This window comes from Cryptomeria japonica, chromosome 5, assembly GCF_030272615.1.
Source record: "Cryptomeria japonica chromosome 5, Sugi_1.0, whole genome shotgun sequence".
Lineage (NCBI taxonomy): Eukaryota > Viridiplantae > Streptophyta > Pinopsida > Cupressales > Cupressaceae > Cryptomeria > Cryptomeria japonica.
Window position 1 is genome coordinate 147,300,289 of NC_081409.1, and position 72,089 is coordinate 147,372,377.

Sequence of the window (72,089 nt, forward strand, 5' to 3'; positions counted from 1 at the left end):
ATGATTGTTATTTATTTGTTTTAGATTTATGTTATGTTACAACAATTTTTGGTTCATGCTTAACAATAAAGTTATTGTTGAGGAAAGGGTTTGAAGTACTGATTCACCCCTCCCCTCTCAGTACATTAGCTTTCCATATTGGGCCTAACAATTGGTATCAGAGCTTGAATATTGGAAAAGGGTTTAACAACCTAAAGAAAAAGATCTTATCAATGGAAGACTATAAATACTCTTGGAGAATCGTGTATCTGCAAGAAGAGTTGGATCATGCTAATCAAGTGATTGCAGACATACAAAGACAAATGCAAAAATCATTGAAAGTTAGAAGAAAATTATTTGATGATTTACAGGACTCTCAAGAGTTAGTAGAACAAATTGAAACATCACCTGAGAACAGTATATCTGAAGAGACTGAAGAAATGATTGAAGAATTGAAGGAAAATAACAAAGCACTGACTGATTAGCTAAAAGCAATGAAAAGAGGACATGAACATTTCAGCACATAGATGACTAAAAATATGGATGCATTGAGGACAACCAAGGATAAAGTAAGAGATCTAGAAAGAGAAAAACAACATCTTGAAGCATTAGTATCTGAAAAGAATGATGAAATCACAAGGTTGACTGGGATTCAACAAAATTTGTCAGATCAATTGGGTTATGCACATCATGAAGCAAATCTGAAAGATAATGAGAACCAAGCATTGAATCTTGAAGTATCAAGGTTGACAGATGAAGTTGAAACAGAAAATAATTCCAAAGAAACACTGAAGAAGAGTTATGAAGCATCAAAGATGTTGGATGAGCAACTGAATACAAGAAGACCCAACAAAGATGCAGGACTCAGTTACAATAGAAAGAACTCTACCGAGAAGGGAATCCACACTACCAAGAGAGGAGAATCATCAAAGCAAGCTGGAAACAAGAAGAACATCAAAGGAAAGAAGCCTATTTGCAACTACTATGGAAAACAAGGACATACTGCTAACATGTGCCAAATCAGAAAAGGTAAGCAACCAAATGTCACAAGGTCTAATGGTTATTGTTACAATTGCAATAAATATGGTCACACATCTAACCAATGTAGGACAAAGTCTACTAGCAATTATTAGAAGGCAAAATTCAAAGGGTTTTGTAAAACCTGCAATAGATATGGACATAGTACCGAGAAGTGTTGGTTTAAGCAAAAGAACTATATGTGGTCTACACACCGAGCAAATACTAGAAGCTACCGAACTCACATAGATCCTAACCGACAGTATTCTGCAGTACCATGGGATTACAATACAAGGATATGGTTTGAATGTTGTGGAAGATATGGACATATAAGTGCCAACTGCTTTATAAGGTTTGGAATGAACAACCAAAGATCATGGAGAAATCCTGGTATGGCATGTTTTCATTGTCACAAAGTTGGACACTTGGATAGAGATTGCAGAGATCAACCTATAGGAGATATTGAAGAAATAAAAAGCAAATTCTAGATGATTTGGAAAAAGAAGGAAATTGTGTCAAATGAAGAAAGCACCTTACCTACCGAGTTAGGTGCACCTATTCCAAATTAATCAGTGAAGGTATGAAGGGACTGCATTCTCTCAAGGTTAAATCTTAACAGTTCCTATTTTATCATGTACTTAACTCAAAATTTGCATAGCTAAAGATGCATTAGGAAATTTGAAATTTTATCAAGTCTTTAGGAAGCCTGTCTAGTCGGTAAATACAGGAGGTTTGGCTACTCGGTAAAAGCATAAAAAGGAAGTGGTACTGAGTGCATTTAATGTTTTTTGACCTAACTGCATGAAGCCCGATAAGGTAAAATGTGTACTTAAAGCTTTTGCACAGTCATTTTACACTTACCAAGTTTTCAAGAAAGAAGAGCAAAGTGATTCAAAGGCGATCAAACCTCCTCCGAAGCAAAATTCAGGGTATTTACATCAATCACAACACATTGTCAAGATAGTTTACCAATCATAACAGTTGTGAATATCTATTTTACATTTGTTAAGTGGAAAGCTTCTACTATTTAAAAGTCTTCAAACCCTAAGGATCTTTTGTTAAGTGATTATCCGAAATCTGAAATGGCACCGAAGATCCAGAAGCCCATTGTTGTTGAGAACATTGAAAAGCCCTCACTGAAATACTCTCTAACTCCCAAAGTAGCATCTGAACCGGATGATAAAACTACATTTTCACTCATTCCGGATAGGGTTTTACTAGTTGAGGATGCCATATTCTTCACTAAGTGTCGTGTTGAGGAACTAGGTCATGTTGAAATCAAGGACACATATGATGAATTGTGTACTAATAGAAAACTGGATAGCAAATTTGAACACATTAAAGTCAAGGGATTGACCGAAGCCTTAACCTACCTACGTGTCTTCAAACCCCAATGGGTCAAGTTTGTTCTGAGCAGAGTTCATGATGATTTTATGTGGTTAGAGGAGCAACCATTCAAGATCACCAAGGAAATCATTCATTTGATCACCGGTTACCCTATTTTTGATCATGCCCAAGCTCACAAAATGATAACACGAAAGGAATTGATCACTTTAACCGGAGTTGAATCTGATTGCAGAGGACTGAAATTGAACAATGTGACAGATGTAGAGCTAAAGTTTGCCATTAGAGTAATAGGTTATTGTTTCTTTCAATTGGCAAGGGAAAACAATGTAGCCTGTGCAACAGTCAATTTAGCATATAAAATTGTGAAGAAAGGAATGAAAATTGATCTATGCGAAGTATTGTTGAAAAACTTGTTTGAGAATCTAAACACCATAAGAAAGCCGAAGAAGAATAACTTAGCTAACACACTAAAGTTTAGATCACTTTTGGTATGCATGTTTTTCTATTTTGAGAAATTCTTTCCATTAGTCGATAATGTAGTTTGGGAGCTACACCGACCAATCACCCATCAAATCAATGACTTCATCAAATGGCTAGGTGATAACTTTAATGATATTATGGATGATTACTTTAGCAAGTTTCAAGAAAAGATGCATAATAGGTATAGAATTCCACCCAAGTTAGTAGAGAAATACAAGGATGACATATGCTTTGAAGTAGACACCGACTATTGCTATGTTAATGCTGTGGAACCAAGAACTCTTGATTTGCCACCTATTGGTTATGAGATTGATTTTGACATTACACAACAATAGATAGATGCTTTTCTTACATTACCAAGGCATGCTACTGAGCTGAGATATGGTACATATGAAGAAGTTAAAGAGAAAGTTAAGATGAGTATTGTAGTACCCAAGGCTACAAGGAAAGCAACAAAAATGATCAAGGCATTAATAGAGAAATTTGGAGAAGGTTCTTCCTCCACACCTATCAAGAGCACTCTAGTCATCACCGAGGAGGAATCTAAAGCCCAAGAGGTAGCTATTACATTGAGCACCGAGTTACTAAAGGGAAAGTTTTGAAAAGGAAGAAACAAGATACATCAAAGGTATCACTGACTCCTTTAGTAAAGCGCCCAAACACAAGATCATCTGCAACGTCACCGAGTAAGAAACCAAAGATTGTTGTCACACCAAAGGTAACAAAAAATTATAAGAAATCTACTCGGAGACTCATTTTGACTAAAGAGTCTAGTGACATTGAATCTGAAGATGCAAACAAATTTCAGATTGTTAAGAGTAAACAGGAAAATGTACATATTGTTGATAACTTTTGTGCTAATCTGAAACAATATGGTTGATTTGGATCATTTAGATATGTATGAATCCAGAAATGATGATGAAAAGAGACAAATAGAAGAAGCTGTCATCTACACACTTCTGAAATTCCGATTGGTCCCATTGGAAGTAACTAATTCTCTTCCAAAAGAATTGTATTTGCATATTGATAACAGGTGGAAATATGCTATGGACTTATAGAAATAGATGAGAGAAAGAAGTCTGGTACATCTCTTTCCAGACATGTCGGTAGATGAAATAAGTGAACATTTGAAAAACTACCACACAAACTTTTTAATCAAGCAAAGAGCCTTGAAACTGATGAATGGCCTCTATCTTGATGTAGAGAAGGAGACAAAGGAAAAATTGTAGGAAATCTTTCGAATCAAGAATGATGGTGAGCAAGTTGAAGTTGAAACAGTTGATGTCACCGAGCAAGATCCTGATATCACCGAGCAAGACCCTACTGACACTATACAAATTGATGAGGATATCATGGACACCGAGGCACAAGAACAATAAATGATAGAAGGGAATGCATATGCCAAACTGGTATCTAGTGAGTCAGTTTTGGAACAAGTTCAACCCTATCCTCTGGTCACTCAGCCTATTTTAATCGAGGCCCCTCAGGATACTGAACAAAGAACAGAGGGTCACAAGTCTACAGAAGGAGAAGCTACTTCTCAGGCCACTAGGGAATAGACCTCTCAAGCCCCTTCAAGTACTGAAAATGTTACAACTGAGACCCTGAGCAAGGATTCACTGAAGGCTACATCAGAGGTTCAAGAAATTGACAAAAGTGTTGCCTCTATCGAGCAACCTACCAAGGGTCAACAAGCCTCCCAAGCCATTATATTAGCTCAACCGGTGAAAACTAAAGAAAAGAAAATGAAAAAACATAGTTTCAAATTAGATTTGTCAAAAGCAATAGTGTTGCCAAATGTAGACATATTTAAATTAAAAGGGTAAGAACTCATTGAATTCGGTGAACTATGTAAAGCCAAAGTAGAATAGGAAAAACAAATGGCTATTCAAAAGAAAAACAGAGTACTTCAGAAGGTGAAAGCACTATTAATAGATATGCTACCTGAAGCTACAGTGTCAAAAGATGAAGCCATCCATATTCAACTAGATGAACTCCTAACTAAAATAGAGACATCTGGAGTAGACGCATTTGAATATTTGAGCAAATTGAAGGACAAATAGCTCACTGCTAAAATGATTGGAGAGGTACAGAAAGCCATTTCTATTGGCAAAGTAAAACTTGTCAAATTTATTGCTGAGTTGTCCCCTCAACTCAAGAACATTCTTTATTTATTTCAGAAACTCTGTACATTCTCTTTATTCATTAAAGATATCAAAAATAGAACAGAAGTGATTGAGAAAGAGATCACCAATCTCTCAAATAAGTTGACTGCTGAGCCAAATTCTATTCAACATTTCTATACAAAGTTACAAAAGCTCATGGCTCAACAATTGGAACTCAGGAATAAAGAGCACAAAATAAGGATGGACATTATGACTCTTCAAACCTTATTCATTCCACACTTGTCCTGCATCCAAGAGCAGATCAACAAGGCTACCTCCCTATCCACTCAACAAGAGGGAAGCACCTTAGATGGGATTTTTCACTATTAGCTGACATTACAGCTCATAATTCACTCATGGATAGTGTCAAGGATGCCCTCTCTGCTGCTCTCACTGATGCAAGGACAAAGTACAAATCCATTTTTAACCAGTTGCCTCCACCGAATGGTAACTAATTTTTGATGTTTGTCAAAAAGGGGGAGTATAGTATCAAAGTATCAAAGGGGGAGTATACCGAGCAGTGAAAACCAAGTAGTTAACATAGAACATTGATCACCGAGCATGCAAAATCAGAGTTATGTACAGTATATTGATAAGGGGAGTATATCTAAATATACTATTTTATTGATAAATGTATATACTATCAATTTAGTCAAATTTTGTAAGTATATAGATTTTTGAGTTATGACTTTGAAAGGAGTTTTGTCAAACATTTCAAAACTAATTGCAAAAGGGGAGATTGTTACTACTTACTAAGTTGCCATTAGTTTTATGTCCAAAGTCATTCTATATACTCTACTCGGTTACTACTACCGAAATATTTAGTCGGTAAGCACAGAGCAGTCGGTTATAGAAGAAAGTAGTCACAAAGCCTAGTATACATTGAGCTATCTATCGAGTATCACTAATGTGTCTACCAAGTAGAAAAAATGATATACCGAGTTAACACACATCGAGTGAAATGTGTTACCAGATTCATTGAACCTAGATACACATGGGAAACGTGTTACAAGATCAAGGAATAAAGAACCGTTATCACATTGGAAATTGCACTTAAAGATTTTGTATGATCTTGAGGTCATCTATCCAATGAAATATCTTGTATGGTTATTCATTCAATAATTCATGTTTGTAAGATCAAAGCAATGAACCAGATCACTGACATAAGAGATCTATTTATACAACATGAATTAAGGATCAAAAAGAGATATATGAAACAAGACATGTGTGATACATAAGGAAGCACTAAGTATTGTGATTGTTGGAGACACAGAGGTCACCGAGAAGGATTTCAGAGAACAGTCAAGGAACAGAGTAAACAAAAGGGTTTACCGAGTTACTTTATGGATTACCGAGGTATGCTATAAGCAAGGTAATCTCATTTTGAGCACATAGAATCTGCTATAACATTTCAGATGTAAAGTTGCAGATATTTGTAAAGATTTTATTGTAATATTTTAAGTTGTAAGAGAAACCTTTAACAGGGTAAAAGACTTTAACAAAGTCTATAAATTGTAAAACCTTTAACTAGGTGCAACATTTAGAATAAGTGTTGTGAAATCCTTTAGCAAGGTAGATCTAACAATCTTGATACTCCTAACAGGGTAAGCTATCGAAAATAGCTGAACATGTAGCTCTAACCAAGAAACCTTTATTATTGCAGTAGTGAAGTTGTGGGTGCCATCCCCACTACAGTTTTTCTCTCTAACCAAGAGTTTTTGCATAACCAAAATATATGTGTTATGGAGTGAATCATGTATGATTGTTATTTATTTGTTTTAGCTTTATGTTATGTTATAGCAGTTTTTGGTTTATGCTTAACAAAAAAGTTATTGTTGAGGAAAGGATTTGAAGTATTGATTCACCCCTCCCCTCTCAGTACATTAGCTTTCCATATTGGGCCTAACAAATTGTACTTTGATGGCTCTTGCACCCAAAATGGATCGAGGGCAGGAATATTATTAATCACACCTCAAAAAGATGGCATCCCAAAGTCATACAAGATATCCTTTGCATGTACCAACAACATCGCAGAATACGAGGCACTCATCACAGGTTTGTGCTTGGCTATCCACTAGAAAATAAAGGAATTGCAAGTCTATGGTGATTCCCAACTTATCATAATATAGGTCAATGATAAGTACCAGACAAAAGATGAAAAATTCTTTCCCTACCATACCATGGTTGAAGATCTTAAGCAACACTTTATGACAATCAAGTTTGATCAAGTCCCACGAACAAACAATAGGGCTGCAGATATAATGGCCACCATTGGCTCCCTCCTTTAGATGCCAGCACATAATCAGAAGTGTGAGTTCTTGGTTGAGCAATTATTTATATCGACATACGACTTACCAGAGTCTGAAATGGTGTGTGTTCTCATTGGTCTCGAGTCCCCTTGGTACCAAGAAACCTTCACTTTCCTAAAAGACAAAACCATTCCCCCACATCTCACCAAAACCCAACAACAAACATTCATTCATAGATGTGCTCGTTACACCATCCTTGGAGACACCCTATTCAGAAGGCATTTTCTTGGTTCACTCCTAAGGTGTTTAGATAAACAAGAGGTGGAATGGGCATTACACAAAGTACACAAGGGCATCTATGGGGCACACTCAAGTGGGCTCACCTTGGCTAAAAAGCCTATGAGAATAGGATATTATTGGCCTAAAATGGAAGTAGATGCCTATAACTATGTGAAGAAATGCATCCCTTGCCAACAACATGGCGACAAGATTCATGCACCATCACAAGAATTGCTGCCATTCATTATGCCATGGCCCTTCTCACAGTGGGGGCTTGCTCTCATTGGGAAAATCTACCCCTCATCCTCCAATGGACATAAATTCATTATCACCACCACTGAGTATTTCACCAAGTGGGTAGCAGCTATCCCTCTTACTTTTACCACTGGTAAGTAGATATCCAAATTCATCTTGAACTACCTGATCTGTCGATATGGCATTCCAAAAGTTATTATTACAGATAATGGCAAACAATTTTAAAACTAGGATGTCATAGAACTCTACCAAAAATTCCACATCCAACATCGCTTGTCCACCCCATATTACCCCCAAGGCAATGGTCAAGTTGAGGCTTCTAATAAAGCCCTAATCAAAATCCTCAAAAAGACAGTCAATGAAGTTGGTCGTGATTGTCACCTCCAACTCCATGCCAATTTGTGGGCCTACCACACCTCCATCCATACCCCCATAGGTACCACCCCTTATTCCCTGGTCTTTGGTTCCGAAGCCATCCTTCCCCTTGAGATCAAGATCCCCTCTCTAAGGATATCGCTGCAAAATATCCTACCAGATGAAGAATACAAAATTGCCCACTTACAAGAGCTAGAATTGTTAGATGAAAGGTGCCTCAAGGCCTTGAATCATCTTCGGGTATATCAAAACTGTTTGCACATGAGTTATCACAAAAAATTCTGAACTCGAGAATTCCAAATTGGTGATCTTGTCCTCATGGAGAATCAGAAAAGCCTACAAGAAAGAGAAAAGAAAGGCAAGTTTGAGCCTAATTGGCTTGGACTATATGTAAACATAGCAAAATATGGATTAGGAGCTTATCAGTTGGCTACTCCTGAAGGTGATCCTTTGGATGATCCAATGAATATCATGCAGCTCAAAAGATTTTATGCCTAGTCCCCAGAGTCTTAAATTGTCAAAAAATCAAAAAATCAAAAAATCAAGAAAAATGCAAAAAAATGAGAAAAAGATTCTGAAAAAAGCGTCACTTTGGTGAAAACTTGGAAAATAGGTGCCTTGTGACACAAAAAGAAAAAAACAATTTGTCCATCAATGAAAACCACTTTCTGGCACTATGGACAAGTACCTTGGTGAAAACCTCCATGCAGGCGCCAAGGTAAATAACCAAATACATTGTTTATCAGGTCGACATTGCAAAAACACCCTCCATCCAGTCCACCCATTTGTAGCATTCCTTCTTTTCCAATAAAACATGCGTATGATGATGAGTCTTCTCCTAAGTCATGAATAAGGAATGTCCCATTTAACTGAGCTTCTATGCCTCTGTGTGAGCTTCAAGAAGTCTTGAGAACAGTCCTAAGTCCGCAAGTCAATCTTCAAAACCATAGGATCACTTTCCTAAACCAAAAGTCCACTTTTCCCTAGGGATGATTCCTTCCCTCGCCTGACAACCTAATCCTCCATCCTAATCCTACTCTTGGAAAGATGTATCATTTGGTCACGAATGAGTGACTTGTTATATTTTTTTTGGATTTTTCATTTAGACTTGCATCTTTCATCCTATGACTACAACTATCTATGACTACCTGGATTTTTCATATCCAAGTATGTTACAATAGGGGCATACTGGGGCATATTTTTTAGCATGGCATGTTTTGGATCTCGTATAAATCGACGACCTAGTATTAGTGTTTATCAACACTTAACTTCTCATGTACAAGATGTATCAGTGTGTTTGAGGGTTTCCTTGCACGCTCCCACAACTTTGTATTAGTGTTTCTCAGCACTTGCATAGCTGTGTGTAAGGAATTCCTATTTATCTAAAGAGTCAGTCCATGCCTTGGGTTTCTCATGGCATCCTGATTCCAATAATCAGTGGTGCAAGTCACCCAAGGCAATGCCAAACTAGGTTGGCTCTCCACATTTTTTGTGCACAAAATTTCACCATCATTCCATAAAATCCTAAACTCAATAATCCCACGGACTCCTCAATTTGCTCTGTTTCTTATTTATTCCATATTCTTCTATTTTTCTAAGATCATTGTGTTATTATTGGCATATTCCCTCTTTGTTATTTATTCACATCATATATATTGCATTACTTATTTCATTTAGATAGTCATTTTCCAAAAAACATTTATCACATAGGTTGCACTTAGGTTGCATCACATAAATAAAAGATACTTATTCATCCATGTAAGATTACATTTAGATTGCATCATAAATCATTTTACATCTACGAATCCATCACACATTTGCATATATGCACATCAAAAAGCATAAGTCACTCATCCTACATCCAAAAAATGTGTCAGCAACACATCATAAACATACATGTATAAGCATCCACTCTGCATCACAAATAGGTTAGCATAACATATCCATAATTGCATCACAAGAAAAACAAAGAGAGTCCACCATAATAAAAAGTACACATCATCCATCATCATCAAATCATGTATATATATATATATATATATATATATAAAGAGGTAAATGTGTCTGTCATAATACAATGATCACCCCGAAGGGTCAAAATATGATACACAAGCAAAACAAGGAGCTAGCTCTCCCCTCCTATCTCTCTACCCCACTCAATTGTAACTCCTCCACCTAATCCTCCTACCTCCCCATTGCTGGTGGTAAAAAACCCATAGATCCCCTTGTTTGCTGACTTTGAGACGATTGCTGACCATGGGTCCTATGAGACTGCACACTCCCAGTGTACAAGGCTGCTCATTGTGCTATCAGCACTGCTCCGTGGTACAACCCCCTATAGTACTCTGCTGCTCTAGCTGCCCTCTCAGCCCTATCCCGCTGCTACATACTATCAGTAAATACCCGCATCAACCCTATAGGAACCAATGCCTGGAGGGCTTCATTCCTCTCCCTTGACAACCATGTCACATCCACCTCTACTCTCTGTACCATGGCCTGAAGCCTTTCTAGCTCGGCATCCTACCCATAAATTTCATCTTGTAGTCCTGCTATGGTTGTCCCTATCTAGGCCTCCTCCAGCATCCTCTCTGACTCCTCCCTCTCCTCCCTCAAGGTATCCACCTCTGTCCTAGTAGTATGGAGACTCTCCATCAAATCAGATATCTCTCCTATCAACCGCTCCACCTGTGCCTCCATGCTCTCCCTTTGAGACATCTCTACTTGTAGCTCATCCTCCATAGAATTAAGGCTCACCCAATAAGTATCTCACATGTGCTATAAACGGTCAAAATTAGCCTGTGTCACTCCTCCCCTCTCCTCCACCCATGCCTCAGGAATATCCATAGGTACAACCTCCCCTCCCTCGCCAACTGCAGCCTCCATAGCCTCTCCCACTAGGGAATCCTCTCCCTCTCCCTCTCCCTCCTCTAGAACCCTCCTCGATACTACCTAAACTCTCCTCTATTGTCCACCCGCACCACCCCCTGTGCCAACAACAACTCTCTCTCCTAGACCATCATCCTCCCCACCCACCACCTGATCAACCCCTGGTTGCAACTCCTCATCCTCCAACACCCTAGGAATGGTAAGACACATTGGCAAGTGCCCCTCCCACCAGGTCCTATATCTACCTGTTATGCTTGGATCCTCCCCTACCCCCATCCTCTCATCCCAACCAAGTGAAATGTTGTCTGGAAGCTATTCCGACCCTCCAAGGGACTCACTGTAAGGCCCCAATACCTCATGTCCCGTGTAATCCGTGGATAAACTAGAATATCCCCCACTATATCCTATGTCTATCCAAGCTGTCGAGCCACCATGAATGGAGCATAGTACTCCATGATATATATGGATCTCCCAAAAATCCATATCTCCACTCTTGCCCAGTGCAACTACTAGTCATCCCTCCACCTCTCACATCCCAAAAATGGCCTCCATGTGAATTGTGCCAGCTCATCCAAAATACTCCTCCAAAACCATATGAATGTTGTCTGTGTTAGGATTCCCACAGATACTGAGAGGGGGGGTGAATCAGTATCTAACCAGTTAAATTATTTTCTTAACTTAAATCGTGTAAAGCATATCACAACTGTATACCAGTAAACAAGAAATAATGCAATAAATAGAGATAACAATAACCACATGAAAAACACACCATAACACAGTAGTTTAACGAGGAAACTTGATGTGGGAAAAACCTTGGTGGGATTTGTGACCCACAATATTCACTTACTGGCCAATAAGAGAATATTACTGCTACAATAGGGGCTTGCACATGCAGGAAGGCCAAGTGCCTAGAGCTCACTGCTCAATTACAAAATGGGAAGTCTCACTGACTTACAAAATAGATTATATAAATCCAATGTCTTGTACTGCTTCAAAACAGGATCTACTATGCCAGATCTAGTACCAGTTTATAGCTCTGCTTCATACATAAACCCTTAACCTATAATTCGCATAATAGGTTTGCCTTATTTCGCCTATATATTTTCTTCCATCTATTATTAAATGTTCTATAATGATCTCTTATATATATGAGTCATTTTACAACTTGCCAAGTTGGCTTACAATGATTTTACAATAATTAACAAAATATATTACAAACAAAATTCCTGTCGCTTCTGTGCCAGTATGCTTCCTTTCACTGTCGGTGTCGGTGGTCTATGTGCCAGTGTAGAGTCTGACCTTGCTAGTGCCGGTAAATTACCTTGCCAATGTCATAGGATTGTAAGGTTGCTATCAATGACAAATCCTTCAATCACCTACAATATCTCATTGGAGTGTGCACTTGCCAACAATCTCTCCCTTTGGCATTGATGGCAACACTCATGAGAAAAAATCCAAAAACTGTCATCCAAAAGGAATCTGTCGAAACTGTCTTACCAAAAATTGAGTACCAAAAGAATGTGTACTCCCCCTGAGTTGATGAGTCATTTACTGATTATTTTTCTCTTCCACTACTCCCCCTTTGGCATCAATGACAAAGGTTGTTAAAGTATCAGTTGAGTGTGGTTTCTAGTTTCACCCTAGTAACCGATTAGTTACAATCTGAAATAGATCTGCCAAAACTAGATTTAGGCTTTCAATAAACTTTTTGTTGTCTTTTATTGCAGCCTCTGTCCCCTAAACTATACCGGTGAGGTGTTGCATTTGCTCTGCCGGTGTTTTCTATCCTTGAATCAAAGCATCATATATTTCTTTTCTTAAGGAGGCGAGGTAGTCCAATTTTGGACTAAGTCTCCATTTTAGATCTTTAGCCTTTCCTTCTATTCTCTCCTTTTCTCTTTCCAACTTTAGTAGTTCTTCCTCAAAACTTGTTATTTTTTGCTATGATTTATTTCCTCCTATATCTTGCTGATCTTCTTGTCTATATCAACTATCAAAAAGTTAGTTTTACATGTATCCCTGTACAAAGTTTTAAATTCCTTCAATGTACTACACAGTTTCGATAAAAGTGTGTCAAATTGCCTTGTACACTTCTTTATTTCTTCCTCAAAGAATTTGTGTTTTTCTTTCTCTAATCTCTCCTTGAATGCTTCCTCTTTTATTTGTTCAACTGTCATAGTGTTTTCAATAATATATTTAGACAAAGTGTCAAGTTGACTCAAAGAATCTTTATTATCTACATTACATTTAGGTGCTATCATTTTCAAAATTGGAATGGTATCATCTATTGTCTTGTATGCTTGTGAGCTACAATCTGTTATCTTCTTTATGGAATCTAAAAGAACTTTTGTTACATTAGTTGATTTGAATTCTGCATTTGAAGAGCAAACACTCTATATCCCGTCGGTGGGAGCAATTTCCTTACTTGTGGTGACCTCTGGTAGGTCAGTTTGTGTTTCCATTTCTTTAAGCAAAGGTTTGGATTGCTCAGCTGTTGCCGGTGGCACTGTCTCTGTGTGAACCTGTTGCTCAGCCTGTTACTTAATGTTATTATTTGCTTGTTTACCTTCTGTACCATTTGTTATCGGTGGCTCATTAGCCATATCTGTTTTCCTTGTTGAATCCTTATCTACCACAATATTGAATTTTTGTGTGTCAATATCAACCTTATATAACACCTCAGAATTGGGATTTGTGTCCTCTTGTGGTTTGTCCATACTCTCACTAGCCGGTTGATTGTCAGTACTAACTACTGGTGGAGTATCCAGAGGCGGTGGGGATAGATTATCTTTTATTTTTATGCTAGTTGGTCCACCAACCTTGCCTTTTCCCTTATCCTTATCCTTCTGATATACTTTGATGGGTTTAGGGTTTCTATATTCTTCCTTCTTTTCCTTCTCTACAAGGAATATGTCCCATGCATTAGCAGTTTCCTTTGCTACCTCATTCACTCTACCAACCATAAGTGCTACATGCCAGTGTGCAGTTGAAAATACTGACCGGTTAGCCTCTGAGATTAGTTTATCTATCTCATTTGGTGAGTTAATTGGATATACAACAAGAAGTTTTTCAATTTTTATTTTGTTATCAAGCTCTACAACAGCTTGCCTTCTAGCTTCAAGTCTTTTAAATAGTTTTGTCAGTAATTCATCTACAACTTGCATTAAAAATTTCTTGTAAATGTCCAAGTGTAGAATTACACTGTTTTCAACTTTCTCCTTGTCAGCAACTGATAATGATTCATATAATTTATTGATATTTTTTAGCTTTCCATCCTCTGTAATTTCATTTAGAAGTTTGTCAATTGGAGCAATGGTTTGTTGAGTCTTCTTCTTGGGTGTTAACTTCTTCTTTGGAGTTACTTTTCTAGCCAGGGGCCTTACTGCCTATTGTTTCTGTCTGGTTCTTCTAGGAGAAGGTGTAGATACCAGTGAAGGTTCCCTTTTTCTCACAACTCTTTTAAATGCAGCTGGCATATCACTTTCCAAAGAAGTTGCAACCTGTGAAAGGTGAGCTTCCGATTGAAGTGTTTCTAACTCATCTTCAGTAATACCAGTTTGTTTAAGTACATCTTCTTTGATAGCTTTAGCTTGTCTAGATCCTCTTCTAACTGTTTCTTCCACTTTCTTTACCCTTTTCTTTGATTGGATTTTACATTCAATAGTCTCAACACTACCAAATACCTCTTCTTTAGGTTACTTGGGTGCTTCCAAGAGGGATTTTGCATATGTTTCAATTATGTGGTCATCAGTTTCATAACCCATTTCAGTAACCCAAATGGTTCTTGGGATAACTTCCTCCATCCAAATCTCATCCTTCTTAATAACAAAGCATATTTCATCCTTATACTTATTTACAATTGCTTGTGATAATCTAACTTTGGTATTCACCCGGGCCTTCAATGCCTGAAAGTACTCATTTATATTCTTTTCTCTATTTTCACCCATGTTATTTAGTAAATCAGATAATTATTTGCCTACCGGTATATCAAAACCAAGATTTTTATTACCGATACCGGGCACTTGTTTTGTTATGTGTAGCATTAAACAAACAAGTAGGTTTCCAAATCTAAATGTCCCCTTTTTGTCTTTCTTTATCTTTCCAAGATTGTCAATAAGTTCATCTTTCAACCATTCACACACATCTATTTTTTCATTATCTTTAATCATATCATGGGCACTTTTTATGCATAGGCTAGAGACTGAATTTAACCTGTTTGCATGTGTGGTTTTGTAGCCTAAAATCATGGTAATGAATCTGACATTGATGTTGATTACATCATTTACTCTTAAAGATCTCTTATCAGATGTTGCACCTATTAGTTTAATCACTAGGTCATTTGAGACCTTCTTTGTTTTATCAGGCCTTTTACCAGTTGTAGGTAACCTTGTCACAACTTTTACTGCCTCTTTTGTAATTTTGTGATCTGAGTCCAACCAGAAGAATTCACCATGAACCCTTCTTAGAACTATCCTTATAACATCCTTAGGGAAATCCGGAATATTGAGAATTTTAGTGAAACCTAGGGTTTCCATATCTTGTGCTCAGGTTTAACATTAACAGTTTCATCACAAATTAAAGTCTTATACATGCTCTTGATTTCCTCATCACCTAATTCTTCTATGTGAAAATGAAGGTACATTCTAGGGCCTTCAGCAAAAACTACTCCTTTGGGGATTTGAGAAAATGCACCAACATTATCATCCTTTTTAGCAATTTCAGGAACTAACTGAAATATGGGTCTAGGGCATTTAATCACTTCAACTACAGTAGGGTTTGCTATGAATTCAGGAACATATGAAGAAGCCATGGATATAAATACCTTTATCTGCCTTAGGAATGATTGCTTGCTAAATTGATTCACTTCTTTGCTCGAAATGCCTTTGCTTAGGAATTTTTGCGCTCTTCGAATGTTTGAATGCTCAGTGAAATGAAATTGGAGTCAAAACAATGATTTATAATGTTATTTTTGCCAACCACCATATTTAATGCTTACTAGTTAAGTAATCACTTAACTTATCTGCCGGTATAGAAGTAATTTTAACTTCTTACCATCAATCGAGGGAATTATAGCATGTTTCACATTTAATTGCCAAACCCTCAAATGAATTATCTTCAATTAGATGAAGAGTCTCCTGCTGGTGGAGTGTTACTCTATTCTGCCGGTGGAGGAGTATTCCTATCACCATTTAGATTTGATTTCCTAATCCATTGTTTTGAGAATTCCTGCTTAACTTCTTCAACTTTTTCTTTACCTTTCAAACTAGGACCTTTGTTATTTACCGGTGAGGACTTGCTTCTACAAAATTTAGCAATATGTCCAATCTTGTTATAGGCATAACAAGTCACATTATTTTTTTGAATAGCTTTCCCATATCCTATGCCGGTTTGTGTTTTGCATTGATTATATAGATGTCCAAATTTTCCACAAACATAACATCTTACATTCATTCTGCAATTCTCTGAATTATGACCAACTTTGTTGCATTTGGAACATTGATCGGTGGGTGTATTTGTGCTTTGATAATTTCTAGATCTACATTGATTTTCTCTATGACCATACTTGTTACAATTAAAGCATTTGCCATTAAATTTATAAGCAGTAGATTGTCTTACCGGTTTGCCATGATCCTGTGTGTTTGCAGTATCGAAGCTTTCGCCAGCTTCAAAGCCAAGGCCATTAGTGTCACCATTTGGTTTCTGATTCTTCAACAAGTCACCAAGTTCTTCTGAGCTTTTCTTGAATTTTTCTTTATGTTGATTTGCAGCAGTCAGTTCTCCTTCCAAGATAATTTTTTGTCTCATGAGTTCATTTGAGTCATTATGTTCATGCAATAGATTTGTCTTCAACAAATCATTTTTATAGCTAAGTCTTGTGTTCTCATTTGCAACATCACTTAGTCTTCTAGTCAAATCTTCTTCATTCTTCTTTCTATCTTCAATTTCTTTAAAAAATCTCATAGTCATATCCTGCATCTCATTCTTTGTTGTCATGTTTTCTTCTTTCAGCTTATTCATCAGATCACTAAGAGTTTCTTTTTCATTATTCTCATTTTGCATCTTTTCACAAAGTTCTCTTCTCTTGTTTCTTGCAATGGTAAGATTTTCTTGAAGTGCTTGAATGATATCCTGTGCAGCTTTTAGGTCATCTTCAAGTTTGATATTTTTCAACTTTTCTGCATCATAGTCTGAGAGAGCTCCTTCTAATTGCTTCATCAAGTTTTCCATCTCTACCGGTGTCAAGATCTTCCTCAAGATGTTAGGCTTCTGAAAATAGAGGACCAGGCTCTGATACCAATTGTTAGGATTCCCACAGATACTGAGAGCGGGGGGGTCAATCAGTATGTAAAAGGTTAAATGATTATCTTAACTTAAAACATGTAAAGCATATCAATACTGTATACCGGTAAACAAGAAATAATGCAATAAACAGAGATAACAACAACCACATGAAAAACACACCATAACACAGTAGTTTAACAAGGAAACTCGGTGTGGGAAAAACCTCGGTGGGATTTGTGACCCACAATATTCACTTATTGGCCAATAAGAGAATATTATTGCTACAATAGGGGCCTGCACAAGCAGTAAGGCCAAGTGCCTAGAGCTCACTGCTCAATTACAAAATGGATTATATAAATCCAATGTCTTGTACTGCTTCAAAATAGCATCTACTATGCCAGATCTAGTACCGGTTTATAGCTCTGCTTCATACATAAACCCTTAACCTATAATTCGCAGAATAGGTCTACCTTATTTCACCTATATATTTCTTCCATCTATTATTAAATGTTCTATAATGATCTCTTATATATATGAGTCATTTTACGACTTGCCAAGTCAGCTTACAATGATTTTACAATAATTAACAAAATATATTACAAACAAAATTCCTGTCGGCTTCTGTGCCAGTATGCTTCCTTTCACTGCCGGTGCCAGTGGTTTATGTGTCAGTGTAGAGTCTAACCTTGCTAGTGCTGGTAAATGACCTTACCGATGTCATAGGATTGTAAGGTTGCCATCAATGACAAAACCTTCAATCACCTACAATATCTCATTGGAGTGTGCATTTGCCAACAGTTTGTGTATAATGCAACAATCCCTTGTATTTGTCCACAAATGGCTGTCGGGGCCACCTGTCCTGTACCCCCAATGGCCGAGTCATTGCAATATTCTCCCATGCCCCAAATGTGTATAAGTTTGACCCTTGTAGATAAACTGGCGTACTCTCTGTAGACGACCATATGCATATCATGATATAGCTGGGCTAGCATCGTTGCGCCCCACACATATTGTACACCATCATGAACCATGAAGTAAACACATGTGCTCCACCCTATAGGGAATCCATGACCTCCCAAATTAGGAATGATCTGCCCACTCAAGAACCCACAAATAACCAAAACCAGTCAAGGAATTTGTCGAACACCCATCACCCGACCCAAATGCATCTTGCTCCTATCCAACATCATTGGAGTCTCACACTCGCACACCTCCCGTAGGAAAAAATCAGCTGTATCTAACTAATACTTGAGGATAACACCACGCACGAGGATCTTCAAGATCCTCCAAACATCCAGCAGAGTAATTGTGGCCTCTCCAGTCAACAAACAAAAGGTGTTGTACCGACTATCCGACCTCTCAACAAATCTCATCATCATAGCAGTATGTGGTCGTATGCTCAACCATCTACCTACATAATGTAACCCTAGAGTGGCTAGCACCTCCAGCTCATCACATCCCAACTCATGATACAAGCTCATCATAGCAAGCCAATGCTCTCTTGAGGCCAACGACCCCATCTCTACCTGCATCCATCAGACCAAATCATTACTTCCATGCCCAAGAATCCTCTCTTGAACTCCGGAACCAGCCATACCCTCCCCCCTATCCCAAAATTGTAAGCCAAAAATTCATTTCCCCCCTTCCCAGGTGCACACACTAATCTACCAAGCGTTTGTACCAAAACTATGATGCTCAGACCAACCGGCAAGTGCTCGCACCAATAGAGAGTCCTACCCTGTTCAGGCCCCTTCCCGGAACCGTTGATGCTCGTGAGCACCCATGTAACCCCTTGGGCTCCCGCATCGAAGCATGAACACTCACATTGAAGTGTGAGGAACCGCGTTGATTCCCCCCCATTCCCCCCAAAACTCCTATTCTACCTGACCGTACTACGAGCACCTGTGCTATTCGCTAGCACCCACGCTAACCTAGGGGCACACACGCTGAAACAACAATGAGCGCATGCACCTCGCCTAACCTAGATCCCTATTTCTAGCCCAATTTTTTATCCAAAGTCAAAAATTCCAAAAGAGGGATAGTCTTACTCACCAGTGGTCCATAGCTAGTCGGTCGGTCGAATCATTGGATCCTCTCAACGTGATGATCACGAACTAGAATGCGGTCCATCTCTCCTTCTCTTCTTCTTCACTCTGAGTGGCTCCAAGGCTTGTGTGTAACAATGACTCCTCATTGGGCCCATTGTGGCTTATATGGGCCGCTGTGAGGGCCCATTTTCCTCCGCGGTCTCGCATCTTCTAATCTTCCTTCCAAATTTTTCACATCTACTTCATATTTCCTCCTCACTTATCTCTTCCACCCAAATTCTTCTTCCTTCATTTTCGAGAATTTTTCATCTTTTTTCCAAAAAAATTCTCGAGGGGGCATACACCTCCAATGGTTTACGCTAGGGCATCTTATTCTTCTTCTATCTTTTACACATCACCAAATTTGCCGCCACATAAAAGAGGCGCAAAATGTAGACACATAAAAATTATTATTTTTGTTATTTTTAATTCCTCACATAATTAATTTATTAATTAATTATGCAAATTCTAATTCTCCTCAATATTAATTAATTATAATTAATATTGTCACTATAGTATGTGATTGATTTATTTAATAAATCGACCCCTCTTTTTATTCTTCTAAAAATTAAATCTTCTCAAATCCTCCCCTTAGCTAATTAATTTCAATTAATTAGTTAACCTACATGATTCCTACAAATCATCTTCCTAATCCATCATTAACCTAATAAATTCTTCTAGAAACTCCCTAAACTCACTTAACCTTATTCTTCTAATTTTTAATTTCCCCCATTCATTCTCTCTCCTAGTCAAATCCTCCTGCAAATCCTATCCCACCTAACCTTTCCTTTAATCCCCCTCCTAATGAGTTGCTAGTGGCTAATCATCATGATTAACCACAAAGTCAACTCCTTGTCCCTTCCATCCAACCATTATCCTTAAATGCTCTTTTCCTAGGCGAATGTGAGATTTTCACATTCCTCTAGGCATCTCATCTCCCAAGGAGTTTTTAATTCCTTCTTATTCTTCAAATCCCCATGATCATCCCTTTTTGAAGAATTTTAAATTCTTCCTCCCCATTCTTCAAGGAATGTCCCATCCCTTGCTCTTCTCAAGGCACATTGAGAAGTCTTCCCAATGCACCTTAAGGAGTGTGGAGACAAGAAATGCCTTTAAGGCATATCTCTTGGTCCCCACACCCTCTCTTGGGCCTTTTGTGAGCTCACAATAAATCCTATCCCTTCATCTTGAGTCCATCCTAGCGATCCATTCTTCCTCTCCTCTTCCTATAAATTGAGGACTCCGTTCCTTCATTCATCATCTCCAAGTTTAGTAATCTTATGCTATTAATTTGAGCCTAGAGAATTATCATAGCATCCTTACCATGCCAAAATCATCTCTCATCCACACTTAATCATCTCATCCACATCATTCCTCAAGATCCATTTGTATCCATTTGTGCACAATATTTGGAGAGCCATCCACATCAAGCAAGCAAAGAGAAAATAAACATCAAGTTTGAGGCACATAGGGTGCACTTCAACTCCATCTGAGCTCCATCCGAAGGAGAAGGTAAAATATTGTGAGGTATATGTATATCATTCATGTTTTTATGTGATTTAAGTTATGTCTTTGATTTCATATGCTTGCATGTTTGATTCACATGTTTACTAACTAATCCACCTCACTCTCCTTTACACTATCTTCAATTAGCATGAAATATCTATCACCTTGAAAACTTTTAACTCTATCAGGGCCACATAAATCAGTGTGAATAAGATCAAGAACATCATTTGATTTATCTTGTATAGTCCTAAAATAGGTTCTGACCTGTTTACCCATTTGACATTCTTTACATACCAGATTATAGGGCTTCATAATCTTAGGTATATCCCTAACTGCCTTAGTTGAACTGATCTTCACAATGAAATCAAAATTCACATGACACAGCCTTTTATGGCATATTCGACTCTCATTAATTTTTGTAATCAAATATGTCTTCTCACCAGAGTTCAAATGAAATATGTTACCTTTTGTCTGTGTACTAGTTGCAATCTCCAAACCAAATTTGTTAATGATTTTGCATTTTCCATCCTTGAACTATAATTGAAATCCCTTATCTACCAATTGTCCTACAGTCAAAAGGTTATGCCTCAAACCTTCAACATAATAAACATTATCAGTATTCTTCTTACCATACAATGATATAGTTCCTTTTCCTTTGATCATACATGATTTGTCATCTCCAAATCTAACTAGACCGCCATCAAATTCTTGAAAAGATAAAAACTTCCCTTTATCTCCAATCATATGATGTGAACAACTGTTGTCAATTACCCATTCATTCTTGTCTTCAATTTTAGCAGCAAGTGCCTTCTCTTTAGGTACATTCACTTTTAGTGCTAGATCATTTTCCTTGATAGCCAAGAACACCCATTCCTTCCCATTATCGAAAACACTAGCAGAGTCTTCTGTCGGTTCATCATCAGAATTAGTAATTCCTTCCTCATCCGCTATGTAGCATGATTTGTCTCAATTTTCTTGTACTTATACTTGTTCTGATATCCAGGGTTAGGCTTAAATGATCTTCTAACTCTTTCATGAAACATTTAATTCCTTTCAGGAGATCTAGATGCAAAATGACCAATCTTATTACATGCAAAAAATTTAAAAGTTGTTTTTCCTTCATACTTACTTCCTACTGGTCCTTTAGATACTCTTCTAGAAAATAGTGCTTCAAGTTGCTCAAACTCGTCATCTTCTCTCTTCATATCTTCCAATTCTTTTGCATATAAAGTTTTCCAATCTTGCTTACCGATTGCAGATGTAGATGCATGAAAAGAAGGTTTAGTCTTCATAGCTCCAGAAGGTCCAAATTCTTCAAGCTCAAAACCAGATAGTTTCCCAACCAAAGTATCTCTGTTTACAAATGTATTAGCCATTATTCTCAACTCATTAATAGTAGTAGCCTTCATTTGGCAAGATAGTGGTAGGGCTCTCAAGACTTTAGAAACAATTTCATCTTTGCTCAGAGTTCCACCACAACATTAAATTCCCATAACAATCTCATTTACCCTTTCCATGAATGCAGTAATCCTTTCATCTTCTTCCATCTTTTGGTTTTCATACCTCACTCGGTAACCATCAAGTTTAGCAATCTTCACTATAGGGTCACCTTCATTAAGAGTCTCCAACTTATCCCATATAGCCTTTCTAGATGATTTGTCAGTTAATCCCATTATTTACTGATGAGAAAGTGCACACAAGAGGGCTTCTCTTGCTCTACAATCATTCTCAAGCTCCTTGTCCAAGTTTTTTGGAGGAGGATTGCGAGATCCTGGATTATAAGGTGTGACACCATTCTATGTGATCTCCCAAATCTCCTTGCCAAGACATCTTAGATAAGTCTCCATCTGAATCTTCCATACTATGTAATTTATTCCATCAAGCCTCAGAATATCCCTCTAGAAGATAGCTCCAGAAGAACTGGATGAACTTGAACTATTAGTCGCCATAGAATCTTCCTCAAGCGGTTAAGCTTTCTGTAGAGAGGACCAAAGTTCTATTATCAATTGTTAGACAGTTCAAATTGTTGGCCATTTGGTGGAATTGATTATGCGTTGCATTGATGTTTTATCATTGATGTCACCACTAGTTGTTTGGATGCTTTACCGGCACCCTTCAGGTCCTGGTAGGATGAGTGGTTTCTGGTTAACTTGGATTCAACATGATCGGGTAGACTCTGGTATAGTATGATGAAGGAATTGGATTGTTCATGATACTTATACTCTTATTTGATTAGTTGGTTTTGGTGTGGTGATTGGATGTTATCTTGCTTGCTTAGACGACTGGTTTCTAGTTTTGACGAGGGTTTCATCGGTAGAGCTTTTGATGGAGATCTTTGATGAATTGCATAAGTGGTGTTTGTGCAGCTTTTGATGGAGTTTCAGGATGTTGTTGGTGATCATTTTTGAGATGACGTTTGGAGATCATTTTTGAATCGTGTCGACCTATACTTGGTCTTGGTTGATCTAGGTTATGGACCAGCATTAATGTAACATGTGGATAGGAACTATTGATGTATTTCCAGGATGTCTTATGTGTTGATATTACTTGTTTAGTCTAAGGCCGATATGGTTTGTAATTATGTAATAGGTTTATTGTCTTTTGACCGACCTAATTTTTTATAGTCAAGGGTTTGTATATATAGATGTAAGATCTCATTGTAGATAATCATGGTTAATGTAAGAGGTCGAGGTCAAGGAATGTAATGTGCAAATAATGTTGTTGGTATATGCACACTCCAATGAGACATTGTAGGTGATTGAAGGTTTTGTCATTGATGGCAACCTTACAATCCTATGGCACTGGCAAGGCACTACATTGGCAAGATAGTTTACCAGCACTAGCAAGATCAGACTCAGACCACCGGCACCAGTAGTGAAAGGAAGCATACCGGCATAGAGGCCGACAGGATTTTTGTTATATTATATTTTGTTTATTATTGTAAAATCTTTGTAAGCCGACTTGACATCATTGTAAAATGACTCTTATATAAGAGAGATCATTGTAGAACATTTATAAGTAAGAAAGAAAGTAAGATAGTGGAATATTTTAGGTGAATTAAGGCAGACCTATTATGGAAAATATAGGTTAAGGGTTTATGTAAGAAGCAGAGCAGAAACCAGTACTAGATCTGGCATTATAGATGCTTTTTGAAGCATTACAAGATATTGGATTTGTATAATCCTTATTGTAAGTCAGTGAGACTTCCCATTGAGCAGTGAGCTCTAGGTAGTAGGCCTTCTTGCATGTGTAGGCCCCTCTTGTAAGTAATATTCTCTTATTGGCCAGTAAGTGAATATTGTGGGTCACAAATCCCATTGAGGTTTTTCCCACACTGAGTTTCCTCATTAAATCCTTGTGTTATGGTGTGCTTTTCATGTGGATGCTTTTAATTCTGTTTATTGCATTATTTCTTGCATACCGGTACACTGTTATAATATGTTCTACATGTTTTAAGTTAAGAAATTCAATTCATTGGTTAGATACAGATTCACCCCCCCTCTCAGTATCTATGGGAATCCTAACAATTGGTATCAGAGCTTGGTCCTCTATTTTCAGAAGCCTAATAGCTTGAGGAAGATCTTGACACTGGTAGAGATGGAAAATTTGATGAAGCAACTTGAAGGAGCTCTCTTAGACTATGATGCAGAGAAATTGAAAAACATCAAACTAGAAAATGATCTAAAGGCATCCCAGGATATTATTCAAGCACTTCAAGAGAATCTTACTATTGCAAGAAATAAGAGAAGAGAACTTTGTGAAAAGATGCAAAATGAGAATGATGAAAAGGAATCGCTTAATGATATGATAAACAAGCTGAAACAAGAGAACATGACAACAAAGAATGAGATGTAGGATATGACTATGAGATTCTGTAAGGAAATTGAAGATAGGAAGAAGAATGAAGAAGAATTGACTACAAGACTAAGTGATGCAGCAAATGAGAACACAAGACTTAGCTCTAAAAAAGATTTATTGAAGACAGATCTGATGCACACTCAAAATGACTCAAATGAATTGATGAGGCAGAAAGAAGTCTTAGAAAGAGAACTAGATACTACAAATCAACATAAAGAAAAATTCAAGAAAAGCTCAGAGGAACTTGGTAACTTACTGAAGAATTAAAAACCTAAAGGTGACACTTCTAGAATTGGCTTTGAAGTTGGTGAAAGCTCTGGTACTGCAAACACTCAGGATCATAGCAAACCAGTAAGGCAACCTAATGCTTATAAATTCAATGGAAAATGCTTTAACTGTAATAAGTATGGTCATAGAGAAAATGAATGTAGATCTAGAAATTATCAGAATATCAACACACTCACCGGTCAATGTTCAAAATGCAACAAAGTTGGTCACAACTCTGAAAAATTGTAGAATGAATGTGAGATGTTATGTTTGTGAAAGATTTGGACATTTACCTAATTAATGTAGAACACAAACCGGCATAGGTTATGGGAAAGCTATTCAGAAAAATAATGTGACTTTTTATGCATGTAATAAGATTGGGTATATTACAAAATTCTGTAGAAGTAAAGGATCACCGATAGACAACAAAGGTCCTAGATTGAAAGGAAAAGAAAAAGTTGAAGAGGTTAAGCAAGAATTCTCAAAACAATGGATTAGAAAGTTAGACCTAAATATTGTTGGGAATACTCTTCCACTAGTAGAACCAATCATCACACCACCGACAGGACAGAGTAGTGCTTCACCGGCAGGACAAAGTAATACTCCACCAGCAGGAAGCTCTTCATCAAATTGAAGAAAATTTTCTTGAGGGTTTGGCAATCAATGAGACATATGCTATAATTCCCTTGGTTAATGGTGAGAAGTTGGAAATTACTTCTATACCGGTAGATAGTGTTAAGTGACTACTTAATCAGCATACATTAAATGTGGTAGTTGGCAGTTCGACATTATAAATTTAGGGTTTTGGCTCCATTTCACTTCACTAAGATTTCAGAGATTCGAAGAGCACAAAATTTGTAGCGTGAAGGCATTTCAAGCAAAGAGGCAAAGAACTTCAAAAATAAATCCATCCAAAGGCAGAAAAAGGTATTTATCATGGCATTCTGTTGGTGTAAATAATTATTCATCTTGGATATTATTACACCTTACTTAAGTTTACTTAGGAAATGCATTACATAGTAGTTTGGGTATGAGACACTTGGGTGTTTGTGCCACATTGGGATAGTGTGTGTAGGAGAATTTCCACCTTTTATGGTGTGATCTTGTTGTTACACTCCACATTCAGTGGGTGATCCACCTCATGTGGAATATTATATTGTTTCTCCTACCTACCATTGTTTCTTATTGAGCCACATGTCATGTTTGTGTTCTCACATATCCATATAGCCTTGCCTATATAAGGAGGCTCATATTCATTGTATGTAACATTGATTGATGATCTTGATAGAATATAGTTTATTTCTATCATATATTTTGTCTCTCTTATTTGTACTTTCCATTGCCTCTTGATCTTGGAAAATATCACATGGTATTAGAGTTGGTCCATGTCTCACATGGTATCAGAGCCATTAGAGTGTCATTGGTTTGCTAATTGAGAGAAATTGATGCTATTTAGTATTGTGTATTTTGGAGTTTTCTATTGTAGGTTATTATTGAAGCTTGATGGATCAAATATGAGGTCATCATTGGATTGAGGAGGTCCAAGAAAGTCATTTTTGCCTTTTGTTTCATCCAAATCGGACTTTGGAAGCCAAATCTAGAGGCATTTGAAGTTTGACGCTGCGGTGGAAATTTTCCAGAAATTATAATTTTCCAGGAAATTTTCAAATAGCGATATCTCACTCATCCGGACTTGTTTTTTTGAGCAATTGTTTTTGTTTTGGGGTAGAATTTCGTGATCTATACAGTGGTGCAAAATTTTTCTAATTTTTGGATACAAGTTTTTTCGGAAATCGCGAAAGCCCATTTTTTACAACTTTGGAGGCTTCGTTTGGGCTCATATGGACTCCTTTTCAGGTGCCATTTTTTTTGAAAGTGCATATTTTTTCATCTACTTTCATAATCTGCCATCTGTTTGCAGTGATTTTAAGTAGAAATTGTACTTTCAGTATTTGGCCATTTTTGGCATATTTGGTACTTGCATTTTGCTTGGATCTCAGTTTAGATCACTAGCAGTATTTGTTGAAGTCTCTTAGATCTCATTTTGAGAAGTTGTAAATACAAATCAGAAGTCCATTTTGCCTTATTTTGTAAGTGGCCCATTGTATACGCACTAAGTATAAAGTGCCAAAATCACCATTTTGGGGGATTTCTTGATTGAGTATTTTGGGGGGGTGTCTTGTGTGATTGTGCCTCTCTCTATCTTGTGTGTTTTTCATTTTGGTGCTATGGGTTCTCCTAAATTTCCACTTTTAACTCCTCATAATTATGCATCATGGAAAATTAAGGCATGGAGTAAACTAATGGAAAAAGGACTCATTCATTATGTAAATGAAACTATTATAGCACCACCTGATCCTAAGGCTGATCCTAATGCTCAAATTGAATGGCTTACTAAGAATGCTATGGCACTTGGAACTCTTAGAAAGTATGTATTAGATGACCTCATTTTTCACATTGATAAGTGTACAACAATTAAAGAGGCTTGGGATATTTTTAAGAAATTGTATGGTCAAGTTGATGAGATTAAGGGCTACAAGCTTGATAGTGAACTCACAACTTTGGATCCCAAAGATTTTGATACAATCCAAGATTATGTCACAAAAGCAACTGAGTTAAGAGAAAAGCTAAAGGATTGTGGAATTGACAAAAAGGATGCTGAATTGGTTTATAACTTGTTGGACAAGCTTCCTTCAGAGTATGCAGCCTTTGTATCTAGCTTTCACACCCATAGGTTAGCTCAAGGTTCCTCATACACTTCTCCCTCATTTGATTCATTCACAGAGATGTTGATACTTGAGCAATCTAAGTTGACCACGATGGGGATTCTCAAATCTTCAAAGTCACAAGCTTTGGTTGCTAACAAAGGGAATCAAAGTAATCAAGGAAAAGGCAAGAATCAAAAGCAACCCAAGTCAAAACCACATCAAGATGCAGTACAATCTTCCTCTCCACAACAAGGTGATTCATCATTCTCACCTAAGAGGAAATCATATAAGGATAATTTTTTGTGTGGATATTGCAAGAAGTCAGGACATGATGAACATCATTGTTATAATAAGGATATTGATGAGTTGAAGAATCTTCTTGAGAAGAATAGAATCAACCTACCTTCTAGAATGTCTACAACGACTTCTTCTTCCAAGGATAAAGGAAAGGATCACTCTTTTGGGACAGATAAAGGAAAGGGACAAGCTTTTTGTGCTACTACAAGTCATGATTTAGGGAGATGGCTTCTAGATTCAAGGGCTTCTCATCATATGGCATCTTCATAGTCTATGTTTTCTACATTTGAGCCTTGCCACATGCCGCAAATTTTGATGGGAAATCATACATACATTGATGTGATTGGGAAAGGATCTATTGCCATTGGGGATAACTCCTTCAATGATGTGTTGTGTATACACCACTTGATAAATAATCTTCTTTCCATTTATACAAATCACACATGGGGCAACTAGGAAAACTGTGGAGTTCACTCCTGATTTAGTTATCATTAGAGACTTGGACAGTGGAGCTATCATTGCGACTGGGGTGGTTGATCATGCATCTCGGTTGTACTCTTTTTCAGATTTTGGTCCTATTGATAAGGTTGGTTCTTCCTATGTTGATGATTCATATTTTGAGGAGAACTTTGGGCATTTGAACTTGGGGATTCTCACATGTGACCCTGTTCTTGAGCCTTGCATTTCATCTCCTTTTATTGATATCACACCACCTATTGCACCTAATGATGCATCTAGTGTGACAGTTTTGCCTTCTTATGATTCAATGCAGCAGGATATTTCATGTCTTCGAGCTTCAGTTGATTGGGATGCCTACTTGATAGACATTGCAGGATTGTTTGTGGACTCCTACATTGTAGATTTGGGAGACACCATTCATGACATTCATCTTCTCTTTGATGAAGATGATCCTTCTTTGATTGTTGTGAGGGATCACTCTGACCCTCTTGTGCATTCTCTATATGATCAATCTTTAGAGGTTGACATGATTGTGGATACTTTTGTACAACACTTGGAGGAGGTCTCTTTATCTTTCGAGAGACATATGAGTCTTTGGATATTGTTCTACATTCATCTCCGCTAGATCTTGGAGTGCCTTTTTCAGCAGTGTAGCACAGTTTACCACCTTTGGAGGGGGTACCTTTCAGCATCGACATGGGGACACTTGAGCAATTTTCAGAGATTCCTTTCATCATGAGTATTTTTGCTTCATCTTCCCTTCATGGTTGGGGAGACTTCATGGATACAGCTTTGGTTTTGTTTCTTCCTAAGGGGAGGAATGTTGTTCAGCATTCATGGAGCAGTTTCTTCATTCATTTTCAAGCTTCTATCATTGGTGCAGATTTCAAATTGAGGGGGAGGCTTCCTAGTCTCTCTTCTTCTTCTCTCATATGGGGGGGACTTTTCCTCACATGGGGTTTTGTCCTTCACATACTTATATGAGAGTTCTTTGTATCTAGTTTTCATCTCTCTTTTGTGGGAGTGTTTTTTCCCATTGGGTTTTTCTCTCTTTCCCTGCTTTGTGAGAGATTTCATTGTATTGGTTTTCATGCATTTGTATTTTTACATGGGTACCTAACATGGCCTCATAGCTGGGACCCATCTTGCATTGCTTAGTTGCATTGTAGACTTAAGTTCATTCCCCTAAGTTGCACTTAAGGGGGGGTGTTGGTGTAAATAATTAATCATCTTGGATATTATTACACCTTACTTAAGTTTACTTAGGAAATGCATTACATAGTAGTTTGGGTATGAGACACTTGGGTGTTTGTGCCACATTGGGATAGTGTGTGTAGAAGAATTTCCACCTTTTATGGTGTGATCTTGTTGTTACACTCCACATTCAGTGGGTGATCCACCTCATGTGGAATATTATATTGTTTCTCCTACCTACCCACACCTATTTCCTACCTACCCTTGTTTCTTATTGAGCCACATGTCATGTTTGTGTTCTCACATATCCATATAGCCTTGCCTATATAAGGAGGCTCATATTCATTGTATGTAACATCGATTGATGATCCAATTGATCAGTATTTTCATCTTGATAGAATATAGTTTATTTCTATCATATATTTTGTCTCTCTTATTTGTACTTTCCATTGCCTCTTGATCTTGGTAAGATATCACATGGTATCAGAGTTGGTCCATGTCTCACACATCCTCCTCTGCACCTAAAATCATAGAAAACCCTATAGTAGTTGAGTTTATAAAATGTCCTAGGCCCATATTTCAACTAGTTCTCAAGGTAGCTAAGAAAGATGACAATGTAGGTGCTTTTTCCCAAATTCCAAAGGGAGTTGTTTTTGCAGAAGATCCCAGAATATACGTCCATTGCAACATAGAGGAATTAGGAGATGAAGGAATTAAAAGCATGTATAAGACTATTACATGTGACAATTCTAGAAATGTAAAACTTGAACATAAAATTGTTGAAACCCTAGGATTCACTGAAATCCTCTGCATTCCTGAATTTCCCAAGGAAGTGATTAGGATAGTTTTAAGTAGGGTACATGGTTCATTCTTTTGGCTTGATTCAATTCACAAAATTACAAAGGAAGCTGTGAAAGTAGTAACAGGGTTACCTTCCATCGGTAATAGACCAGACAAGACTAAGAAGGTCTCCAATTACCTAGTAATGAACTTAATTGGTGCAACATCAGACAAAAGGTCTCTGAAGGTTAATGATGTGACTAATATAAATGTGAGATTTATTAGCATGATTTTAGGGTACAAAGAAAATCTTGCAAACAAACTTAACTCAGTTTCCAGTTTATGCATCAAGAGTGCTTATGATATGGTTAAAGACAATGTGAAAATTGATGTATGTGAATGGTTAAAAGATGAGTTAATTGATAACTTAGAAAAAATCAAGAAGGATAAGAAAGGAACATTCAGATTTGGAAATCTACTTGTATGCTTGATGCTACACATAACTAAATAGGTTCCCGATATTGGCCATAAGAACCTTGGATTTGACATACCAGTAGGAAAATAGCTAACAGACCTATTCAACAATATGGGTGAAAACAAAGAAAAGAATATTTATGACTATTTTCAAGCACTAAAGGTTAGGATGAGCAAAAGGATCAGACTATCACGGGAAATTGTTAACAAATACAAGGATGATATATGTTTTGTTATAAAAAAGGATGAGATCTGGATGGCAGTAGTCATCCCAAGAACAATTTGGGTAACAGAGATGGGCTATGAAGCCGATGATCATATCATTGAGACTTATGCTAAAGCACTTCTAGAAGCACCAAATGAACCAAAGGAAGAAGTATTTGGTAGTGCTGAGACCATAGAAAGTCAAATTCAATATAAGAAGAGAGTGAAAAAGGTTGAAGCATTTGTGAGAAGAGGTTCTAGATAGGTTAAGGCTATTAAAAAAGATATATTGAAACAAACCAGTATCACTGAGGATGAGATAGGAACTCTACAGCCTGAGACTCACCTTTCACCAGTAGCTACTTTTTCAGAGAATGACATGCCTGCAAATTTCAAAAGAGTTGTAAGGAAAAGGGATCCTTCACTGGCATCCACACCCTCACCTAGAAGGACTAGACAAAAACAACAGGCAGTGAGGTCTCCAGTTAGAAAGATAACACCAAAAAAAAAGTTGACACCAAAGAAGAAGAAGACTAGACAAAATATGGCCCCTCTTGACAAATTGCTAAATGAAATCATAGAAGAAGGGAAACTCAAGAACATAGGAATGTTCTATGATGCACTATCAGTAGATGAAAAAGAACAAGTTAAAAACAGTGTCATTTTACACCTAGATATCTATAAGAAGTTTCTGATGGAAGTGATAGATGATCTACCAGATGAATTGTTCAAAAGAATGGAAGCAAGAAGACAAGTTGTTGTAGAACTTGATAAGAAAATCAAAATTGAAAAGTTACTTGCTGTTTACCCTGTAAACTAACCTAAGGAGATAGATGACTTAATTGCACAAGCCAATCGGTCAGTATTCTCTACTGTACACCGGCATATTGCATTAATGGTTGGAAGAGTGAATGAAGTAACAAAGGAAACATAAAATGCATGGGACATATTCCTTGTTGAGAAAGAAAAATAGGAAGAGTACAGGAACCCCAAACTAATAAAGGTATACCAGAAAGAAAGAGAAAAAGGAAAAGGAAAGGTTGGTGGACCTCCGAGCATCAAAGTAAAAGACAACTTACTCCCACCGCATCCAATTACATTACCAGTAACAACTACTGAAGATCAACCGAAAAATGAGAGTATGGACATAAAGGATACAAATAATAATCTTGAGGTACTATACACAGTTGATGTTGATACACAAAAGGTCAACATTATGATAGACAAAGATACAATCGACAAGACAGATATGGCTAGTGAGCCACCGACAACTAACAGCATTGACAATACTGAAGGAAAAGTTGAAGTTGATAAAACAGAGCAACAGGTAGAGACTTTGACTGAGACTGAAACAAAGCAACAAATAGAGAGACAAGTAGAGCAACAGGTTGTAAAATAGGAACAGATTCATGTGGAAACAGTGCCACCGACAATAGGAGAAGATCAAAAGCCATTGCTTAAAGAAATGGAAACACAGACTGACCTACCAGAGGTCACTACAAGCTTGGTTACTTCCTCCACCGACAAAATTTAGAATGTTGGTTCCTCCTTAGTAGGCTACAAATCAACAAATGTAATTGAAGTACTTTTGGACTCCATCAAAAGGATAACAAACTGTAGTTCACAGGCCTAAAAAGCTATAAATGATACAATCCCAATTTTGAAGATGATAGCTCCTAACTGTAACATGGACAATAAGGATTATTTAAGACAACTTGACACTTTTTGTAAATACATCACTGAGAACACGGTGACTATTGAGCAAATAAAGGAAGAGGCATTGAAGGTCAAGTTAGAAATTGAAAAGCAAAAATTCTTTGAAGATCAGATAAAGAAGTGTACTAGGGAATTTGACACACTTCTACCAGAACTATGTAACTTATTGAAGGAATTTAAAACTCTGTACAAAGATACTTGCAAGAAAAACTTTTTGACAGTAGACATAGATAAGAAAATGAGCAAGGTACATGATGAAATCAATAAACTTGATGATAATTTTGTTAACTCACCTGATTCATTATCAGTTTTTGAACAAAGGATAACAAGTTTTGAGGAAGAGTTACTTAAGTTAGAAAGAGAAAAGGAGAGAATAGTAAATACGGCAAATAATTTGAGACTAAAACTGAGTCCAAGATTGGACTATCTAGCATCATTACGAAAGGAAATATCTGAGGCACTAGTACAGGGACAAAGAACATCGACAGAGCATATGCAGCACCTCACCGGTATAGTTCAAAGAACAAAGACAATAATAATGGACAGCAAGAAGTTTATGGAAAGTATAAACTTGATTTTGGCAGATCTTTTTCAAATTATAACCACACAGTTACAAGGTTGAGACTACAACTCTACTGACACCTTGACAACCTTTGTCATTGATGCCAAAGGGGGAGTAGTAGTATGAGAAAATAACCGACAAAAGACTTATCTGCTCAGGGGGAGTTCTTATATTTTTGGTAACAAATTTTTGGATTAAAAGTTTTGGATACACTCTTGAATTTTCTCATGAGTGTTTCCATCAATGCCAAAGGGGGAGATTGTTGGCATATGCACACTCCAATGAGACATTGTAGGTGATTGAAGGTTTTGTCATTGATGGAAACCTTACAATCCTATGGCACTGGCAAGGCATTACACTGGCAAGATAGTTCATCAGCACTAGAAAGATCAGACTCTACACCGACACTCAGACCACCGACATCGGCAATGAAAGGAAGCATACCAGAACAGAGGCCGATAGGATTTTTGTTATATTATATTTTGTTTATTATTGTAAAATCTTTGTAAGCTGACTTGGCATCATTGTAAAATGACTCTCATATAAGAGAGATCATTGTAGAACATTTATAAGTAAGCAAGAAAGTAAGATAGTGGAATATTTTAGGCGAATTAAGGCAGACCTATTATGCAAAATATAGGTTAAGGGTTTATGTAAGAAGCAGAGTAGAAACCGGTACTAGATCTGGTATTATAGATGCTATTCTAAAGCAGTACAAGATACTGGATTTGTATAATCCTCATTGTAAGTCAATGAGACTTCCCATTGAGCAGTGAGCTCTAGGCAGTTGGCCTTCTTGCATGTGCAGGCCCCTCTTGTAAGTAATATTCTCTTATTGGCCAGTAAGTGAATATTGTGGGTCATAAATCCCACCGAGGTTTTTCCCACACCGGGTTTCCTTGTTAAATCCTTTTGTTATGGTGTGATTTTCATGTGGATGCTTTTAATTCTATTTATTGCATTATTTCTTGCATACCGGTACACTGTTATAATATGTTCTACATGTTTTAAGTTGAGAAATACAACTCACCGGTTAGATATTGGTTCACCTCCCCCTCTCAGTATCTGTGGGAATCCTAACAAATGTAATATCCTTCAAGTAGAGGAGTTGGTCAATCATTGGAGATCAAATTGGGTTTTTATAAGAGGTTTTAGTCCTCCGGTATTGAGCTTAATCAGAACTATACTTAGTCATAGGAGATGTTATCTTTTGTAGTTCAACACTTCTCCAGATTATAGTATGGATTTATATGTATTCAGTGAGGCTCTTTTTGTGATGAACAGTGTTCTCTAGGATGTTGGACTTCCTGCAAGTGAAGGCCCCTTGATTGTAATTCACATACTTACTACAGAAGTATTATCTGACTGTGGGTAGGCTTCCCACCATGGTTTTTCCCTTTACCGGGTTTTCCACGTACAAATCTTGGTGTTGTGTAAATGACTTTTATTCTATGATTATTTTTTATGCTTAATTGGTTTATCTACTATTCTGTTATTAATTTTTTGGGTTTCGGTATTAAAGTTTCAATTGATAATGCTTCCGGTAATCTGTGACAACTGATTCACCCCCCTCCTCTCAGTTATTTTTTGGTTATCTGAACTGTCTAACAATTGGTATTAGAGCTTTGGTCCTCTCTGCAGAAATCTTAATCGCTTGAGGAAGATCCTATGATGACTAAAGGTTCAAGTTCATCTAGTTCTTCTGGAGCTATCTTTCAAAGGGATATTCTGAGGCTTGAAGATACAAACTATACAGTATGGAAGATTCAAATAGATTCTCATCTAAGATGTCTTGGCAAGTAGATTTCGGAGATCACATAGAATGGTGTCACACCCTTTAATCTGGGATCTGGCAATCCTCCTCCAGCAAATTTGGACAAGGAAATTGAGAATGATTGTAGAGCAAGAGAAGCCCTTTTGTGTGCACTTTTTGATTAGCAAATAATGAGATTAATAGACAAATCATCAGGAAAGGCTATATGGAATAAGTTGCAAACTCTTAATGAAGGTGACCCTATAGTGAAGATTGCTAAACTTGATAGTTACCGGGTGAGATATGAAAACCTGAAAATGGAAGAAGATGAAAGGATTACTGCATTCATGGAAAGGGTAAATGAGATTGTTATGGGAATTTAATGTTGTGGTGGAACTCTAAGAGAAGATGAAATTGTTTCTAAAGTCTTGAGAGCCCTACCACCAGCTTACAAAATGAAGGCTACTACTATCAATGAATTGAGAACAATGGCTAATACATCTATCAAAAAAGATACTTTGGTTTGGAAACTATCTGCTTTTGAGCTTGAGGAATTTGAACCTTCTGGAGTTGTGAAGATTGAACCTGATTTTCATGCATCTACATCTACAACCAGTAAGAAAGACTGGAAAGCTTTATATGTAATAGATTTAGAAGATATGAAGAGAGAAGATGATGAGTTTGAGCAACTTGAAGCACTATTTGCTAGAAGAGTACCAGAAGGACCAGTATGAAGTAAGTATGAAGGAAAATCACCTTTTAAATGTTTCACATGTAAAAAGATTGGTCATTTTGCATCTAGATGTCCTGAAAGAAATTCAAGATTTGAAGAAAGAGTTAAAAGATCATTTAAGCCTAACCCTTGATATCAGAACAAGTATATATTCAAGAAAAAAAAAAGACAAATCATGCTACATAGTAGATGAGGAAGGCATTACTGATTCAGATGATGAAGTGGCAAAAGACTCTGCTAGTGGATCTGACAATGGGAAGGAATGGGTATTCTTGGCTATCAAAGAAGATGATCTGACACTAGAAGAGAATGTACTTGAGGAGAAAACACTTGCTGCTGAAATCGAGGACATAGATGAATGGGTAATTGATAGTGGTTGTTCACATCATATGACTGGAGATAAAGGGAAGTTTCTATCTTTGCAAGAATTTGATGGTGGACTAGTTAAATTTGGAGATGACAAGGCATGTATGATTAAATGAAAATGAACTATATCATTGGATGGTAAGAACAATAGTAACAATATTTATTATGTTGAAGGTTTGAAGCATAATCTTTTGAGTGTAGGACAATTGGTAGATAAGAGATTTCAATTATAGTTCAAGGATAGAAAATATAAAATCATTAACAAATCTGGTTTGGAGATTGCAACTGGTACACATAAAAAAGGTAACATAATTCATTTGAACTCCGATGAGAAGACATGTTTGATTATATAGATTGATGAAAGCTGGCTATGGCATAAAAGGTTGTGTCATATGAATTTTGATAGGATTGTGAAGATCAATTCAACTAAGGCTATTAAAGATATACCTAAGATTATGAAGCCCTATAATCTGGTATGTAAAGAATGTCAAATGGATAAACAGGTCAGAACCTCTTTTAGGAGTATACAAGATAAATCAAATGATGTTCTTGATCTTATTCATATTGATTTGTGTGGCCCTACTATAGCTAAAAGTTTTCAAGGTGATAGATATTTCATGCTAATCATTGATGATTATTCTAGAATTATGGGGGTTACTTTTTTAGAGAAAAAATTGAAGCATTTGAAAGTTTAAAATCTTTAAGGCTGAAGTGGAAACTGAGACAAGATTGAAGATTAAATGTTTGAGATCAGATCATGGTGGTCACATCTATTGAGTTTAATAAATTTTGTGACAAGCATGGTATAAGAAGACAATTTTCTCCTCCTCGGACACCTCAACAGAATGGAGTTGTGGAAAGGAAGAATAAAACTATCTTGCATGCTGCTAGAATAATGATGATGGAAGCTAGTCTACCTCATATCTACTTGAGAGAAATACTGAGCACAATGGTTTATACATTCAACATAGTACATATCAAAGGAGAAACTGGTAAGACATCTTATGAATTATGGTTTGGTAATATTGGTCTACAATTAAGTATTTCAAAAATTTTGGTAGTAAATGTTATATCAGGAGAGATAATATCATTGGGAAATTTGATCCTAGATATGATGAAGACATATTTCTTGGTTATTCTAATGAAAGAAAAGCATATAGATGTTATAACAAGAGATTACAGAGAATTGTGGTGAGTGCTAATGTCGAAGTAGATGAGCTGAAAAAAAGTCAAATCAGAGTTTATGAGAGGGAACTAGCAGTGGAAATGATTATATCTGAATCGGTAGAACCTTTATCAAAACAAAGAGTTGAACCAGTTACTCCGGTGACATCAGAGAATTATACAGTAAGTGAAGAATAGGGAAGAGGAACAAAGAGTCATAAAACTCCTAGCTATGTGAGACTGAATCATTCTGAAGATCAAATCATTGGGGATAAGAGCAATGGAGTGATGACAAGAAGAGGACTGGTAACTAATAAGGTATGTTTAATTTCACAAGTTGAATCGGTATCAGTAATTGAGGCATGTAAAGATGAATTTTGGTTAAAAGCAATGGAAGAAGAATTAGATCAGAATGAGAAAAATAACACATGGACTTTGGTTCCCTAGCCTAAAAATAAAAATGTTATTGGAACTAAATGGGTTTTTAGGATTACATTAAATGAGGATAGTCAAGTTATAAGGAATATGGCTAGATTGGTTTGTAAAGAATATTCTTAGAAGGAAGGAATTGATTATGGAGAGAATTTGCACCGATAGCTAGGATTGAAGTTGTAAGATTATTTCTTGCCCATGTTGCTTATAAAAACTACAAGGTTTATCAAATGGATGTTAAATGTGTATTCTTGAATGGGGATCTTGATGAGAAAGTTTATATTGAACAACTTGATGGTTTTTCACTATCAAATGATATAGATATGATTTGCAGGTTAAGGAAAACTTTATATGGATTGAAACAAGCACTTAGAGCTTGGCATGCAAGGTTGGATAAATATCTTTTGAAGCTTAGCTCTACTAAGGGAAGTGTTGACAATAATTTATATTATTAAATCACTGATGATGATATACTGATTGTTAAAGTATTTGCTGATGACATTATTTTTGGAGATGAAAATAAATTATGCATAGAATTTTCTAAGAACATGGAGAAAGAATTTGAGATGTCTATGATTGGTGAGAGAAATTTTTCTTAGGTTTGCGGATTACTCAGACTGACAAAGGCATTTTTATCTGTCAAACTAAATATGCTAAGGAATTGTTGAAGAAATTTGGTATGGGAGATTCTAAACTGGTAAGTACACCTATGGTTACAAGTGAGAAATTGACAAGAAAAGATGTTTCTACACCGGTAAATCCTACAAGATACTAATATATGATTGGAGGTCTACTTTATTTGACTTAGACTAGGCCTGACATTATGAATGTTGTTTTTATTGTTTCAAGATTTCAGAGTGATCCTAGAGAAAATCATGAGATGACGATAAAAAGGATTTTTAGATACTTGCAAGGTACATCAGAATATGGCTTATGGTATCCTAGGGATGATAACTTTACTTTATGTGCATATACAAATGCTAATTGGGCTAGAGATCTTGATGACCCAAAAAGTACTTCCAGTGGAGCTTTCTTTCTTGGAAAGAAGTTGGTTTCATGGATCAGCAAGAAATAGTCATGTACTTCTTTATCTACTGATGAAGCTGAGTATGTTGTTGTTGCTACTAACTATACACAAGTTTTATGGATGAAGCAAATTTTGAAGGATATAAAGGTGGATTGTGATGCACTAATAGTTATTCACTATGATAACTCTATTGCTATTGATATATCAAAGAATCCGGTATTTCATTCTAAGACAAAGCACATATCTATCAAGTATAACTTTTTGAAGGAGAATGTGGAAGCAAATGAAGTTAGACTAGTTTATGTGAACATTAAAGAAAAAATTGCAGATATTTTTACTAAACCTTTATCTGAGGAATCATTTGAGTACCTGAGAGATAGATTGGGGGTTTCTGCCCCTCCGGTAGAGACTTGATTGATGCAATTTGGCATTTGTTCATCATGCATTATCAGAGATACTATTCATTCCAACATTGATGTGAGATGCTATTGCTTAGGGGGAGTAGTCTGCTTTGAGATTCAGAGGATTATGTTTTTGCTTTGATATTTTTGTCAGATTTCTAGCATTGATGTCAAAGGGGGAGAGATAGTGATGTGAAAAAGATAAAGAAAGTGAAAAAGAAAAAGAAAGGGGGAGAGATATTGTTCAAATGGGGAGAAATATGAAAAGGGAGAGACATTAATATTCAGAGCTATATATTGTTGGTTGTCTTTCACATGGGGAGACTTGTTTGATATTTCTTGGTACTTAGATGTTTTTCACATCTAGTATTTCCATAAATGCCAAAGGGGGGATTGTTGTCCATTTGGTGGATTTGATTATGTGTTAAATTGATGTTTTGTCATTGATGCCAATACTAGCTGTGTGGATGTTTTACCGATACCCTTTTGGTCCCGGTAGGATTAGTGGTTTCTGGTTAACTTGGATCCAACATGATCTGGTAGACTCCAGTATAGTCTGATGATGAAATTGGCTTGTTCATGATACCTATACTCTTATTTGATCAGTTGGTTTTGGTTTGGTGATTTGATTCTATCCTGCTTTCTTAGAAGATTGGTTTCTAGTTTCGGTGAGGGTTTCATCGACATAGATTTTGATGAATTTTATAAGTGGTTTTGGTGTAGCTTCTGATGGAGCTTCAAGATGTTGTTGGTGATCATGTTCGAGACTTGGCATTTGGAGATCATTGCTGAAGCGTGTGGACATATACTTGGTCCCGGTTGATCTAGGTTATGGACCGACATTAATGTAACATGTGGATAGGACCTATTGATGTATTTCTAGGATGTCTTATTGGTTGATATTAATTGTTTGGTATAAGGATGACATGGTTTGTAATTATGTAATTGGTTTATTATCTGGTGGCTGGCCTGATTGTTTATCATCAAGGGTTTTTATATATAGATGTAAGATCTCATTGTAGATCATCATGGTTAATGTAAGAGGTCATGGTCAAGGAATGTAATGTGTGAATAATGTAATATCATTTAGGAAGAGGAGTTGGTCGATCATTCAAGATTGAATTGGGTTTATGTAAGAGGATTTAATAGTCCTTTGGTATTGAGCTTAACTAGAACTGTACTTAGGCATAGGAGATGCTATCTTTGCAGTTCAATACTTCTCCAGATTGTAGTCTGGATTTATATGTAGTCAGTGAGACTCCTTTAGTGATGAGAAAAGTTCTCTAGGTTGTTGGCCTTCCTGTAAGTGCAATCCCCTTCATTGTAATTCACATACTTACTGCAGAAGTATTATCTGAGTGTGGGTAGGCTTCCCACCATGGTTTTCACCTTTACTTGGTTTTCCACATACAAATCTTGGTGTTGTGTGGGTGACTTTTCTTTTGTGATTGTTGTTTATGCTTAATTGGTTTATCTACTATTCTGATATTAATGTTTTGGATTCCGGTATTAAAGTTTCAATTGCTAATGCTTCCAGTAATCTATGACAACTGATTCACCCCCCCCCCCCCCCCTCTTAGTTGTCTTCCAATTATTTGAATTGTCTAACACAAATAACTGGAAGACAACTGAGAGGGCAGGGGGGGGTGTGAATCAGTTGTCACAGATTACCAGAACTATTAGCAATTATAAACTTTAATACTGGAACCCAAAATATAAATAACAAAATAGCAGTTAAACCAATTAAGCATAAACAATAATAATAGAATAGCAGCCATCCACATGACACCAAGATTTATATGTTGAAAACCTGGTAAAGGGAAAAACCACGGTGGGAAGCCTACCCACAGTTAGATAAAATTTTTGCAGCAAGTATATGAATTACAATTGAGGGGCCTGCACTTGCAGAAAGGCCAACAGCCTAGAGAACACTTCTCATCACAAAAGGAGCCTCATTGACTACATATAAATCTAAACTACAATCCGAAGAAGTATTGAACTGCAAAAGATAACATCTCCTATGCTTGAGTATAGTTCTAGTTAATCTTAATACTGGAGGACTGAATCCTCTTACATAAACCCAATTCGATCTCCAATGATTGACCAAATCCTCTGCCTAAATATTATTACATTATTTGCACATTACATTCCTTGACCATGGCCTCTAACATAACCATTCATGATCTACAATGAGATCTTACAACTATATATACAAACCCTCGACCATTAACAATTAGGTCGGGCATCGGATAATAAACCAATTACATAATTACAAACCATGTCGGCTTTAGACCAAAAAAATAATATCCAACACATAAGACATCTCGAAAACACATCGAGAGGTCCAATCCACATGTTACATTAAAGTCAGTCTATAACCTAGATCAACCGAGACCTAGTATAGGTCCACACGCTACAATAATGATCTCCATCCACCAAGTCTCAAACATGATCACCAACAACATCTTGAAACTGCACTAGAAGCAGTACCAACACCACTTATGCATTTTATCAAAGATCTTCATCAAAAGCTCTACAGGTGAAACCCTCATCAGAACCAGAAACTAAGCTTCTAAGCAAGAAGGATAGCATCCGATTACTAGACCAAAACTAACTAACCGAATATGAGCATAAGTATCATGAGCAAGCCAATTCCATAACCAAATTATACCAGATCATGCCGGATCCAAATCAACTAGAAACCACTCAACCTACCGAGACCAGAAGGGTGCCAGTAAAGCATCCAAATAGCTAGTGTTGGCATCAATGATAAAACATCAATGCAACAGATAATGAATTCCACTAAATGGCCAACATGACCCCCCTCTTGGGTGGAAAGATCTAGACCAGTATAGCGAGAGTAGAAACTGGTGAAGTCATGTTAGTAGAAGAATATTATATATGTACAGTCCTAGCTATAATAGTTGTATGAATCTTTTGATTATATCAGGTGATTAGGTAGGATGGATATTTTAGCTCTTTTATATAATTAATATACAAATTGGAGTCTCTTTTTATAGTGCTCCAGTGGTATCCTTTTGATTGATTCAGACATGGTGATATGATTTTTGTATTGATGGTTTTTTAAACTATCTTTTATATAAAAAAATTAATATTTATTGACTATTAGATATCCAACTATTAGAATTCAAAAGATTGTAATTTTAAGTTAGTGACACATTTTGTGAGGTTTCTTTGATCCATCTCGAGGTTAATCTAAATTATCTAGGGAATAAGAGGAAGTATCAATATGTGATTTCAATTCAATTGTAAGTAAGCATATATGGTTAAGAAGATTAGAGAAGTAATATGTAATTATAGAAATATGAGAGTGATGATTGAGAGGTGAGTGAGATAAGGAATATGATGTGGATTGCAATCTTCTGATTAGGTCATGTAAGGAACTACTTGTGTTATATTGTATCCCTTATGGCAAGTTTGAAAGTGGTGTTTCCAAATTATATGTACATGTATCTATAAGAAGTCACTAAGGTACATTGTAATTATATGCACAAAGTTAATATCTTAAGATATATTTTGGAGGTTTTTTTCCTCTCATTGAGCATTTTCATAAGGTAAACCTAATATTACTATTTGGTCTTCCCTTATTTATTTGTTTATTCATGAGGTATAATGAAGTAGACACCGATCAGGAGGGACCTCAAAATGATCAATCCGGATTGGTCAATAAGAGTAAACACAACAGAAACATAGATATATGATGGAGGCAATATAGAAAAAATTGTTTTATTTCATGAAAATTGATTACAACCAACCAATAAAAACTGGGTTACAGAAACCGGCTCATAGGCCTGCTAAAACATGTTCAAAGTACAAAATAGGTCACAACCCAGACCTTCAATCTTAAGATCTATCTTCTATGCTCAATATAATTACTTGATTATATTATAATTCATATTTATAATGATTTATACAATCCAAGAGGATCCAATTAGTCCAAAATGAGATCAGAACCTGAAGAACAAGACCTAATGTGTAAAACCAACAAGGTCAGCCTCCACCAAAGCAATTCCTTCAGAAAATTCAAAGGATGAAGTGCAGATTGTGGAAAAGGTTGGCCACACGCTAAGGAACATCAGAATCAACACTCAAGGCTCTGCAAGCTTTGAAAGGGGTCCGGTAGCTCACCATTGCAAATAGGTCCAGGTAACTAGTAATAGGAAATTGTCAACCAGTAATGGGAAATTGTCATAGAAACCGATAGTGATAACTTGCCAGAAAAAGATCCAATTGTTTGTGGTTTGGGAATAAGGAAGATGATCGAGTCTTCAATTAGAAACCAATTCCACAGGATCCAGTGAGCCAAATCCGAGACACACGGAAAGAAATGCTAAAACTACAAACATAAAGAAAAACAAAAAGGAAAATATTTATGGCTGATGCAAGATTTCTATGAACTGGGGATGCTCCTGCATTAGACATCTGGGGTTATTGAAAAAGTGAGTCTTTCACTTTGCTGGGGTCAGAGGAAAACCAAGGTGCTCTACCTCTGCCCGAGAAATCCAAGATGAATCTTCAACTGGATTGTCCTTCCACTTCACAAGATACTCCTTATACCTCTAGGATTCACTCTGGTAACAATCTCAAAAGGTGTTCTTTTGGTACTCTTGTTTACTGAATTGTTTTAGGCGAACTCTGGTTGTGCAAGGATCAAATCCCAACTTCTAGTTTTATCTCCAACTAAACATCTCAACAAATTTCCCAAGCTCTGGTTAACTACTTTTGTTTGTCCATCAGTCTATGGATGAAAAATAGAACTGAACCTCAAATCTATTTTCATCTTTTTCCAAAGAGTTCTCCAAAAATAGCCAACAAACTTAGTGTCTCTATCTGAAACTATGCTCTTAGGTAATCCATGCAATCTCACTAATTCCTTGAAAAATAGTTATGCTACATGTAATGCATCTGATGTATTCTTAAAGGGTGTGAAATGAGCCATCTTTGAGAATCTATCCACTACCACAAATATAGAATCATTCCCTCTCAGTGTTTTAGGCAATCCAAGTATTAAATTCATGCTTATATCCTCCCAAAGTCTCACCGATCTGTCAAAGGTTTATACAATCCTACATTTTGACTACTACCCTTTGCAACTTGACAAACTCTACAACTTTGCACATATTTATTAACATCCTTATGAATTTGAGGCCAAAAGTAGTGCTCCCTCACCAATGTTACTATTTTGTCAATACCAAAATGTCTGGCTAATCCTCCATTGTGTTTCTCCTTTATCAGATTCTCCCTCATAGAACTCTTAGGTATGCACAACTAAACTCCTTTGAATAACATCCCAACCTAAATGAAGTAATCCAACCACTTTCTTCTATCTACCATAACCAGTTCTCTACATGTTCTCCAAGGTTGTGCAAAATCTAGGTTATCATCATACAAAGTCTTCAATTCTTCAAATCCTAATACTGTCACTCTCATCTTCATCAGCAAATTCCTTCTCCTACTAAATATCTCCTCTGGGAATCATTCAATTTCTCACTAAAATAAGTTACTACTCTCCCTTCCTGACTCAAGACTGCTCCTATTGTTGTTCCACTTGTATCACAATCCACTTGAAATACTTTATTGAAATCCGGTAAAGCTAACATAGGCTTCTCAGTCACTTTCTGCTTCAATAGTTCAAAAATTTTGTTTGCTCTGATGGTCCACTTGAATTCCTTTTGATGTCCCCTCGTGGTCTCAGTCATAGGGTTACAAAATGAACTGAAATTTTTGATGAATTTCTTGTAGAAACTAACCAATCCATGAAATGATCTTACCTTTCCAATGCTTTCTAGTGTAGGCCACTCAACAATTAATTTTACTTTCTCAGGGTCCATCTTCAAACCATCCTCAGATATCATTAATCCCAAATAGACTAACTCATCTTTCATGAAAGTACACTTCTTAATATTTATCAAATTTTCTTCTCTCAACATTTGCAATACTTGTCTCAAATGCAACAAATGCTCCTCTTTTGTCTTTTTGAAAAATCAGAATGTCATCCAAATATACAATAACAAACTTACCCAATAATATCTTCAATACCTCGTTCATCAGCCTCATGAAAGTACTCAGTGCATTACTTAACCCAAAAGGTATCCCCAACCATTCATACAATCGTTCATTTGTCTTGAATGCTATCTTCCACTCATCTCCTTCTCTAATCTTGATATGATGATATCCACTCTTCAAATCTATCTTTGTAAAGTATTTGGCTCCACTCAAATAATCCATTATGTCATCCATCCTAGGCAAAGGAAACCAATATTTCACTGTGATCTTGTTTATTGCTCTGGAATTGATACACATTCTCCACTCTCCATTCTTCTTAGGTGCTAATATTGTTGGTACTACACAAGGGCTCAGACTTTCTCTAATCAAACCTTTCTTCAACAACTCCTGCACTTGTCTATTTAGTTCTTCATTCTCTATCGGTGTTATCTGGTGCGTAGCTTTGTTAGGAAAACTAGCTCTGAGAACCAAGTCCATGCAATGACTGATACTTATCACAGGTGGCAATCTATCAAGTACACTATCTAAAATGATGTCTTTATATTCTGTCAGCAAATATTTTATCTCTTCCAATTGTTCCTCTTCATGCTCCAGATTCTCAGTCTTCTTAGGGATTAAGGCAAAGCATACATTCTCATTTCTCATTCCATCTAGTAATTTCCTTCCATCTACCAAATAGATTCTAGCATTTGTACAAACTTCATTCTTCAAAGGTTTCTCCAAGGGGAACAAGGTTCGCTTCATCCCATTGGCTACAATAGTGTATGTATTCTTCCTCCCATCATGTACTCCCTGTCTATCAAACTGTCAAGGTCTACCCAACAAAAGATGACAAATATCCATAGGCATAATATCACAGAAGACTTCATCATGATAATTTTCATTTTTCAATTTCACCAAACATTGCTCACTTACTAACATCTTATGTTCATCCTAAATCTATGCTATCTGATAAGGTTTAGGATGTTTCAATCTCTCCAAGTTCAACTTATTCACCATCTCTTCTGAAACAAGATTATCTGAACTACCACTATTAATAACAACTTTACAACACTTATCAGATACCTTACATCTGGTCTTGAACAAAATTTTCCTCTGTAAGGGCTCTTCGTCTCTCTCGGTATGACACAAAGATATCCTCATCATCAACAGTTCTCCATCTTCCAGTTTATTGTCTAATTCAATGGAGTTTTCTTCCACCACTATTGCTCTTCCAGTATTCTCTATCTTCTTACACTCAAAAGCACGATGTCCTTCTCCTCCACACTTAAAGCAAGTTCCTCTAAATGTTCTCTTGTTTGGTCTTACAAAATTCTCATTCTAGTAGCCATTTGTTTCTCTCCTCCGATAGAAATTTCTATCATCTTTTCGGTATGAATTACCTTCTTTGCTTACTTCCTTGTCCTTGTTCTGATTTGTACAGGTTCCTCTAGCTCTGGTATATCCTCTTCCTCCTTGAAATCTTCCTTCAGTAAACCTTCCAAGTTTGCATCTCTGCCTATACTCACGTCTTTTGTTTAAATTTTCTTCTGCCTTTAGGGCATACTCGTAAGCCTCTTCAACACTCTATAGTTTGATCAAACTAAGTTCATATTGTATAGACACTCGCAATCCATTCAAATATCTTGCAACTTGTTCAACTTCATCATCAACATGTCTGGATTTGATATTCAACTTGTAAAATGCTTTCGTGTATTCTTTCACACTAGATTCCTTCTATCTCAAATTCTGCAACTTCCAAAACAGATTCATTTGATAATTAGCTGGCCTAAATTTTGATTTCAACTTAGCAATCATCTGATCCCATGACTTGATCTTCTCTTTACCTCTTCTCTATCTATCAACCTGCAAATATTCCCACCAAAGAGATGCATGACCTTTCAACTGGGTATAGACATATTTCACCCTCCTTTCTTCTGTAGTATTTTCAAAATCAAAATATTTCTCCATCTTAGAGATCCAATCCATCAATTCATCCGAATCCAACTTTTCATCATATTCCGGTGGGGTAAAATAAGGTTTAGTATTCGCCGTACTCAAAACCGTCAAATTTCCTCATTTGGATCAACCGCCGATGGGTTTACTTGTTTTGTCGGGGCTTCTTCTCCTTCATCTTCACTTACATCTTCAATGTGTCGGCCTCTTATCTAGGCTATCTCCATGGCTTCCAACCAGGCTTCTATACCTCACAACATTTCCATCACAACAGGGTTTGCATTCCCACGCGCTCTACCATTCCTAGTTCCTCTTTGTGCCATTGTTTATGCTAGTCCTCTGTAGTTGCAGGTCGGATCCACAGTTTGCCACCCTACAATAAAAAATCTTAGGACACACAACCTCCATAACGAAAACTCTCTATGATACTACTTGAAGCAGGCACCGATTAGGAGGGACCTAAAAGAGATCAATCTAGACCGGTCAGCAAGAGTAAACACAATAGAAACAGAGAGATATGATGGAGGCAATGCAAAAAAGATTATTTTAGTTCATGAAAACTGATTACAACCAATCGATAACAACTAGGTTACAAAAATCGGCTAACAGGCCTGCTAAAACATGCTCAAAGTACAAAGTCACAACCGAGACCTTCAATCTTAAGATCTATCTTCTATGCTTAGTCTAACTACTTGATTACATTCTAATGCTCAATTATAATGATTTATACGATCCAAGGGGATTCGGTTGGCCCAAAAAGGGATCAAAACCTGAAGAACAAGACCTAACGTGTAAAACCAACAAGGTCGACCTCTGCTAAAGAAATTCCTTTGGAAAATCCAAAGGATAAAGTGTAGATTGTGGGAAAAGGTCAACCACATGCCAGGGAACATTGGAATCAACGTTCAAGGCTTCACAAGCTTCATAAGGGGTCAAGTAGATCACCAATTTAAATAGGTCCAAGCAACCGATAACATGAAATTGTCAACCGGTAACAAGAAATTGTCATGGAAACTAATAGTGATAACTTGTCGGAAAAAGATTCAAATGCTTTGCAGCTTGGGAATAAGGAAGATGATCGGGTCTTCAAGTAGGATCCAACTCCACAGGATCCGGTGAACCAAATCTGGGACACATAGAAAGAAATGCTGAAACTACAAACAGAAAGGAAAATATTTTTGGTTGATGCAAGATTGCTATGAACCGGGGATGCTCCTGCATCATATAAAGAAATGGATAGCCCTTTAGAACCATCGAACTATGAGTGCATTGACAAGTGTAGTTATCAAATATATTTGGTCAAGTGATTATGAGGCGCTTTGAGGTTGACAAACAAAATTCAACTACCCCTATTGAACAAATATATATCATAACATCAAAGGAACACGACTATACTATCCTATATAAAATTTAGCCATTTCGATGATATTTTTATCAATTTTAAATAATCGCATATGTCTATCCCATGATTTGATAAATAGTCTACTACCTTGTTAGCCTCTCCAAAATAATGTTCAACATAAAATAATTAAGTGAATCCAATATTTTGCCATTCATTAAGGATGTTGCTAAATTTCTAGTTTGTATATCCTTCATTTCTAAGGGTAGGAATGATCATGCAATCAATTCTCTTTCCACAATAATCATATCTATTCCACATATTTGAATCAATTGAAGACCAAGAATAAGAATTGGAGACTTTAACTTTATTGTTGGTCACATGCAAAAACTTTTTTAAAGACAACCTTAACCAAAGCATCATTGGAATCTTTGCTCATACAACCTATCCTAAAAAAACCAAGATTATATTTTAAGAGTACAAAAATTTCAGCTATAATATCTTCTTATATGACAATCTAATTAACCATCTCTCTTTAAAAAAAGAAAATGAATTCAATATAATATTATTTCTAACTAATATTATTAAGAAAATCATTGTTATTTGAAGCTAACTTAGCATACAAGAAAACTAGGTGGACATGTGGATAGCTTTCCTAATTGAAAGGCGATAATAAGTTAAAAGAAAAGACATAGAGATGGGCCAACAAAGCCCCATGTATAGACAATCTTTGATAATGGAGGTGATGTTACTGGATTCAATGTACCCACCACTTATCAGTACTGGAACCCATAAATCTTATCACTTCCCATGAAAGCTCAGCCTTAGTGCATTGTCTAACCCACAAAGTAATACAAAAGTTCATTCCATATATCAGGAACCCCTGGTAAACACCAATGACTACAGTCTCCATTACCGCTTGGATGGGGAGAATCATACTTTGCGGGATGTGCATCCTTGCGTAGCTGGGACATGCCTGTGATGTCCAGCAAACCAACAGGAAATTTTGTTCCACTCAGAACTTCTTTTAGTATTGGCACCTGAGGAGGCAATGGAGGTTTGTATGCAGATGTGTTCTGCACAGGCTCCCTCTCATTCTCACAACTGTATTAAAACCATTTATTCAATTTAGTACAAGTGAAAAGGCTGAAATAGATCTATATATTGGATATAAGAAAACGAAAGGCATATTAGAATAAAAAAAATAATCATGGCCTGTTCCAGAAAAAACAAAAAAAAACATCCCAATTTTACTAATAAGAATTAAAAGTGATAGTATGATTGAATAGCTCTGAAGTGTTAAATGGGAAAGATAGAATTTTAACTTCTATAATGTTAGTTTGAATGTTTTTAATTAGATTTTGTGAATTTGTTTTAATAATATTTCCAAAAATCTCACATAATCTAATCCAAAAATATTCTCACATCTCAAAACTTATACAGAACTGTAAGAGCAGGCAAGGTAACCTATCAATATCTAACAACTGTTTACTAACTAAAAGGTGAAAAGGCGGTAAAATTGACTGACAGTGGACATACAATCTGCCATTTTCTAGTCTAGTATTTAATTGTCAAGAAAAATTAGAGCTAAATATCATATAACATGACCAACCTTGAGTGGCGAGGTGCCATGGTTCTGAAAAACACCATTGATTTTTTGAAATCTATTTGTGAATTTGCCCAATTTGCCCAAGTAATAAGCGCCTTTCTGTAAGCAACCATATGATCCATATTGCTATATGTCTTATTACCTTCCACGACTATGTCCCATCTGTTGATACACAGAATTACTCATTAGTTTATATCTCTATTTGGGAAACAAGATTCATTCAGTGATAGTTTTAAAACAGTCAGAATAATCTTACGTTTGTCCACTACTGCCACCAGTATGATCCCACCAGTGGGATGACTCAAAAATCAGGATATCTGCCCCCTTCCAATACATTCCATTATTTGCTATAGTGTCCAAGTGAAGAATCGTTTTCCCTTCTTTATTGTTTTCCAGCTCAACCAAAAATGGAGCCCAGAATAATTCAACAGAAGCATTATAATCCTGAAAGGAAGCAGTCAAATGCTTGAAACCACAAAAAAAACTGCCCTGTTAAAACAAAAGATAAGATTGAATTGAAGTTGAACACATCATGCAACCTACCAGGGCTTTGAATGTTGCGAGAGGCATCTTATCAACCATAACTTTCTTGTTGCTTGGAATTCCTGCCTGAAGAAGGCAGACTATGGACTCAAACTGACCTCTGCTTATGGAGTCCCCAACAAACATCAATCTCTTTCCTCTGAGCCTCTCTAGCATACCATTACTATTGAACCTGATATAGGATTTTACATTTGATATTTACAATTAGTAGTTATATATGCTCTAAGATTAGCATACTTTAAGTAATACAGCTTGGTGCACTATGTTTTTGGGTCTACTCTCTAGACCTCTGTAAATGGATCATGGGAATACATGGATAAATGACAAAGATTCTTTCTAATCATAAGGAATCATATTCACATCAAAGATGTATCAAATCATATTTGCATCAACGACAAATAGAAGATCTTAGATTTACATCCCAAACTAATCATTTGGGAAGGTCCATTTACCTATCATTTATCACAATATCCCTGAAGATCCAGAAGAAAGGTCTAAGGAATAGGCCGAAAACATAAGCAGTAAAATAGATTTCCACAGCTACATTAAAATAGATATATTACTTAAAATATTCATTATTTAGAAAAAAACTTTAAATAAATTAGAAGTCATTCATCATTCACAAGAAACTAAACAGAAATTACAAATTAGGAGACAAAAATAAGTTGCTGTGGGGGAAGCAGGGGTGCAAGGGGGCAGCTAAAAATGAATTATGTAACTTAACCTTGGAGTAGTACAACCATCTGGCTGCCATTTCCATTTCTCATAATCAGAATCTGGTCTCCCATTTGGTCTGCACTTTGTTTGAGTACCAATGTACGGACAATCAGCAGCATTATACAGTGGATATGAGACATCATGAACCCACTTCCCTGAAAACAAATTGCATTTTGTTGCTTTGAGGCTTCTGACAGCACCATTTTCTCTATAAATGCCATGGCCGCTTGGATATAATTCGAAGTGCTTATTTCCTCGTGTAGTAACACTGCCATAGACCCTGAAATCTCCACAGATGCATAACGTACATAACAATAACAAAAGCATCCCCATTAATGAATTCTTTCTTGCTTTAGAGGTCAGGCTCTAATAACCAGAACGGAGTTTAATAACGTGTACGTGCAATTTTTATCATGCATAAAACTGAGGATAACAAAAAAGCTGAAACAGAAAACAGCGGATGCATTAATTCATCCTGTGTCACGCAATCTTAAGAGTGGGTGTTCTCCATAACTTTAAAGTATATGAGAGAACAAAAGAGTTTTAAGGATGTGGCATTTGTGGTGATACAAGGAATTGTATCTTTTGTAGGTCAATCGGATCCGACATGCTTCCGTGAGTGGAATCTTCTTTATTTATCTCTGTCAATGATTAAGCAAAATGTTGGGATATCCCGTGGTAAGTATCTCTAATAGTGATGGTCCTTGCACTTTGATTAAAGTGGAAAAACAAGATGAGATGGTACAAGATATTATCAGATAACACCAAATATCGTCTCGTTGCTCCACTTTAGCGTTCGTCATTCAGTGTTTGACCTAATCTGAATCGTGATATTTTCTTCATGCTCCACTTTAGTAATATGATATCTATTTTATTGAGCTGTTGCTCTATTTTAGTAGTATTTATTCAATGTTGACTTAATGTGATATTTTCTCAAAAGTGGTTATATATTAGTATATATATTATTAATAAATTGAGTGGTAGAAGGTATGTCTTCAAAATTTATGTGTGATAAGATCAAATAACAAAACAAAATAATCAAATAAGGTTGTTTAAGTGGTGATAACTATATCAATAAGGGATGAAGGGAGATCACAATCATCTAATTTGTCTCGCACATTAGTAGAATTTGAGCCATTAGTGAAATGTTGCAAATCAATAATTACATCCATATTTTTATTCTTGTCCTCTATAGACAATAGAATAGCTCATATAGGAGAAATAATGAGAGCCAAACAAAGAAAGTTATAGAATGTTGTCATGTGGGAGTCCAATGATCATGAGGCTAGGAAGAGGCTAAAGGTAGGTAGGAGAGGTGTGTTTACCCATGAGCAAATTGGGCACTTACTCTATTAGAATGTGGTTGCGAGGCATGCAACTTAGATTCTTGATATCTTTGAGAAGTTTGACTACATCTACCTCATTATTCATGAGGTGGAGAATAATCCCCATGGGTATCTAAAAGTGATGAATCTCTAGCAATGGTACATGTTGAATTGCCCTAGGGATCTAACAACACCTATAGATATGTGTCTTCAAGTGCAACATTATTTATATTTCCTCATTCAATGATATTTTCCACATTTTTAATTTTTTAAAGAATGTTATTTAAATGATTGCAAGTTTCAACCTATAAATAACTTTATATTCCACCATTTAAAAAAGTTTCCACACTTTAACTTATATCTGATGTACTTTTGCATCATTTATAGTATTCAATTGTTTCAATTCTCCAGTAGGAAATTATGTTTTAAAGGCTCATACTTATCAATAAAAATTTATTACATTTATTTGTGTAATGGTGGAGATTGTATACCTATCCACTTTTCTTTTATATTTGGGCCTCTTTTAATAGAGTATCCAAAATGTAATATAGGTCTATAAGTGGCATAATTTTATATATGTTTGACTCATAATGTACATTCATTAGTTATTCTAATACATTTGATCCCAATCATTAGATTCCTCATTTTCACCTAGAATTATATTGTGGGGCCAATTTTGACTAGGCTACTTTTGTGGTTGTAACTATAAACTCTATATTTTTAAAATTTAAAATTTAAATTTACACATTACCAACCATTTCAATAAACATTTCAAGCTTAAGTAGCACATATTTGTATTTATTTCTTTGTTATATTATTGTTTATAAAGCCCCTTATTCATTTGGAATCATGTGGGATATCATATAGGAGTTATTAAACAAATTAGTATTTGGTGTTTATAACAACATCATACTATATTATCTCATATTGACTCTATTTCCCCCTCTCCAACTATAGTTCTTGCTACAGTGGGTCATGATATCTCTATTCTTGTGGTCTTTGCTTGGGTGGCCCATGTTTTGACAAATTTCGCTACTCTTGCTTTGGTCACCTCTCCCATGGTGGCCCCTGTTTTGCTGAATCTTCCTACTGGTACTTCTTTGGCTTCATCTAGAGAACCTTCAAGTTTAGGCCTCATCTTGTCTGTGGTTCCATACTCTCTTTCTTTAGGTTGCCAGGTTCCCCTTCCAGGCTCAGTTGCTCACTTGTTATACATGTTTTTGTTGGCATTTTTGATGTTTATGTTGTGATTGTCATTGATGGACACACACTTGTATTGAGATCCCCTTTATATGTATGAGCTCATGCTCAACCGGTATTTGTTCCAACCGGTATGTTGCACTCTAGTCTTTTGACTAGTGGTGATTTTGCAGAATGTGTTTCCCGGTCTGAAGCGGCATGTCGACCCCAAGCGGTACGAGGAAGCAAAGCGGCACAACACATTCTTACCAGTCTTCATTTTTGTCAAACCAGAAATCGGCATTTTTGTCAAACTGGCAACCAGCATTTTGTATAAACCGGTAACACTTTGTGATGAGTTACCAATCCACCGATTGTTTGACGGTGTCGACACATTGACGGTGATTCTTGTGTTGTGTTACTGAGTATGTCTAGATTCATTGAACCTAGGAAATTGTAATGTAATCCTATTGGACCGACATGAAATTAGATTCCTTTAAAAGGACATCATGTCTAGGGTTTTAAGGAGGTTGAAGGAGCTATGAATAAGGTTTATGTTGAGCTAGGGTTTAAGGTGGAAGAGTAGAGCGATCTTATTAGAGAAGATCGAGTTGTAACTGCGAGTGGGATAGAGAAGACTGAAGTAATGCTGGAATGCATTAGTTGTGAGCAATACTGGATCTAACCAAGCTGTTTGTGCTAGTAGATAGATCAAACACTTGTTGATTACTCACATCTTTGACAAGTTTGTAGCCCTTAACCGGGTAGGCCTCAAAACCTTTGTAAAATCTTCTAACAAGGTGGTTCACACATGTGAATCTAAAATCCTCTAACAAGGTAGTCTTTAATCGGACTTATCTCCTAACAGAGATTGAGATTCCTAACAGGATCTGTTCTAGTGAAGAACATTGTAAGACCTTAACCGGTCTGACCTTAACCGGTCTGGTTTCTATTCTATAGATAGTGACTTGTGAGTTCCATCTCACCGTGGTTTTTCCCAGTTGGGTTTCCACGTCAAATATCTTGTGTTATGGTTGTATTGCTTTTGTGGGTGAATGGTTTATTTGCATTTTGGTTTGTATGTGTGATAACTGGTTTGATTGTTAGACTGCTTTACCGGTTTATCTCTAGACTGTGTAAGTGTTTTAATGCAAGGTGTTTGGGCATACTAATTCACCCCCCCCTCTTGGTATTCATCAATTGGTATTAGAGCCAACCTTTCTATAAGTTTAACCACTTGGAAAGAGATATGGGAGAATACACATTGAGGGAACTTACTCAATGGCTCACTAAGTCTGAGAAAGCCTATGATGATCTTATGGTCAAATACAAGGCATCTCAAGAAAAAAGAAGAGAACATGGAGAGAGGTTGATGGAACTATCTAAAAGTAGTTCTGAAGATGAAGCTAACATGGAAGCTATGATTGCTGAAGTGAATAAGCTGAATGATTCAAACTCCAATCTGAGAAAGGAGTTGGAAGGACTGACTATTCGGTTTAGCCAAGAGCTTGAGACCCGGAGAAAGGCTGAAGATCTGGTAAAAGACAGAGATCATGAGATCTCCAGGTTGAAACAAGAAATTAGTGCACTAACTGCTCGCCTTCATGAGAGCAGAATGGAGAAAGAAGACATGCAAGGAGAATTGAACATTGCCATCTCTAAAATTGCAAGTCTTATGGAGACAAACACTGCTATTTCCAAAGAACTCTTTGAATCAAAGGAAATACTAGCTAAGTTTGGCAAAAGTATAGTCAGGCTAGAGCAAAAGCTTGAGTCATCTAGACCAGCAAAGAATACCAATGGTCTTGGTTTTTCTGGACATGAGGAAGGAGAATCCTCAAGAACAAATGGTGAAGCATCAAAGAAGCAACCGACACTCAAAGGAAAAGGTAAGCAAAAATTCAAACCTGTTTGCTTTAATTGTCTTAAAGAAGGACACACTACCAAAGTATGTAGGAGCAAAGCCTACAATAATTTTCCTTATTTTATCAATAATGTACCTAGATCCAATAAGTTCAATGGTCATTGTTATGCATGCAACAAGTTTGGGCATAGAGAATTTGAATGTAGGTCTGTAATGGATAACACCGGAAGATATCCTCAGAGGACCAAAGGAACTGGTCCTGAATCTTTTATGAACTGGAACCACAACTGGTTTAATGTCTTCAATCATCAATCAAGAAGTGGTGGTCATCAAGTGGCAACCGGATGGAGAGAAAGTTGTATGAGCTATCATGGTCATGGTCACACTGCTGCAACATGCAGAAGGAAGAATGGAAACATGTACAATGGACCTTGGAAAGCACCTGGACTTGTTTGCTATCACTGCAACAAATCGGGTCACATTGCAAGATTCTGCAGAAGTAGAAAAAGTATACCTGATGGTATACCAGTCACTCAGGAAGGAGAAATAGAGGTTGAAAAAGTTAAAGAAGACATGAAGAAAATATGGAAGAAGAAACCAGTATTATTGGAAGAGGAACCGGTTTCTGCACCCAATGTGGAAATATCTGAATCAGCAAACTAAGCCTCAAAGGCTTAGGGGGAGCAAACGACAAAATGGTTTCGAACCCCCGGTTAACACCGGTAAAAGACCTTAATCGGTATGCTACATCTGTTGCTTGGCAGAAGATCGAAAATGGTAAAGAGGCACATTAGGGTTTACGCCCTAATATAGGAGCATTAATGATGGTAGGTGAGAGACATGTATAAATGCAATTTTTCACATCATTTCTCACTATCTATTTTTTGAGTGAAGAAAAGTTTTCAAGTGCAGAGCATAGAGAAGGCAATTTGAGCTTAGATTTCAAGGAATTGGAGAGATTTGAAAGAGATTCAAATATAGTTTGCAATCAGTAGTGGAGAACTCAAAGCGATGATTTGGCATCCGACGGAGAGCGAAGCAAAGCAGAATCAGGAAGCCCTAAATTCATGTTTGAAAGGTATTTTTCGTGTTCTTGAAATACTCTTCAATGGCATCCGCATCTCATACCAGTTCAAGCACATCCATTGAGTCAGAAAATTTCACTCAGAGGAAGTCCAAGTATAATGCTTTGTCACAAAGCCCAGCTGGAGTCATAGTCGAAGAAGGAATTTCAGACTATATTGATTGCAAGATAGAAGACCTAGGGTCCTTAGCCATTCATACTCAATTAAGTCTATTTTGTGGTAAGGACAAAAGGATCAAACCAAAGTTCAGTACCTTAGAGAAGAAGAAACTCCATAATGCGGTATATTTTCTGGAAGATTTCACAGAGGATCACATCAGAATCATCCTGAGCAGAGTTCATGGTGACAAGATGTACCTGGAGAGAACACATGATATCATGCCTGAGGCAATTCATGCAGTCATTGGTTTCTACAACACAGGGGAAGTGCCAGCCCTGAGAATGGTAAGCAAAACGGAAATGACCAAGCTCACCGGTTCGACAAGTGATTCATGAGGTATGACGGTTAATCCTATCAAGGATGAACTGGTAAAATACGCCTGCATGGTGGTAGGCTACAAGACATTCTCAGCCAGCAGGATTAATTTTGTATCTACTGCAGTGGTAAATGTCACTTACCAGATGATTATAGAGAATAAATCATTTGACTTATGCACAGGTATGCAAAGGAAACTCCTGTCAAATCTCAAGGCAATCAAAAAGGACAATTCACTGAGATTTAAATTTGGACAACTACTGGTAGGATTGTTTTTCTATTTCCAAGGCTACTTTCTGGGTGTAGGAGATGTCCAGTGGTCCCCTGACCAGCCAGTAACCAAGCAGATAGAGGAAAGTGTGGAACCGGCTACCTTAAGATCCTGAACAAATACTTTGATGAGTTCAGAAGAAAAATGAGTCAGAGGATGCGAATCTCAGGTGACATAGTGAAGAAGTATGAAGACGACATCTATTTCACTATTCAGGTGGACAAATGTCTAATGGAGGCTGTTGAGCCTAGAATGGAGGAAGTGGAGCCTATGGGTTATGAAGTCATGTATGACATGCTGGAAGGGTATGCTTCAACCCTTATTGCCTCGCCTCTTGATCCAAAGGCGAAGCAAACCGGAACCTACTTGGAGAGGATAACACTGGTTGAAGAACCATCGGTGAAGAAGGGAAAAGAACCGGTAGCCAAGAAAGCTAAGGTAGTGCCTGCGGCATCAACACCAACTACCATTGAGACTCCAAAAGTGACCAAGCGGTCACCAGCAAAGAAGAAATCAGAGGCAACACCGGCAAAAGTCTTTGAAAGAAAGAGGAAGACTAAGGCAAATGAACCTAACTCCGAAGAAACTAAGTCAGATGAATAGCCAAAGAAGGCTAGATAGACCAAGAAGGTGAAGAAGAATGAACTGGCAACATTCGCACCGGTAAATATAGATATCTCCTCTTACAAACCTTTGACACATTGTCAAATAACAGTAAAGAATATTAGGAGAAAGCTACTTCATGATTTAATTGATTATTATGATGATTTCAATAGTGAGGAAAAAGATGAAGTACTGCAGGAAATTATTCTTTATTTATGTAGAAATGACCGGTCACCATCAGAGATTAAATCTCAGACACCAGATTCATTGTATAAAGCATTGGATAACAAATGGTGCATTGCTATTGAAAAGGAACAATAGATTAGGGAGAAAGTTTTTGCACATTACTTCCCCAAACTCTCAAACTCTGAATTATTTGATGTATTAGATCAAAAATAAAGGTCTCTTCTTCACAAGGAGAAGAAGACTCTGGTTGTTGGAAGGGAGAGTTGATGATGTCGAAAAGGATACACATCAACACATGGCCCATGCTATCAGTTCACACAAAGCTTGAATGGCCAACCTCCAAGCGAAAGAGGAACTGGTTATTTCCAAACTGGATGAAGTTTTTGATGAGGAAGGAAACCTGGTGGAGGAACCAATCGACACCATAGATGTCGATGCCCTGGATATAGAAGATGTCACTCAGAACATACCTTTTGAGGCAACTGAACAGGGGCAATAGGCCGATCAGGGTGGTGAACAAGCTGTGGACACATAGCAAGTGGCAAAAGACAAAGAAAAAGAGAAAAAGAAAGAGGAAGAGGAGAAAAGAAAAGATGAAGAGAAAAAGAAGCAAGAAGAAGAAAGGAAAAAGAAAGAAGAAGAGGACAAGGAAGAAAAGAGGAAGAAGGAAGAAGAAGAAAAGAAGAAGGAAGAGGAAGAAAAGAAGAAAAAGGAAGAGGAAGAGAAGAAGAAGAGGGAAGAAGAAGAAAAGGAAGAGCAAAAGAGGAGAGCAGAGGAGACAAAAAAGGCAGAAGAAGACAAGGAAGAAGAGAAGAGAAGAGAAGCGGAAAAGAAGAAAGTTGAAGAAGCCAAAGAACGTGAAGCAGCAAAAAGCTCTCAGGTGGAGACTCTGAAGGTAACTGGAAGTCAACCCTCACCGGTTGATCTCTCTAGTCCTATCGATCTCCAATCTGCAAGCGATTCGGAACTTATGCAGAGCATCAAGGTTGCTCAAGACCACCTTGAGATCATCTGCAGGAAAAAGGAACAAGACATCATTCAGGCAGCTGTAGACACACTCATCGGTTTAATCCCTGGTACTAATCTTCCTAACATTGATTCATCACTAGAACAACTCAAACTTCTGTGTACTGTAGTGGATGATCAGGTGCAGAGCCTAGAAGAAGCAGCTGAGGCCAATGTAAAGAAAGAGTGCCAAAAGGCTCTTAATGTTGCTTTGGTGAAGAAACTGAGTGAGCTTAGGACTGAACTGTCAAAGGATCAAAAGGACATAAGGAGTGCTTTGGATGAGGGAAACTTGCTACTCAGCAAAATATGTCAACCTCATCTATTTTGTGATGATGTGCTAGCTAAGAAGCAATAGCTTCAAATGGACTTATAGTCCTACTTAAGTACATTCAAGACTCCTTACGACTCCTTTGCGTCATATGGGCAAACCATTCACCGGGTCCAGATCTAGTCAATCAAGATAGAGCAAGAGATAAGCACAAGATCTAGGGATTTGCAGGAACTTCAACTGGTATTACTTCCATGATTGCAAATTCTTCAGAAATGCTATCTGAACCTGGAAGCACTGATAGTCACCCAAGAACTGAGCACAATAGATGCCATGGAGGAACAAGTATCACAAATGCAGACAGAGAAGGAAGTGGTGACCTCCCTACTTGAGTCCTGGTCTCTCTCCATGAAACAATTTTTGAAGGACTACAAAGTGGTTTTTGACAAGTATTATTCATTATTGTCATAAACTCTTTTATATATATATGGACACAGGGTTTTGCAACGGTACTTTGTCATTGTTGGCAAAGGGGGAGAAGTACATGGTTTTAAAATTTTGGGAGAAGTATCTGTTTTTGAAATTTTGATATATGCTGTGATATATGCTATATGCTCTGATGATTATGCTCTGAATGCAAAATTGCTATACACTTTGTTGGGATAGTGTATATGCTTAGGGGGAGCAATTTTGTTGTAAAACACTTAGATGTCAAAATTTTATTTTCTTAAGTGTTGCCATCAATGCCAAAGGGGGAGATTGTTGGCATTTTTTATGTTTATGTTGTGATTGTCATTGATGGACACACACTTGTATTGAGATCCCCTTTATATGTATGAGCTCATGCTCAACCGGTATGTTGCACTCTAGTCTTTTGACTAGTGGTGATTTTGCATAATGTGTTTCCCGGTCTGAAGTGGCATGTCAACCCCAAGCGGTATGAGGAAGCAAAGCGGCACAACACATTTTTACTAGTCTTCATTTTTGTCAAACCGGCAATCGACATTTTGTATAAACCAATAACACTCTGTGATGAGTTACCAACCAACATCTTGTGATGAGTTACCAATCCACCGATTGTTTGATGGTGCCGACACATTGACGGTGATTCTTGTGTCGTGTTACTGAGTATGTCTAGATTCACTGAACCTAGGAAATTGTAATGTAATCCTATTGGACCAACATGAAATTAGATTCCTTTAAAAGGACATCATGTCTAGGGTTTTAAGGAGGTTGAAGGAGCTGCGAATAAGGTTTATGTTGAGCTAGGGTTTAAGGTGGATGAATAGAGCGATCTTATTAGAGAAGATCTAGTTGTAACTGAGACTGAGACAGAGAAGATTGAAGTAATCCTGGAATGCATTAGCTGTGAGCAATATTGGATCTAACCAAGCAGTTTGTGCTAGTAGATAGATCAAACACTTGTTGATTACTCACATCTTTGACAAGTTTGTAGCCCTTAACTAGGTAGGCCTCAAAGCCTTTTTAAAATCCTTTAACAAGGTGGTTCACACATGTGAATCTAAAATCCTCTAACAAGGTAGTCTTTAATCGGACTTATCTCCTAATAGAGATTGAGATTCCTAACAAGATATGCTCTGGTGAAGAACATTGTAAGACCCTAACCGGTTTGACCTTAACCAGTCTGGTTTCTATTCTGCAGATAGTGACTTGTGAGTTCCATCTCACCGTGGTTTTTTCCAGTTGGGTTTCCACGTCAAATATCTTGTGTTATGGTTGTATTGCTTTTGTGGGTGAATGGTTTATTCACATTTTGGTTTGTATGTGTGATAAATGGTTTGATTGTCAGACTGCTTTACCGGTTTATCTCTAGACTGTGTAAGTGTTTTAATGCAAGGTGTTTGGGCATACTAATTCACCCCCCCCTCTTAGTATTCATCAGTTTTCCACCTCTAATGGTTCCTCTTTCATGATACCTTTAAATTTTTTGAATAAAGATGCTTCTTTTTGGACTGTTGCATGTTTCAAGAAGAGGAGTTGGTACCTCTTGACGCATGGGTAAGTGCACCAAGATGGTGAACAAAATGAGGGGTACAAGTGGCCACATTCTTTTTCTAAAATTAGCTAAACCTGAACTTGAAGGAACAATTCAAGACTCATCCACTCAAAATTTGAAGATACCCAAAGAACAAAGATTATAGTACTCTGAATCTAGTTTCCAAACTACTATTTTTTTTCAAAATTGGATAAGATTAATGAGGTTGAATCTTCCGCTCACACAAAAGAGTTCATTTTTTTTTCAGCAAAATATAACATAGTGTCTGACGTGCACATTAAAAAAGTTATAGTTGTATTTAGTATTTGAAAATCCCTCTGGTAGAAAGATAGTTAAGAGTGAGCACTAGAAGTTGTGTATTTTTTTATAAATTTTTGTTAAGTATTTTATTTATATGATTTTTCAAAGTGGACACATCTTGAAAATTAGATACCTGTTCATGTGCATCACATAACTTGCACCAAAATAATAAAAAAATCATATTTTTTAAAGTGTAGAGAATTAAATGTAGAACAATAATATATAATTTGTTTCAAATTTGGACAAGTAGTTCAAAAGTTATTATTAAAAAAATGGTACACTTATGTCTCTAAGAACTCTGGAGACATTGGTAAAAGAAATTCAAGATTAATATGTTAATGTTGTTCAATTTTTTTTTAAAATATATGGTTAGAACTCTTAGAAGATGGGTGAAATTATGGTGGCAATTTTACAAATACCCACTTGATAGCGTGTAAACCCAATGACGATGAAGCTGAGAAACTCGACTGGAAGGAAAAGAAACAAGTAAAAAGGAGGGAAATAAGACTCCCAAGCCTCATCCTTGCTATCCAAGGCTAATTAAAAGTAGTAACCTAATTGGGATTTTTATGGATTAAAAACCCGATCGTGTTATGTTCTTTAGTATTGATATATGTTAACATAGTGTAAAGGGGAAAATTTTGATTTGGCAATTCGCAACATAAATCATCAAATCAATTTTCGCTTTGGGGAGGAATCCACTAGATTCAGTCAAAAATCAGATAAGGACTGAAGACTAAGTAAATTGATTGATTACGATACATGATTTTCCCTCTTTTGTAAGTTGAAATGCTGATTTAGGGTAAAGTGCTCAAATTGGAGACAAATTTGAGAAAATAATGAGCTACAGGTTCGGGATTTTGTCATGCACCTGGATCTGAGTAATATAAGTTGATTTAGATCTTCCCTTCAAAAATTCCTTGAAAAGGTAGGGACCATGATGCAGAAACACGATCCTCTGAATTTTACACACACCAAAAAGGGTTGTTCCATCTCTGTGTCTGAAGCTTATTTTGAGAAGTATAGTTGTGCACCTGTTTCCTGCACACAAAAAGATAGGGAAATAGCTTGGCAATATGGGATTGCTTGTTGGACATTTCTGCTAATGGGATATGTTGTTGTCATTGATGTCAACATATTCCTATATTTTGGTATTGCAGGGAATTGTTTCGATGATCTGGTGATTGCATTTAAGGTTTTGGTCTTTCTATTCGGTAGTTGGCAGAGTCTGGTATTTGATCTAGTGAGCTTCGATATAATCATATCTTGTGTTGTCGATTTAGGAGAATTTTTTGGATGTTCGTGTCTATCTTCATTTCAAGTGATTCATGATTTGGTGCTCTGGAAGCTATCTTTCTTATATGAGTTGTTGTTGTTGAGTATTCTTGAATGTTAGAATGTTGATCGATGAAGATTTACATAAGTGGTATCGGTGCAACTATTGCGGATGGTTCTAATATGTTTGTTTGTGTTTCATAATCATGTCATATTTGTCTTGGTGGTCCGCATTGATTATTGTGCGAGTTCTTGATGATCTTCATGGTTTGATGATATTCTTCATGTTATGTGGTATTCTTGGTGGTGTAATGTGTTGTAGTTGATCTTGGTGAGATTTTCGGTGATGATGCATGTTTGAGGAGTTGATTTAGGTCCATGTTATGTTGTTTATGACATTGTATTGGTCAGGTGGTTGATTTATGTATCATGTGATATGATTTGTAATTATGACATTATGGGTTTGGCTGACCTTCTAGTGAAGGTTGATGATCTGTATAAATGGGTGTAATATTCATGTAATTTGTGTGATAGGTGTTGAGTCTGCATTATCAAAGAGTGGTGTATGTGCGAACAAGTGAATTCATCTTCCAGTTTGGTGTGCTGAGAAGAGATTGGTGAAGGGCAGACATGTGAGATAAACTGAAACTGTCATCAGGCATTAGCAGATGTGATGCAGGAGCATTCTCGGTTCATAGCAATCTTGCATCAACCAAAAATATTTTCTTTATGTTTTTCTTTCTGTTTGTAGTTTCATCTTTTCTTTTTGTGTGTCCTAGTTTTGGCTCATTGGATCCTGTGGAGTTGGATTCTACTTGAAGACTTGATCATCTTTCTTATTTCCAAACCACATCACATTTGGATCATTATTTGGCAAGATATCTCTATCGATTTCCTTGATAGTTTCCTGTTACTGGTTGACAGTTTCTTGTTACCAATTGCCTGGACCTATTTTGGTGATATACGGGAACCCCTTCTAAAGCTTGCAGAGCCTTGGGCATTGATTCAGATGTTCCTTGGTGTGTGGTTGACCTTTTCCCACAATCTACACTTCATCCTTTGGATTTTCTGGAGGAATCTCTTGGCAGAGGTCGACCTTGTTAATTTTACACGTTATGCCTTGTTCTTCGGGTTTTGATCACTTTTTGGGCCGACCGGATCCTTTGGATCATATATATAATTTTAATTGCACATTAAAATATGTAATCAATCAAAGAGTCAAGTCATTAGACTAAGCATAGAAGATATATCTTAAGATTCAAGGTCACGGTTGTGACCTATTCTGTATGTTTTACTAGGCCTATGAGTTGGTTATGTTATAACCCATTTGTTATTGGTTTGTTGTAATCAATTTTCATGTTATAATTCATTCTATTATGCATTGCCTCCACCATATCTTTGTGTTTCTATTGTGTTTACTCTTGCTGACCAGTCTAGATTGATCTCTTTGAGGTCCCTCCTAACTAGTGACTGCTTGAAGATGCCATCTTTGCAATTCATTCTTTCTGAATTGTATTCCGAATCTTTTTCTAAGGTAGTGAACCTTCCTTGAGGGTTGGAGCCTTCTGGGTCATTGTAATTTGAGCAGTGAGCTCTAGGCAGTGTTCCTAAATGCATGTGCATTCCCAATTGTAATATTTATGCATACTACTGTAGAGTATTATCTCATTGTGGGTAGGTTCCTACCGTGGTTTTTTCCTTAACTGGGTTTTCCATGTAAAAAATATTGGTGTTATGTGTGTTGTTATTGCTACTATCTTTCTTTTTGCTGTAGTTGATCAGATTTGAGATTATGCTTAATTAATTTAATCTGATGAAAACTGATTCACCCCCTCACCTCTCAGTTTTCCCTCTTGTTGTTGCCAACAAGTGATATTAGAGCTAGATCCTCCGGAAGAAGCTTAGCCGCTTGAGGAGATCTGAGATGGCAACCTATGTGTTTAAGAAGGAGAGTCTTAGATTTGATGGAAATAATTATACTATCTAGAAGGATCGGATGGAAGTTCATTTGAAGAGTCTTGGTGAAGATTATTGGAAGATTACAAAGAATGTTTACAATGTTCCTCTGAATGGACCGATTACTGCTGATGAGATCAAGGAAGATAAACATAAAATAAGGGCTAAGAAAATGTTGTTGAGTTCTTTGACCGATTCAAAGATGACTAATATAATGGGACTTCAAAATGCACATGACATATGGAAGAAGCTTGAGGTCTTATATGAAGGAGATGCACAAGTTAAAGTGGCTAAATTGCAGAGTTTGAGGAGAAAATATGAATCATTAAAGATGGCGGAAGGTGAGAACATAACTTCCTTTATGGCTAAAGTGAATGAGCTTGTTATGAACATTAGGTGCACCGATAGAACTCTCAAGGAAGATGAGATTGTTGCTAAGGTATTGAGATCCTCGCCTTCTACTTATAAGGGTAAAGTTGTTGCTATTGATGAGATCTAGAGTGTGACTATTGTCACAAGAGATAGGTTGGTTGGTAAGTTGGCTCCATTTGAGTTGAGAAAGTTTAGAGAATCACATGGTAAATTTGAGATTGCATTCAAAGCCTCTATATCCAGAAAGCAACTGTATGATCTGGGAGAGAGTTCATCTAGGGTTTCAAGATATGAAAGAGAGTTAAGAGAGATGGAAGAGAAGGAGAGGGAATTGGATGAGCTTGAATCACTTATTACTCGAAGATTTCTTAAGGGATTCGGTAAGTATGATGGAAAGTTACCTTTGAAATGTTTCTCTTGTAATAAGATAGGACATTTTTCTTCTAGGTGTCTTGAACAAATATCTAGGTATGATAAACATGAAAGACATGATAGATTTGATAAGCATGATAGATATGATAAGCATGATAAGCCCTACAAGCCCTACCAGAAGTACAAAAATTAGAAGAGATGCTATTATGGTACTGATGAAGGTGTGACAAATGAATAATTGGAAAATGGGAATTCAAGAGATGGGTTTATGTTTATTTCTATCAAAAAAGAAGATCAGGCACCAGTGAATCCTACAAGCTGCATTGTTGAGGAGAAGGCTTTGGCTGCTAAGATTGAAGAGAAAGATGAATGGGTAATTGGTAGTGGTTGTTCACATCATATGATAGGTCACAAAAGTAAATTTGTGAGTATGGAAAAGTATGATAGTGGTATAGTAATATTTGGTGATGATAAGTCTTGTGTGATTCATGGTAGAGGTTCTATATCTTTTGATGGTAAGAATAACACTAATGATGTCTTATATGTTGAAGGATTAAAGCATAATCTTCTGAGTGTTGGATAGATGGTTGACAAAGGATATGATTTGCAATTAAAGAATGGTAAATGCAAGATTCTGAATGCCTTCGGTGTAGAGATTACAACAGGGACTAAAACTAAAGGTAATATCTTTCATTTGAATGCTGATGCGAAAAGTTGTTTGATTGCTCAGATAGATGAAAGTTGGTTGTGGCATAAGAGGATGTGTCATGTTAACTTTGGCTATATGATAAGGATAAATTCTACTCAAGATGTTAGAGATTTCCCTAAGATTGTGAAGCCCTCTAATTTGGTATGTAAAGAATGTCAGCTGGGGAAGCAAACTAGAACATCATTTAAAAGAAAATTGTATACATCTAATGGACTATTAGATCTTGTGCATACTTACTTGTGTTGTCCTACTAGAGTGAGAAGCATGTAGGGTGACAGGTATCTCATGTTGTTGATTCATGATTTCTCTAGAATGATGTGGGTGACTTTTCTAAGGGAGAAATTGGAAGCATTGGAGAAATTCAAGATATTCAAAACAAAGGTGGAGACTGAGACAGGGTTGAAGATGAAGTGTATGAGATCTGACAAAGGAAGATAATTCATGTCCAGTGAGTTTACTACATTCTGTGAGAGGCATGGAATTAGAAGACAGTTATTTGCTCCTATAACCCCTCAGCAGAATGGAGTTGTTGAAAGGAAGACCAAAAAAATCTTGGATGCTGCTAGAATGATGTTGATTGAAGGAAATGTTGTACAAATATTTTGGTAGGAAGTTGTTAGCATGGTTGATTGCACATTCAACTAGGTGCATATAAAAGGTGATTTTGGTAAGAATCCTTATGAGCTATGGTTTGGTCATGTTTCTACAGTTAGATATTTTAGAGTTTTTGGAAGCAAATATTATATAAAAGAGATGAGGATATAGGAAAGTTTGATGCAAGATGTGATGAAGGAATCTTCTTGGGATATTCTACTAGGAGCAAGGCATACTGATGCTATAATAAGACACTTAAGAAGATAGTTGAGAGTGTAAATATAAAATTTGATGAATGTTTTGGTAAGAAGATCAGAGCATGTGAATATGAGATTGATAATCAAGATATTGTCTCTAAGCCTACACATACTGAGATCCTGAAACAGATCAATCTGATAGAGATAGCTAATCAGGATATTGGTGCTACCAGTGAAGGACTTCAAGAGCCTAATAATCAAAATAATCTGAAGACTCTGAGGTATGTAAAATTGAATCACTCTGAGAATCATATTATTGGTGATAAGAACAAGGGTGTGATGACTAGGATAGGACTTGTTGTTGAAGAGATATGTCTGATTTCTAAGATTGAGCCTAAAGATGTTGCTGAAGCATGTAAGTGTTGGATATTGTTCATCATTGTTGTTGCTAGGATATGTTGTTGTCATTGATGTCAACATATTCCTATGCATTGCTCCAGTGATTGCAGATTGGGAAGATCTTATGATCTGGTTTGTTGTTTTGGTTTGTTGATCACTATTTTGCAGAGCTGAATATTTCCTCTAGTATATTCCAGTGTGATCAGATCTTCTGCTATGTTTCTAAGATATTTCTTAGGATTCTCTTGTGTATCTTCATTTCAGATGGATCATGATTTGGTGCTCTGCAAGTTATCTTTCTTTGTGACAATTGTCGATCAGTTGTGTTCTTGAGCTTTTAGATGTTGACCGATGAAGATTTGATAAGTGGTGTTGGTGCAATTGTTACTGATGGTTCTAACGTGCTTTCTGGTGTTTCCTAGTCATGTCCTATTTTTGATGATCCATACTATTCATTGTGGGAGTTTTTGGTGGATTCTATAAACTAGTGATGGTTTTTGTGTTATGTGGTTTTCCTGGCGATGTAGCGTGTTGTGGTTGATCTTGGCGTGATTTCTAGTGGAGTTGAGAATTTGGGAATTCATTTTAGGACCATGTTATACTATGTAAACCATTATATTGGTCTAGTGGTCGATCTTTGTATCATGTGTTATAATTTTGTAATTGAGGGTTGAGGGTTTAGTTGACCTTATTATCAAGGTTGATGATTTGTATATATAGGTGACATGTTCATGTAATTTAGGAGTAGAGGCTATGTCTGCATTATTAGAGAGAAGTTTATGTGTGAACAAGTGATTCATCCTTCAGTGTTGTGATTGAGGAGAGTTTGGTGTTGTAGGGAAGACATCTGTTGTTAATCAGAACTGTAATCAGGCATTTGGAGATGCTATTCCTTCAGTTCATTTCTTCCAAATTGTAGTTTGAATCTTGTTGTAAGTCAGTGGGACTTCCTTGAGGGTTGTAACCTTCTGGGCCATTATCTTTTGAGCAGTGAGCTCTAGAAAATGTGCCTGAATGCATGTCCATTCCCCATTGTAATATTTTCACATACTATTGCATAGTATCATCTTACTGTGGGTAGGTTTGCATCGTGGTTTTTCCCTTTACCAAATTTTCCACATCAAAATCTTGGTGTTGTGATTTCAATTTTCTTATCCTTGTTATAACTACAGTTTATCAGATCTTTATTTTTTGATTAATTTTTATATTCTGGTGAAGACTGATTCACCCCCCTCTCAGTCTTCCTTCTTGGCTACTGCTAACAATTGGTATCAGAGCTAGATCCTCTGGTGGAAGCTTAATTGTTTGAGGAGATTTAGGATGGCATCTCAAGGTGTTATCTTTAAGAAGGATAGTCCAAGATTTAATGGCAGTAACTATGCTATATGGAAGGATTGGATGGAAGTGTACTTGAAATATCTTGGTGAAGATTATTGGAAGATTACAAAGAATGCCTACATTGTTACTCTAAATGGACCGACTACTCCTGATGAGATCAAGGAAGTTAAACATAATATTAGAGAGAGGGAAGCATTGCTTAGTACCCTAATTGATTCAGAGATGACAAATGTAACGGGACTTCAGACCGCACATGAGATCTAGGTGAAGCTTGAGATTCTATATGAAGGTGATAAACAGGTGAAGGCTGCCAAGTTGCAAAGTTTGAAAGAAAAGTATGAGACGTTGAAGATGGGAGATGATGACAACATACACTCTTTCATGGCTAAGGTGAATGATCTTGTCCTAGGTATCAAATGTGCTGGCATAACCATTGAGGAAGACAAAATTGTTGCTAAGGTGTTGAGATCTTGGCATCGTACCTATAAACATAAGGTTGTTGTTATTGATGAGACCTGGAGTGTGACTATAGTGACAAGAGATATGTTGGTTGGAAAGCTTGCTGCATTTGAGCTAGGTGAGTTTGGAGAATCACATGGAAAGTCTGAAACAACATTTAGAGCATCTACATTTGTATCTGATAAGAAGAGATATGATCCTAATGAATGCAAAATATCTAGATATGAGAGAGTGAAAAGGGACATGGAAGAGAAAGAAAGGGAGAGGGATGAACTTGAAGAATTGATTGACTAGAGATTGCCTAAAGGTGCCAGTAAGTATGAGGGAAAGTTGCCTTTGAAATGTTTCTCTTATAATAAAATAGGACATTTTGCTTCTAGTTGCCCAAAGAGAATGACCAAGTATGATAGGAATGATAAGTTTGACAAGCATGATAGGAATGATGATATAAAAAATATGAGAAGTATGACAAGCCTTACAAGCCTAACTAGAAGTATAGAAATAAAAAAAATTGTTATTAAGCTATTGATGAAGGTATTGTCAATGAAGAATTAGAAGGCGATGAAGTTGTATTTCTTTCCATTAAGGAAGATGGACCTATACCTATTGATTCCATTAGATGTACTATTGAGGAGAATTTTTTAGCTGCTAGAGTTGAAGAGAAGGATGAATGGGTAATTGATAGTGGTTGTTCACATCATATGACCAGTGATAAAAGAAAATTTATGAATATGGAAAGATATGATGGTGGAATAGTTAGATTTGGAGATGACAAATCCTGTGTGATCCGTGGGAGAGGTTCTATTTCTTTTGATGGTAAGCATAATAGTGATGATGTCTTGTATGTTGAAGGTTTGAAGCATAATCTTTTAAGTGTTGGGCAGATGGTTACTAAAGGTTATGATCTACAATTCAAGGATGGAAAATGCAAGATCTTAAAAGCCTCCGGTATAGAGATTGCATCTGGAACTAAGACAAGAGGTAACATTTTTCATTTGGATGTTGTTGAGAAAAGTTATTTGATTGCTCAGATAGATGAAATTTGGTTGTGGCATAGGAGAATGTGTCATATAAATTTTGATTCAATGATTAAGATTAGTTCTACACATGTTGTTAGAGATATGCCTAAGATTGTTAATCCTGCTAATCCAGTATGTAAGGAATGTCAGTTGGGCAAGCAAACAAGAATTTATTTCGAAAGAAAATAGTATACATCAGAAGGATTGCTAGATCTTGTGCATACTGACCTATGTGGACCTAGAAATGTTATAAGTGTGCAAGGTGATATATTTTATGCTACTAATTTATGATTATTCTAGGATGACGTGGGTTGTCTTTTTGAAGGAGAAATCAAAAGCATTAGACAAATTCAAGATATTCAAAGCAAAGGTTGAGACTGAGTCTGGATTAAAGGTGAAGTGTTTGAGATCTGATAGAGGTGGATAATTTAGTTCCGGTGAGTTTAATTCATTCTATGAGAATCATGGTATTAGAAGACAACTATCTGCTCCTAGAAACCATCAGCAGAATGGAGTTGTTGAGAGAAAGACCAAAATTGTCCTAGATGTTGCAAGGACTATGTTGATTGAAGGAAATATTTTGAAGATCTACTGGAAAGAATCCATTAGCATTGTTGTCTACACATTAAATAGAGTTCACATCAAAGGTGATATGAGTAAGACCCCTTATGAGCTTTGGTTTGGTCATGTTCCTACTGTGAGATATTTCAGGGTATTTGGTAGAAAATATTATATCAAGAGAGATGAGGATATAGGAAATTTTGATGCTAGAAGTGATGAAAGAATTTTTTTGGGATATTCAACAAAGAGAAAAGCCTACTGGTGCTACAACAAGAGACTAAGGAAGATAGTGGAGAGAGAAAATGTGAAGGTGGATGAGAACCTTCAAAAAGAGATCAGAGCATGTGGTTATGATGATGGACAACATTTGTTTTAGGTCCTATTCAAACTGAAGAGCCTAAACAGAATGATCCGGTAGAGACAATTAATCTAGATGTGGTTGCTACTAGTGAAGAAAGTGCAAGAACCTGATAATCAGAACAATCAGAAGACTTTGAGGTATGTAAGACTGAATCATTCTAAAAATCAGATCATTGGTGATAAGAAAAAAGGTGTAATGACTAGAAAAAGGTTAGTTGCTGAAGAAGTATGCTTGATTTCTAAAGTTGAACCTAAAGATGTTAGTGAAGCTTGGAAAGATAAAAATTAGATGAGAGTTATGAAAGAAGAACTAGATCAGATTGAAAATAATAATACTTGGGAACTTGTGCCTAGACATAAAGATAAGAATGTTATTGGTACTAAATGGGTATTCAAAAATAAATTGAATGAAGCCATTGAAGTTGT

At 36.7% G+C, this 72,089-nt stretch overlaps 1 protein-coding gene across 1 annotated transcript; it reads right to left on the bottom strand.

Annotated features, from left to right (window-relative positions):
- Nucleotides 1-49,156: 49,156 nt before the first annotated feature.
- On the bottom strand, nt 49,157-52,102 carry LOC131067619 (protein trichome birefringence-like 36). Its single transcript, XM_058002701.2, has 5 exons — nt 51,480-52,102; nt 50,756-50,927; nt 50,469-50,656; nt 50,216-50,374; nt 49,157-49,707 (listed from the first exon to the last, which is right to left on the bottom strand). The coding sequence occupies exons 1-5, from the start codon at nt 51,803-51,805 to the stop codon at nt 49,440-49,442; spliced, it is 1,113 nt and encodes a 370-aa protein (XP_057858684.2). The 5' UTR covers nt 51,806-52,102; the 3' UTR covers nt 49,157-49,439.
- Between the last annotated feature and the right edge of the window lie 19,987 nt (nt 52,103-72,089).

Bases quoted from the DNA above. Each gene is read 5' to 3' on its own strand.
- LOC131067619 (XM_058002701.2), bottom strand. From the start codon at position 51,805: ATGGGGATGCTTTTGTTATTGTTATGTACGTTATGCATCTGTGGAGAT. The intron at 50,928-51,479 runs GTTAAGTTACAT...ATCCTATATCAG, and splicing joins GATGGTTGTACTACTCCAAG to GTTCAATAGTAATGGTATGC. The intron at 49,708-50,215 runs GTTGGTCATGTT...GTTTTAATACAG, and splicing joins ATGGCACCTCGCCACTCAAG to TTGTGAGAATGAGAGGGAGC.